Raw genomic sequence first — 61,444 nt, forward strand, 5'->3', positions numbered from 1 at the left:
TTTGAAATAGAACAATTATTTGAAATTATAGTATTACTGATAATTTCTGATCAAATTTAACAGTCTCTCTATAAATTAATAATCACTGATTAATACTGTGGCATTTCAAAAGAATCATCCATATGTCGGCTTGACTAAAACCCAAACCAGTTCCTTCTTTAGCAAGCAATGTTTTGTTTCGTTTTAGCTCAGCTTAATGTCTGTTTACTGATGCCATCCAGTTCAGCAGCCAGTACACAAGCAGGACTAATTAGTGTGTCAAAGTATGTGAACACATCCAGGTCCTGCCTTGAACAATGGCTATTTACGGACTCTTAGCTGAATAATAAATAACGAAAGAAATAGAGCAGGGTTGCTCTCAGGAAGCTGCCTGCCACACATCTAGTTGTCTGAGCTTTTTAATATAGCGCAGATAATAACCTCACTTTAGAAATCACACTCACATCCTGAAATATATGTCTTATAGTTCCACTATTTATTAAACTGCACTTCATTGCCTAGTATATTCTGTAACTTGATGCCTTTTTAATGCATTGTCAGTGCAATTGACGCAAAAGCCATTTTTGTGTGGCCTTTATGTTAATGGCAACTAATTAATGTTATTAGTATTATAATTATTAGCAAGAAAGAGACACTTGTCTTATGATTAGTGTCACACTTCACATTTACATTGTTATTAGCCATGACTGTTTCAGACTGAATTATCATCTAGTAACAAGTGGATCCACATTGACAATAATATAAGCCACTTTGCTGGTTGGCTGGTAGCGTAAGTGTAATATATATATATATATATATAGTTTAAGTAGCACAATAGATGGCAAACATTTTTCAGTCTGGCAGCAGTGACTCGAAGGAGTTTGGAAATTCTGGATCACCGCTCATTATAACATACATAAACAAAATGAAATCGGCTGCTTGACAATTGGAGGCCCTTTCACATTGTATTAGACACATACCTGTCACAAGCGGCGGGGACAAAAACAGCTCTGGCAACAAGTGGAAACATGTCCTTAACCCACCACAAATTACTATGGTCAGAGACTTGAGTCGTAATGTTACAGGAACGAACTGCAAATGTTAAGAGGGGAAAAAAAGTAATAAAATTAGGAAATGGGAAAGTCTTGTTGTCACACACAGAAGGAGGCAGAGACAGAGGTGAGTGTAATACCAGAAATGTAGGTTTATTAACAATGTTGATATGGCAGATATAGAATATGAGGATGTAGAGTAGTCTTATCTGAACTGTCCTTGTAAATATCAGGTGGCCGAATCCAGGAGAGCTGACAGGCAAAACAGATTTCATGGGAGAGCGAGGTGGGTCTGGAAGGAATGCGGGGCATGTGAACCGTAGACCAGACGAAGTGCAAATGAAAAGTCAAGGTATATATAGGGTGTGGCTGATTGGAGTCAGGTGAGTAATTAGAAATCTAGTGAGTTGGAACGGATGGGTGGAGTTTCAGGAGGTGTGGTTTGAAGGGGTGACTGAGGTAAATGCCTGACACTTGTGTAAATAATGTAGCAATATTTTGAGGTGAAAACAAAATATTACCAAAAAAAAAAAAAAAATCTCAATAAAATTGGCTACCAAGGCTGCAGCTTCATCAATGCAAGGAATGAATAAACGTGAAGGATTTATTTAAATCAAAATTTTGAATAGGAAGTACCAAGAAATAACTTGTGGTTTTGAGGTAAATCTGACAGTACCATTCAAATGTTTGAGGTTGGTATGTTTTTTATGCTAAAAAAAACTCTTATGCTTGCCAAGGCTGCTTTCTGAATGAAAAATAAAGTAAAATTGTGACATTATTACAATTATGTTAACATATTTAAAAAAAGTAATTTATTTAGCTACTTTTCAGCAGCCATTACTCCAGTTTTCAGTATTATATGATCCTTCAAAAATCATTTTTATATACTGATTTGGCACTTAAAAAACATGTCTTATATCATCAATGTTGAAAACAGTTGTGCTACTTAATAGTTCATGCTTTGATGAATAGAAATATCAAAAGAACAGCATTTATTTGAAATAGAAATGTCTTTACTCTCACTTAAATTTAATGTATTGATAAATAAAACTAATAATTAATAAAAAACAGTTAGTTAATGTGTTGGTGAACATAAACTAACAATAAACAATGTGTTTATTATACATTTACAGCATTTATTATTCTTTGCTAATGTTAGTTAATAAACATGTTCATGCTCACGTTAGTTCACAGTACATTAATGTAAACCGATACAACTTTAATAATGTATTAGTAAATTTTGAATTTAATAATAACTCAAATTAATAAATGCTATATAAATATTGGGAAACACTTTATTTTATGGTGTCCTTGTTACGGATGTTACATATACTTATTCAAAAAACAAAATGTAATCAGACACCTTCAACATTTAAGGATAATTAAGGATAAAACAATTAAGCTAAACATGGTCAGGTCAAAGTGTCTGAATAATTTTTGGTCCCAAATTATTATCAGTTTCACTGGTAGTCCACTGTATGAAAAAGTTTTAGGTATATCACAAAGTTTACTTTATATTGCTATCCTCACTTACATAAATGAACTACAGTGTCCTGCAACCACTATAAAAAAATATAAAAAATTATAGCTGGTGGCTGAATAATTTTTGGTTTGACTGTATTATAGTAATAGCAATAAATGATGCACAATGCAACTAACCCTATTTAATATTACTCAGTAATTAAAAGTATAATTATGCTGCAAAAAGGGCACCATAAAATAAAGTGTAACCAAATATTCTTTATGTTAACTAACATCATTAATTAATGTTAAAAAATTAAAACGTATTGTAAAGTGTTATTAAAAAAGGTAACACTTTACAATAAGGTAAAAAAGTTATTTAGCTACATTTTCAGCAACCATTACTCCAGTCTTTAGTGTCACATGATCCTTTTTGAAAAAAAATATTTTAATATGCTGATTTGACAGTCAAGAAACATTTCTTATTATAATCAGTTAAAAACAGTTGTGCTACCTAATAGTTCATGCTTTGATTAGCAGAAATATCAAAAAAACAACATTTGTTTTAATGTTTGTAATAACATAAATGTCTTTATTCTCACTTCAATTCAATGTATTGATGAATAAGACTAATAATTAAAAAAAAATGTATTAATGTATTAACTAACATAAACGAACAATGAACATAACATGTATTACACTATTTATCAATCTTTGTTAATGTTAGTTAATAAAAATGTTAACAAATGAAACCACTATTGTATAAAATAATTAAATAATACTGACACTTGAGTAATATGCTCATTGCCTACACTCCAGATTACTGTTCTGGTGGATATCACAGTCATGCTACTTACCTTGTGACTTTATTCACATAATATTATGACTCATGATGTGTCATTTTAAAAGTTTTTGAAGTGATTCTCAAAATAGCTGAATGTCGTAATGATACTTTATTCTTTAAATCGTACATTTGCTTTTAATATAGCACTAAAACGCTGTTATACTGTAGAGCAGTTAACATCAGTGTCACTAGAGCATTTCAACCCTGATGTCACTGTCAATGACATTCTGGCATTCTTCGATAGATTCAGAACACTTTTCTTCTCAATACCACATTTTGACTCATTCGTTAAGCAATCGCCGAGCGTAATAACGTTGTGTTTTCAACTCGTCTCTTCTACCGAAAGATAAAGTCGTCATAAAGGGCATAAATGGAAAGAGCAAATGGGCTTGTAGGCTTTTTTCTATTTGTTTTCCATTTGTAAGTTCCCTCCACCAGCAGAGGTAAGGCACTCTGCATCTTTGAGATGAAAACAGGGGAGGCACAGAAAAAAAGGGCCAGGCTTGTGAATAAATACTCACAATGTTGTTGTTCCTGTCAGCACTTCAACAGTAACTCTCTAATGATCACCAGGAGACCAGTGCACAGAGTCAAGTGGCAACGGTGTGCAGCATAATGATGCTAATTCTATGAATATTAATGATTTTCACAGAATTTAGTTTATTTATTTATTTGTGATCGATACTCATTAAATGAGCCGAGGTAACATTGGCATGTTTCTTTTTCTCTCCTTGTACAGTGTTCTGACAGAGCACATCGAACCCCATCATCCCCTGGAGAGGGCAGATCAATTGCCCGGTCTTTATTGACAAAATGACATGGTTCTCCCTCCCCACATACAGCCCTGCGGTGGCTGCGCACGAAAGGTAATGGAACTAGATGGGGGAACATATAAATGCCCCGTACTGCTCACCTGGGGGTGAATTTATACTCTCAAAAGGATTATTTCCTTCCGATCCCTCTGCGAATAGTTTGGAGATATTAATGGGGTAATTTGAGCTGTGCATCTCCCGGGGAGCTTCATGGGAGAACTCCAGGAGGATTCATTCCTCACTTTTGGAGGAACTTATGCAGCTGGACTCAAACCGGACTCATTAAATGTTGAAATGAAATTAGAGCCACTAGGCTCAAAAAAAAAAGGGGGATCGCCACATGTCTGGTCCTGGTCGCCGGTGGTTCGGGGTCGCATCCAGCCCACAATCGCAGCGTGAGAAACCACATCAGTCAGCGGCATGTCGCGTCCTCTCGTTTAGAGGTTGATGAATGCCACCTAGGACCTGAAAGATGAAAACTTCGAGCTGTCGGGGAACATTTTGGATGGCACGCTTGACAGGGTAAACGTGGCAGAGTCATATCACATGCTGCTCTCAGCAGAGGGTCCAGAGACATGCTCGCCACCACCAATTAAATGCAGCCTGCGATCACCTTGAATGGGCACAGGGCAGTGGTCTGTACAAGCGTGCTGTGTTCTGACAAATAATAATTAGCTTCGGTCTATGAGAGCATGAGACCAAGGAGAACAGATGTAAGCAATATACAAGCACACTGATGGTAATGGTCAAGTGCATTTACATGCACTTAAAGAGTTCGATTTTGATGATTTGGCCCTGCCAATGGCTTTTTGTTTTTAACTGAATGCACTACACTGAAAAAAATAATCAGTGACTCACCAAATTAAACAGGAAATTCTGAACTAGAAAAACTGAAATAGTATTTTAGGAACTAATTCTCACTATAGTGTTAAATCTGTCTGTCACGGTACATACATCTGTTGTGTTTTTCTCTGTCTCGTTATCATGTGGTATGTGTGTGTATGCGTGTGACGTCATGCTCCCCAGCACGCTGCCAATCAGTCCTCCACAGGTGCATCTCATCATCCCCGGCTATATATACTCACCTCGCTTTCATCTCCTCTGTCGATAGTTCATTCTGGATTTGGGTTCGTGTCAGGATTGTTGGTCGTGTCTTCGTCTCGCTGGATGTGTATTTCGTCAGTGTTCTGGATTTACTCACCTTCACGGGATCATCACGCCACATCACCGCAGCCATCAAGCCCCTGTGTCACACCAGCCGAGGGATCTCACCACTTTGCAGTTTGTTCTTTGTTTGTCTCAATAAACGTTCATTGCACTGCATTTGCTTCCTCGTCTCTGTTTGCACCGTCACACTGTCAGCCATTTTTTTTTAAATTTAGTATTTAGCTATCAAATGTGACCCTGGACCACAAAACCAGTCTTAAGTAGGACGGGTATATTTGTAGCAACAGCCAAAAATACATTGTATAGGTCAAAATGATCAAATTTGTCAAAAATCATGATATTTGGTCAGAGACTTAGGTAAAGATCATGTTCCATGAAGATACTTTTTGATTAGTAATATGCATTGCTAAGAACTTAATTTGGACAACATTAAAATTGATATTCTTAATATTTAGATTTTTTTTTTTTTGCACTCTCAGATTCCTGGTTTTCAAATAGTTTTATCTCAGCCAAATCCTAACAAACCCTACATCAATGGAAAGCTTATTTATTCAGCTTTCAGATGATGTATAAATCTCGATTTTAAAAAAATTGACACTTATAACTGGTTTTGTGGTCCAGGGTCACATATTTAGTCAACCTTGTCCTGTTGTTTAGTCTCAAGCAGCCCTGGCATATTTGTAGCAATAGCCAAAGATACATTGTATGGATCAAAATTATCGATTTTTCTTTTATGCCAAAAATCATTAGGATATTAAGTAAAGATCATGTTCCATGAAGATATTTTGTGAATATACTACCACAAATATATCAACAATTCATTTCTGATAAAGTAAAATGCATTGCTTAGAACTTCATTCTACTTTACAGGTGATGTTTTTCAATATTTCGATTTTTTGCACTCTCAGATTCTAGATTTTCAAGTACTTTAATATTGACCAAATATTGTCCTATCCTAACAGCTTTCAGATGATGTATAAATCTCAATTTCAAAAAATGACTGGTTATGACTGGTTTTGTGGTCCAGGATCACAAATCATTTTTGCACTTTCACCAATAAGCACAAATCAAAAGATTGTTGACTCATACACATGGTTTCACCTCATCTAGTGTACTGATTTATTATAGGAATTATACTATAAAAATTAATATAAAGACTTAATACACTCTCTCTGTCTTATTAAAACTGGCGAAACAAACAAAAAAATGTATAACACTGAAATTCCCAATAGTAATTCCAATAATTCTAAATTGCAATTATGTTTCTCTATTAAAACAACAGCGGTTGAGTAAGTCCATTCATTCAGCAAGCACAACTGCAAACAATAAAGTTGAGATCTCATGACAGAACAGACTGGATGAATGACGCTGTCATTTAAGCATCTCACATGGAGATTGCTAAAAGTGAGTGTGTTAGCATTGCCAGAAAAATTGATCAAAACACTGAACAGAAAATGTCTCCTTTTATCAGAGAACCTCTGATTTGGGCATTTGAGCTCTTGACTCTTTTGAACTCTGGAACATCTGGCAACCGCAATAACATTTTGCCTCCTTTCTTTCGACAAAAATAGAAAAAAAAATTTCTGGTAAAGTGTATTTATGAGTATATTTTAGTCTTTTATCGTTAACAATATTGCTTGTTGATATAGTCAGTTATTGACCTTATTGTATGTGTCGTCAAAGTCTCATTTTAGTCATGGGGAAAATGCTCCTCAACAAACAATTTTTGTCATGGTTTTCGTAAACGAAATGAACACTAATTCTCACTATTAACTAGATGCTTATTATCATGCATATTACTAGCATATTGGGTGCCTTATTTTGCTTGACCATATTTTGATCATATCTTAATCCCATCCCATACATAAACTTAACTACTTATTAATAAGCAGCAAATTATGAATTTCAGACAAAAGTTGTAGTTAATGGTCCCCGAACTAGTGTGACCATATTTTCTTGTAAAAACTCAAATATCTTTTTATTTAATACTTTAAAAACCCATTTTTAGCGTATCTGCATTATTTTATTCACCCGTTATAACCACCTGTTCAGACAAAAAGCAACATTCTGTTGTCATTTACTCACCCTCATGTCGTTTCAAACCTGTCTGGCTTTCTTTCTTCCACAGAACCAAAAAAAACACTGAATAATATTATAAAACACATCTCTCTAATGATCTTCTTCTAGTTCCACAGAAAATAGTAAGTCATACATGGTTGGAACAACATGAAGGGGAATAAATGATGACAGAATTATTATTTTTGGGTATTCTCTTACAGTTCACCCACAAATAAAATCTTGCTGAAAATGTACTCACCCTCAAGCCATTCAAGATGTAGATGAGTTTGTTTCTTCACTGGAACAGATTTGGATAAATTTAACATTACATCACTTGCTCATTAATGGATCCTCTGCAGTGAATGGGTGCCATCAGAATGAGAGTCCAAACAGCTGATAATAACATAACAATAATACCTCATGTCATTTCAAACCTGTTTGGCTTTCTTTTTTTCTACAGAACTCAACAGAAGATACTTTGAGAAATGTTATAAAAAAAACATCTCTCAAATGATCTTCTTCTAGTTCCACATAATAAAATAAGTCCTACATGATTGGAACAACATGAAGGGGAATAAATGATGACAGAATTTCTATTTTTGGATAATCTATCGCATACAGTACACCCACAAATAAAATAATGCTGCAAATCTACTCACCCTCAATCCATTCAAGATGTAGATGAGTTTGTTTCTTCACTGGAACGGATTTGGAGAAATTTAAGATTACATCACTTGCTCATCAATAGATCCTGTTCAGTAAATGGGTGCCGTCAGAATGAGAGCCAAAACATCTGGTAAAAACATAATAATCCCTCATGTAATTTCAAGCCTGTTTGGCTTTCTTCCTTCTGCAGAACACAAAAAAGAGACTGAGAAATGTTATAAAAAAAACCATCTCTCAAATGATCTTCTAGTTCCACACAATAAAATAAGTCACACATGATTAGAACAACATGAAGGGGAATAAATGATGACAGAATTTTTATTTTTGGATAATCTATCCCTTACAGTTCACCCACAAATAAAATCTCGCTGAAAATCAACTCACCCTCAAGCCATCCAAGATGTAGATGAGTTTGTTTCTTCACTGGACCAGATTTGGAGAAATTTAAGATTACATCACTTGCTCCTCTGCAGTGAATGGGTGCCGTCAGAATGAGAGTCCAAAAAGCTCACAAAAATCCACAAGTAATCAATGTTTGTGAATTAAAAAGCTGCATGCTCGTACAAAAACAAATCCATCATTAAGGCGTTTAAACTTTAAGCCATAAAAGCTTTAAAATATGACTCCTCTATCCATAATTTTACTTCTTCCATAAAAGTCTGAAATAGGAGAAAAATATGCACAGAGCAATCAACATTTACAAGTATCAATGGATTTTGATGCAAGAGAACAACAGGTTTCATTTACAGGTGAACTACTCCTGTAATTCCCAATTCATAGTACAATATTCATCACATCAGGCTTATTACAGACATAGATTGCATCTATAATAAGGCTATTTTACAATACATTAAAACAGTACGTGTCTGCACTGAAAGAATCCAAATTCATTTAAAGATTCATGGTGCAGTGTTATTGCATCACATTAATGCCTGGTTAAAATGGTTTATGAGTGGCTAGTGAAAAATATCATGTACAAAACTATTTAGCAAATTCTTGCCTAAAGTGCTCTAAATATAGATTTTTCTTCCGTTTTCATAACACTACAAAAATATGAAGCCATTTCAGGGCACGATACTCTGAACACAGCCTTGCAGATTTTAATAGCTGTGTGGCATAATACTGGAGAGATTTTGCATTTGCACAAAGCCTCTCATTCATGCTCATATCTGCAGCGTGTCTTCATATTCTCTGTGAAGTCCGAGACTTGGATCAGGGCTGCTGGGAATTACCATGTTGGGCTTTTAATCAAGTAATAGCTATACAACACCAGGGAGTCTTTGTTTGCCGTGCAGGGCTGAGCTAAAACAGGATCAACATAGAAAATAAAGTTAACACCAGAGGGTGCCAAAGCTTTTTGTGTTCCAACATATCAAATCACTTATGTTTTTAACCTATCATCCCCTCCCCCTTTTGTTCTTTATTGCATTTTATATATATAAAAAAGAGGGTTAATTCCCAGCTACAGCCATTTTCATAGAAACATCTTTGTTTTCTGTCTCTGCCACCTCAGGGAAATAAACCCAGGAAGCTGCTAAGAAGCTTGGCCACATTCAACTGTCAAAACAGAACTGTTCAAAGGCTTTTTTGGCCGAATTTAAAAGCAGCAGGTAGTCTGTGTGAGGCCAACTCTCTGGGTGATAGGGTTTTTTTGCTCATGAGGGTCCAGAGATATTGCCGCAGACATTTCCACCACAGTCGTTCGCACTGCAACCCAGGGCATTGTCATTGGAAATATGCCCCAACACTTGAATGACCTGCCAAATCGGCAATAATAAACTCTATTAGTAATCACCTCAAATGTTCTAGCTATGGCGTTCGCGCATTCCTCCAGCTGCCAAAATCATTTGGGGGGTTTGGATGTGCGGCTGAAACGCTGACAGCAGCAAAAAGAATGGAGGTGTGGAGTTGGAGAGTTCCAGATAAGGAAAGTCAACTTGCTGCATGCAGAGTTGAAATGTACTGTATTTTCTAGGCCAACATTGGACGGTCGATTTGAGACATCCATCAAGACACCACAACATATTTACTGTGACAGACTATATAGTAATGCAAATTTTTGGGTCTGATGGTCCACTGGGAATAAATGCAATCAGCTGACCTTTAGAAAAGAGCAGAGGTCACAACCACTTGTCATCCATGTCTACTTTTAAATGCTAATAGACTATTTTTTGGACTATAGACAAATGGGTGTTGATCGACAAGCTAGTTGTCATGATGCAGCACGGTGTCACAACACGACCTCATTAGCAATCGTAGGTTTTCATATGTAAACGTAGATTCTAGCATGCATACAATTTTGTAAGTTATCATTGACACTAAAAAGTACAAAAAATAAAATATGGACGGCATATAGACAGTTGTAGAAAATGACCAGTGTTGCCAAGTAGTGCTGGATTCAATATCAATATATATTGTGATATTTTTTTTAAAGTAACAGTGATAAGATTTTTAAACACATTTCCGATATTTCGATATACATATTACCAGTGTTTCCCATACAGTGATTTATTTGTGGCACCTGACTTCGTTGAATAAGCATGAGAAATGTTTTATATGAATGTATCTTGTTTCCATGGAATTTTCATTTTATCTGATAAAGTTGCATTTATTGGGGAAACTGACATTTCTGCCACTCCAAAAGCGTCTCCTGCTGGGAGAGAATGCATTTGCATTTTCAATAAGCCCATCTCCAGCAACATGTTTTTGTTGTTGCTCACTTTTTCAGCAACTCTGAGCTTTTTTTATAATCTTTATCCTGGCTGAAGAACTTTGTTTCAATCTATAGGAATAATCGGACGAAATTACAGTTTAAAGTTAAATATATTAATATTATTAAGGTGAGTCTGAGAGTCTTATGTTTATTTGACGGCGATTTCACATTTCGATCGCCAAGCTAGTTATCACAGCACGACCTCATTAGCAACCGTATGTTTTCATATGTAGAGTGTGATTCTAGCACGCGTACATTTTTGTAAGTTGTCATTGACACTAAGAAGTACACAAATAAAATGTGAACAGCATATAGACCGTTAATGTAGAAAATGACCAGCCAAGTAGGGCTGGATTCAATATCAATATATATTGTGATGTATATTCTTTAAAGTAACAGTGATATGATTTTTAAACATTTCCGATATTTCAATTTACATTACCATAGTTTCCCATACATTGATTTATTTGTTGCAGTTGACTTCGTTGAATAAACATGAGCACTGCACATTTGAAAAATCAAAACGTGGTGTGGGTGTTTTATATGAATGTATCTTTGAAGTGAACTGACTGTCTTCAGAAAAGTTAATGACATTTTCATTTAATCTGATAAAGTTGCGTTTACCGGGGAAACCACTGTTTCTGCCGCTCCAAAAGCGCCTCCTGCTGGCAGAGAATGCATTTGCATTTTCAATAAGCTCACTTTTTTATTTTTTCTGCAGAAAATGGAGGTTTTTCCGTATTTTTTTATCCTGGCTGAAGTAGTTTTGTTTATTTCAATCTATAAGAATAATCAGCCGACATTATAGTTTAAAGTTAAATATATTAATATTATTAAGGTGAGTCTGAGAGTCTTATGTTTGATGGCGATTTCACATTTCTTGTTTGTATCAAGGCTAAATACAAATAAAAGGTTAACATTAATTTATTTGTACCATTTTTATTTCTAAAAATATTATATAGTTTTACAGAAAGAGGTTTCATAGACTTGGCAAATTAATTTTTCATAAGTTTGTAGGTACAGACATCTGTTGTGGAACTTCTTCGCGTTTTTTTCTAGGCTTTTTAAAATATTGTTTATATCAATATCGGAATTATATCGTATAAACCGAAATTAAGAAATATATTGTAATATAAATGTTGGCCATATTGTCCAGCCCTATTGCTAAGTCTGTGGTTGTCCCATGAAATTTTATACTGTATATACTTTATACAGCTACTTTTATACTATTGCTGTGGGTTGTGTTTTAGTCCATTGTGATTTTGTGATTTTGTAGAGATTTTGATATCCATTTCCCCCAAAACGCTAGTTTGTTGGGGTAGTTTTGGCCATGACTGGGCTAGTTTTGAATACCAATTGGGCTGGTTTTGTTACGCGGACCCTGGCAACCCTGAAAACAACTTTACAGATGTAAAGTTCAATAAATTTACAAATCCATTTATCCATTACATTTTTTGTTTACCAAGGCTAATCTGTGCCTAAAAAGGAAAAAAATAAATCAATATAATAGTAAATTGTAACTATCCAAATACATTTATATATTTATATAATATATAGGATTCATACATTTTAAATTCATAACAACATACTTAAATACTTTTATGTTTTAAATGATGTCAGTGCTGTATGTCCATATTGTACATTTTATGTACGAATGTTTTCACACAAAGAACAATAACTATAAAGATAACTATACCAATAATTATGTTAACATCCACAGAAAATGATGATAATGTTTTGTTTATCATAAACATGCACTGCAGTTTTGTCGTCTACCATGCTCAGGCTCTTTAAATTCGGGTGGATTCTGACTGTTTTCATCAGCTGGAAAAAAAAAAATTGTTATTATCATTATAGTTGTCATGTGGATGTTTATTCTCATAGAATTAAAATGATTATTATAACTTCCAGTGATCATCCTTACTGTGACTGGCATTAAAAGTGGCTGTTAATGCTTAAGAGATCTAGCTGGATTTCACAGATACTGCAGCAGTTCATGGAAGGAGTGTGTGTGGTAGAAAAGATTGTCGCTATTGCTTTCCACAACTGATGACAACCACAACGACTACTCAGCAAAACATAAAATATAACAAATTCTGGCACCCAATTGCCTCTCATTATAGTACCCATTAACGAAATGAAACTTTGTCTCAACTGTAGCTTCAGCTGTATTAGATACTACACTGTACATTTTTGCCACAAGCTGTTTCAAAAATTGGTAGGGATAAAATCATCCAAAATGTCCCCAGTATAAATGACATGTATATTTATTTCCACAATCAATGATTAACAGTGATGCACCAGTCTGTCACCACATATCACAGTGAGTGTTGCAAGCCAATATGTTTGCTAGCTAAACTTAATAAAAGTTGTGGCTGATCTATGGTTTGCCACAGGAGGTCGAGGATAAATTCTGTGGCTAAGTCGTGCATGTCGAAGACATTTTGGGATATCTGCTAGAGATGCTGCCAGGAACGGCTCCCAACACGGCAGGCGGCCGCTAGGAGTGACAGATGTCTGATATGCTGGCATGGATTTGCCAAACCATGATTTGAGCCTCCTCCCTGGCTGAAGAGTCCCATTACCACGGAAGATTGAATGCTCCCACAACCATATGCAGCTTGTGATGCAGCTTGTGATGCACCACGTAAGTAACTCAAGCACATTAGCTTCATCTATCACTTCATCCAATAAGCACAAAATTAATTAATTAATTAATAAAAAATTAAATGTATTTTTTGCAGAAAATAATGATTAATGCTACAAAAAAATAAAGGTGCTTTAAAAGGTTCTTCAAGTGATACCTTAGAAGAACCATTCAGTCAAAGGTTCTTTGAAGAACTATTTCTTCCTTACCTTTTTATAATCTGAGGAACCTTCTTTCGCCACAAAGAACCTTTTGTGAAACAGAAATGTTCTTCAGATGTTTAAGGTTCTTTATGGAACCATTTAGACAAAAAAGGTTCTTCTATGGCATCGTAAAGCACATTTATTTCTAAGAGCGTACTTGACAAAAGCGTAACTTTTTCGCAAGACGTGACATACGTAAGAATAAGTACATATCACAGCAGTTTCCAAAATAAATGAACACTAGAGGTGGTAAAACAGCGAGCACTTCGTTTCCATACACAGTTATGATTACAGCTCCATATATTTCACTTTCCGGACGTAACAAGCTTACTCGGCTCAGCCGGCAGGGATTTGGGCTTATCCTGTGAAGAACATGATTCACGCTGAAAGAGCTGAACGATGAGAGATCTAAAAACAAGCTAAAACGGCATGCTTGTGATTGCGTTTTTACATCAGATTTGCTTTTGTTCTGTTACTTTAAAACATCACGAAGCATTAAAGTTATAGCGCCACTCAACGGACATTTCAAGTCTGAACTGCGGTGACTCGTACAAAATCAATGTCACATAAAACGCACCATATATACATTCTTCTGTTCCAGGGAAAAAACTAACACTCTTTTAGCGCCACTCAGTGGTCATTTCACATTGAATATGTCACAAAACGTACATGGTGGTACATATTTCACGTCTTGCGAAAAAGTTCCCACAGATGTGTTTTTGTCATACAAACTCGCAATTGCGAGAAAAAAGATAATAAAGTCAGAACTGTGACTTTATATCTCGCAATTCTGAGAAATAATGTTGCAATTACATAATATAAACTCGTAATTGCAAGAAAAAAAAGTCAAAATTGCGAGATATAAACTCGCAATTCTGAGAAATAAAGTCAGCATTGCATGGTATAAACTTGCAATCACGAGAAAAAAGTCGCAATTGTAAGTTATAAATTAAGAACTGTGACTTTATATCCCACAATTCTGAGAAATAGAGTCATAATTGCGTGGTATAAACTTGTAATTGCAAGAAAAAAGTCAGAATTGTGTGATACAAATTTGCAATTGCGAGTTATTAAGTCAGAATTGTGAGATATAAATGAGCAATTCTGTGAACACATCAATCTTTTTTCTCCTCAGAACTGGACTCGCAAATGCAAGTTTAAATCGGTAACACTTTACAATAAGGTTCATTAGTTAAACATTAGTTAATGTATTAACTAACATGAACTAACCATGAGCAATACATTTGTTAATGTATTTACTAATCTTTATTAACGTTAGTTAACGGAAATACAGTTGTTCATTGTTTGTTCATGTTAGTTCACACTGCATTAACTAATGTTAACAAAATTTTAATAATGTATTAGAAAATGTTGAAATTAACATTAACAAAGATTAATAAATGCTGTATAAGTCCAGTTCATTATTAGTTCATGTTAACTAATATGGTTAACTAATGTTAACTAATGAACCTTATTGTAAAGTGTTACCTTTAAATCTAACAATTCTGAGAAAAAAACTCAGAATTACGAGATACAAACTCATAATTGTGAGAAATTAAGACTTTTTTCTCGCAATTGTGAGATTATATTCCACAATTCTGACTTTATAACTCACAATTGTGAGATTATATCTCACAATTCTGAGAAAAAAGTTGGAACTGTCAGTTAAAAAGTCGCAATTACCTTTTTTATCTTCTTTTTAGTAAATGGGCTTCCATAATTATTTGAGATATGCTATATAGTATATATTTCCCTACGCAAGTATATTGTATGTATGAGAATAAAGTTGGACATACTCATATATCAAACGTTATATAAAGAGTAATAATATAGATAGAAAAAAAGCTGTTGAAATTTGCTATATAGTATATATTGCTTTATGTAAGTGTATTGTATGCATATGAATAAAGTTGGATATAACATATATCCAACTTTATATAAAGAGCTGTGTGATAATACAGTTACACAGCAGATTTGATATACTGAAATGCTATAGCTGCCTAAAAATGAACTGTTCGGTTTCTCCATTTCCTTTTTTTATTAATAATCGTCTTGTCTGCGTCTGAGGAAACGTTGCTGGATTATTAATTGGATAAGTGGAAAGCCCTGACGGTTGTGGAAATAATGCTGGGAGAGTTTGATTAATTTATTTCCCTGGCAAAGTCAAAAATAAATGATAAAACCTCTCTTCTAATGCAGACTGAAAAGGTTTATCCTTTCACATAATGTTCCATCTAGCATTGCCCACAGTGACAAGCAGTTGAATTGAATTAGGAAGACGTTGCTTGGGGCTCTGCTACAGCTGTGGCTGTTTGATATGGGGTTTAAGGTGAGAGCGAAGCTGGCTGGACCTGAAAGACCAGTGAAGACACATTCAATATTAAATACCAGGCTCCAAGCAACAGCTCAAAAACCGATTTCAGCCTTTCGTCCCGTGGAACAAGTCAAATCAATGTGGCATTACCAAATAGCCGGAGATTTGACTAATTAGCAACGCTTGGACTTACTTTGTTTAGACTGTTTGCATGAATCTGTTCTGTTCTTGTAGTTGCAGAAATTGTTTAGAGGACATTTGAAGGTGGGCAGCTCACAGAATGAGCATGACAATCATTTTATTTGCATCCTCCCTATCCATTTCATGTCTAAACAATGCATCTGTAGCGTCACTATACTACATTTCTGTATTTACACTACACCAGCTGACTTATTGTCATCAATGGCATCAAAAGGGACACTTCTATTCAATTGGGGGCACATCTTGAGGATACTAGCATACAGTGGCAACAAGTCTAACATCAAAGACAGCTAAATTTACTTTTGGCTGTCAGTCTGAGGAGAACATGCTTGCCAGGTCTCCCCAGGGTACGTGGCAGGGCCAATGTTTTCGATATCCCTCGCTCCAGATTGGTTTCAAAGTGCTGAGAGAAAATAGATATGGTCCCATGGAGGCCAGCATGCTACACAAGTGCAATCGTCAGATTAACTGGAGGGGATGAGGTCAATGTTTTTGTGCACTGAACCAGTTTCTTATAGGCCATGTCATCTGTGCTAAACTGTTACTCTCACAATATAACCACAGCAGAAAGTGTCACATCTGTCTTTTTGTGTTAGAGGTGACAGATTGGATTGACGGAGGTGATGGAGGTTCAATCTTCAATTGTGATTTACATATCATATTTATATTTTAATTGTGTATTTTTTATTTTTTTTTTTAAATATCATTGCATTAAATGAAAAAAAAAAAAAAAAAAATTAGTGATGAATCAAAATGCTATTTGTTTTACAACACTGAAATTAGTGTTTGTTTTAACCTTAGGTTAAAAATCTGGATATGACCTATACTTGGATGCAGCTGCATTTAATATTAAATCATTAAAGTCATATGATAAAATATTAGAAATGAAATATTTTTGTACGCACATATCAGAATGTCAGCACTTTGCAGGCATGCTCATAATCCTAAATGAGAAAAATGACATAACATAACAAGAAAAGCAGGTTATTTCAGCAGTTTTTGCCATATAAATGCAAGAGTTTATAGTGTCCACAATTGTCAAAAAGGCAGCTTAAAATTGTCATGCAGTAAAACCCATTTATATTGTGAATTAAACTGTGATATTGTTGACTAAAACTGTTAAAAAATATTTTAATTATTAAATAAGTGGAATGTTTAACTTTAAATAATTAAATTAAAAAAATATTTTTTAAATAATATCTTTATTAAATTATTTAAATTATTAACGTTGCTTTGGCAACTAATTGAATGAAAGTACTAAAATTACAAACACTGAAATAAATAAAAAATAAAAATGTGACCCCGGACCACAAAACCAGTCATAACGGTAATTTTAAAAATAAATAATATTTCCATTGATGTATGGTTTGTTAGGATACAACTATTTGAAAATCTGGAATCTGAGGGTGCAAAAAAATAAAATTACTGACAAAATCGCCTTTAAAGATGTCTAAATTAAGTCCTTAGCAATGCATATTAATAATCAAAAATTAAGTTTTGATATATTTATGGTAGGAAATTTACAAAATATCTTTTCTTAATATCCTAATGATTTTTGGCATAAAAGAAAAATAGATAATTTTGACCTATGTTTTGTTGGCTATTGCTACAAAAATACCTGTGCTACTTATGACTGGTTTTGTGGTGCAGGGTCACAAATATTTTTCATTACAGCTGATAAAAATGACAAAAACACATACAATTACTAAGACTTACTAAAAACTCTAATTCAAATTAAATCTGAAAATATAAAAACAAAAGCAAATTCATACAATAGTATATAAGTAATATATTAATACAAATATATTACGTAAATATAAAATAACATTTTCAAGCTGATATTGATCTACTTTGCAACCGTCAACAGTATAAATAAAAATAATTATAAAAAATATATATTTAGATTTTTTTAAACACCATTTTTTTTTACCTTTCTGTTGAAAACTCCCAAGCTATTTGTGCTATTACCTTTGTTTAAAGAACAGACCCACATTTATGTCCATAGACCTTGTTAGGATTAAAAAACGGGCAGTCGATGTTGATGTAACCAAACCTTCAAAGTCCATAAGTAGCATTTAATGACACTTTTATAGTCCATTTTGGACTGGAAACTATGAACATTTGGCAAGAGTTGTGCAACAAATGACCACTTTTGTGCTTTAAAGAAAAAAAGGAACAGCAGGTTTGGACTGCCATGAACTTGACTTGTTTTTGGGTGAACTGTCCCTTTAAAACATTCTCAAATGATTTATTCCTCCATCATAACCCAGGTAAAAAAAAAAGTGCACTAAAATGCACTTTATTTAAGTATACTTAGTACACTTTTCAGTAATGTACTAAAAGTGCTCTATTTTCGCACACTAATTTTGTACTTAATGTACTAAAAGATAGTATTAAGTATATGTTAAGATAAACTTAATACCATCTAAGTGTACTCAACTGTGCTATTTTGAGACACCATGAAATTGAACTAAAATGTGCTTTTAACATACTATATCTGTATTTTAAAAAATATATTTAGTTACAACTAGAAATACACTTGAACCCTAATTTTAAACATTTATAAATATATTTAAGAATAGCTTAAAGTATAATAGTAATATATTAAAAGAATATACAAAATGTAAAAAAAGTGTGCTAAAATACACTTTCAGTACACTAAGTATACTTTTTAGTACTGTGCTAAAAATGCTCTATTTTCGCACACTAATTTTGTACTTAATGTACTAAAAGATAGTATTAAGTATATGTTAAGATAAACTTAATACCATCTAAGTGTACTCAACTGTGCTATTTTGAGACACCATGAAATTTAACTAAAATGTGCTTTTAACATACTATATCTGTATTTTAAAAAACAGATTTAGTTACAACTAGAAGTACACTTGAACCCTCATTTTAAACATTTATAAATATATTTATGACTAATTTAATGTATAACAATAATACATTAAAAGAATATACAAATTGTGAAAAAAATGTGCTAAAATACAATTTAAGTACACTTAGTGCACTTCTCTAATGTACTTAAAGTGCTCTATTTTCGCGCACTAATTTTGTACTTATTGTACTAAAAAATAGTATTAAGTATATTTTAAGATAAACTTAATACCATCTAAGTGTACTCAACTGTGCTATTTTGAGACACCATGAAATTGAACTAAAATGTGCTTTTAACATACTATCTCAGCATTTCCAAATATGTATTTTGTTACCACTTATAATAGAATTGAAACATATTTCATAAACCTTTAAATATACTAATTAAACATAAAAAATAAACTTATTGATTATTTAAAATACATGAATAATATATAACAAATGTATACAAAGCATATTTATAATGTATTGCCCACATATTTTTATTAATAAAAAATACATTTGTTGATTATTTAAAATACATGAATAATATATAACAAATGTATACAAAGCATATTTATAATGTATTGGCCACATTTTTTTTTTTTAATAAAAAATACACTTGTTGATTATTTAAAATACACAAATAATATTTAATAAATGTATACAAAGCGTATTTATAATGTATGTTTTATTAATAAAAATATGTGGGCAATACATTATAAATACGCTTTGTATACATTTATGATATATTATTCATATATTTTAATTAATTAGTGTATTATAATGAATAAAAATGTGTGGGCAATACATTATAAATACGTTGTCACGACGCGTGTAGGAAAGCGCAAAATAACGTCTTCAATAAATCCTCAGGCAGAGTAACGATAGACAGGAATGGTGGGAGAAAACGCGCACACAACGAAGGAACATAGGTGTAACGCTTGTAGCCAGACAAAGAAACATTGGAAATCAAACAAACTTATAAAGGGGAGATAATTACAACAACAGGTGGAGGGGATCACACTAAGTGCAGGAAGACCAAAAAAAGGCATGGGAGAAACCAAACAGACAATCTAACGGGGGAAACACTGGGAAAAACCAAGGCAAACAGTCCAAGGGCGTGGCATACGCTTTGTACACATTTATCATATATTATTCATGTATTTTAAATAATCAACAAGTGTATTTTTTTATTAATAAAAATATGTGGGCAATACATTATAAATACGCTTTGTATACATTTGTTATATATTATTAATGTATTTTAAATAATCAATAAGTTTATTTTTTTATGTATAGTTAGTATATTTAAAGGTTTATGAAATATGTTTCAATTCTATTTTAAGTGGTAACAAAATAAATTTTTGGAAATGCTGAGATAGTATGTTAAAAACACATTTTAGTTCAATTTCACGGTGTCTCAAAATAGCACAGTTGAATACACTTAGATGGTATTAAGCTTATCTTAAAATATACTTAATACTATTTTTTAGTACATTAAGTACAAAATTAGTGTGCGAAAATAGAGCACTTTTAGTACAGTACTAAAAAGTATACTTGCTGTACTTAAAATGTATTTTAGCACTTTTTTTACATTTTGTATTTTTTTAACATATTACTATTATACTTTAAACTATTCTTAAATATATTTGTAAATGTTTAAAATGAGGGTTCAAGTGTACTTCTAGTTGTAACTAAATATATTTTTTAAAATACAGATATAGTATGTTAAAAGCACATTTTAGTTCAATTTCATGGTGTCTCAAAATAGCACAGTTGAGTACACTTAGATGGTATTAAGTTTATCTTAACATAAACTTAATACTATTTTTTAGTACAATAACTACAAAATTAGTGTGCGAAAATAGAGCACTTTTAGTACATTACTGAAAAGCGTATTAAGTATACTTACATTAAAGTGTATTTTAGTGCACTTTTTTTTACCTGGGTAAATAAAGTGTGTTTTAGTGCACTTTTTTTTTTTTTTTACCTGGGGGGACCTCAAGGCAATAACGTTTTGTTAGAATTACCACACTCAAAATCAGTTTAAGTGTTAGTGCTAATAATGCATTCATATTAAGTGTACTTAAGTACAACTTTTGAGAATTTGGACTTCTACTATAATACATTACGAATAGATTTTTAATAAAATCCATTTAATGTAAACTTAAAATTACCACACTCAAAATCAATTTAAGTGTTAATGCTTATAATGCATTCATCTTAAGTGTACTTAAGTACAACTTTTGAGAAAATCTACTTCTACTACAATACATTACTAATAGATTTTTTATATATTGACTTATTTTAAACTTAGGATTAGTAAGTAAACAGTCCACTAAAAATCAACTAATGTTTAAAGCATTTAAAGCACACTTTTGAAAAACACACTAATAAAACTCTTTTGTATGTTTTTTCTGTAGTATACTTTATTTTAGTACACTAAAAATTTATTTAAGTATTACTGGTATTTAGTATACTTTTTTCAAGTGTACTAAAGTCCTACTGAAGTATAAACATACTTTTAATTAGTATATTTATAGTGTATAAACATCACACTTTTATTTAACACAAAAAAATAACAAAGTACTAAAAATGTATTTGCGGGTATTTAAGTGTATTTTCATTGCATTTAAGTATATTATTTTTTCACCTGGGAAGCTCTGTGTCCGACACTGATGAAATGTGCACCCTTAAGAGTAACCATTAGCAATGAATCTCACAGCTGCACGCTTGCAGTTTGCACAGTATTGATTATACAATATACATCATGTCAAATAGAGTCAATTTAATCGAAACATAAATGAGAACACAGGAATAGATAACGCATGGAAAACACACGGGAATGAGTTGACCTTTGCCGTGAGAATGGAAAATAACAAGCGCACTGTACACAGAAAAATGAAATGTAATAACTAGACCTCCCTACGCCGTTCCTTAGTTGGAAATAAGATGAAGTTTCCCCTCATAGAAGCTCATACAGTGGAGGGTAGTAAATTTAAAGGCATCTCCTCAAACGTAATTGATCAGACTTCTAGGGTTCCTAAGAGCACTTCCTGAATCTGTATGATGCTGAAATATAGATGACAATGAATACATTTGCCCATCCACAAGCATCTGATCAGTTTAGAGGAGGGCAGAACATTCAAATCCTTAGGGTTTCTGCGTCTCTTTCCTGTCCATCAATTCTACCTCGCCGTTTGATTGCAGTTGATGGGATGTCTGAACGTCTCAGACACAAGACGGAATAGGAAATCAGTTTGGCTAATCAGTCATAAAAGTGAGAGCTGCCCAGGGAGAAGAAATGGAGCCAGAATGCATGCAAACAGGCATAAGTTAAGAGAAAATGAAAGCTGACATTGCCATGGGAACCACGGCGTGCGTCTGAATGAGAATGTATCACCACAATAGCGGAATAGATCAGCAGACGTTTTCAGCCAAACCCCAAATTAACTCGGATGAAAGAGGGACAGCATCATATTTTATATAGTTGCAAAAAAAGGGGGTTCATTACATATATGACACTCTCTTACAAGATGTTTCTATGCATATGCTGTAAAGATGTCTTATGCAATGCAAAATCTAGTTGTTAGTCAATAAAATTTTTTTAACTGTTTGAAGTATGATTTAAAAAAAAATGCATTAAATTGATCAAATGTGACTCTAAAGACATTTATAATATATTTCAAATAAATACTCTTCATTGAACTTTCTATTAATCAAAGAATACTAAAACAAATAACTGATTACCAATAATAAATTCTAATAATTAAGCACTTTTAGAATGATTTCTGAAGGATCATGTGACTCTAAAGACTGGCGTAATGGCTGCTGAAAATTAAGCTTTGCATCACAGGAATAAATTACATTTTAAAATGTATTACAATAAAAAATGGTTTATTTTAAACTGTAGTAATATTTCACAACATTACTGTTTTTACTGAATTTTGACCAAATAAATACATCTTTATTGAGCATAAGGGATATAAAAATCATATTTATTAAACAAAAAGTAATTATTAATTAAGCAAAAAAATAAAATAAAATAACTCTTTAAACTTTTGGTTGCCAGTGTATATTATTGAACAGTTCTGTATATAACATTGAATATATATCCAACTGTACCTATATACATGCAGTATACGCATGTGAGATATAGGTGTTTTCACAACGTGTCATCAATTGGCCATATTGGTGGCACTAAACAAAAACAATGCCACTTAACCGAATGAAACTTGCATATTTTGCTGATTATTGCTGCAGAAAATGGTCCATTATTGTCATGTTTTGGACTGTGAAAAACATTTGGAGTACTATAGACAGCCAAAAGTTATAACAAATCAAGAAGAAGAGAGCAAAAAACTGTCAGAGGAACAAAAGGCGTTTGTGGTTTGCAAGAATCTTGACAACATTTGTGTTTGTGCTTATTATTTCAGGTCAGATAGATGAAACATTAATTAATATTGCTTGTACGTATCTTTACCACCTATTAACTTTAGTTTGTCCAAATATTGTGTGCCTTCCTGCTTACTATTACTTTAAAACTGCTTTGAAACAATGTGTAATGTGAAAAGCACTAATCAAATAAAACATGATTTGTATTCAAAACAGCTTAAAACTTAATAAGGTAAGTAACCTTGGTTAAGCCAGTCAAAACATCTCTGATATGCTGATTATAGACCGCAAGGTATACTTCAAAACATCTCATTCATCTATGCTAAACAGCAGTGCCAAAACACAACTAGCATACACATGAATCCTCCAATTGCACTTTTACACTTCAACCACAGAGAGAGCTCAGAACTGCATAGTGTACTTTGAATCACCAGCAACAAAAGTTTCCTTTTTCACCAAGCAGCAAGACAAAATAAGTATCCATACCTAAAGTTGATGGGGAGTAAATCCATATAAAATGAGTTTAATATTTTCTTCCTATCAAAACAAGCAAAGTAAAATCCCACCTTCAACCTAGCTTAAGCTCCAGCCTTCACCACAGTGGTAACCCCTAAAAATTCAACATAACAAGAACTTTTCCAAATCCAAAACATAACAGAACATTAAGCACTAACACATCCCCTTGTCTCACTCAAAAACACCACAAACACCTAAAATAGCACTTAATTTAAACATTCATTCTTCCCATCTGGTCTGATGCAAAGCATGCTGGGAACATGCAGACTTTTTATCGTGAAACTGTGAATTGTTGCATTCATTTTACTTGAGTAAAGCACTAAGCAGGCAGGCAGTTTTAGTGTAATGTTTTCTTCAGAGTCACATCTTGGGAAGGTTCAGAAGATCATTGTTTAGGTTACAAAGGGTATTAAACAACAGCTGTATGTACAACAAAAGCAAGCACATGCTAGTCTGTTGATTCATCCATCATCATTTTCCTAATGGATTTAGGCAGTCACCCATATTTCCACTGACAACACTGTGAATTCATTACTCATGCTGGCACTTCCATCCTCCATCAACATGTAAACACCCACCATAAGCAACGGCTGCTTTCCTTATATTGACCAGCCGATTGCATATTAATGTGTTGAAGAATTTAATATTAAAATGTATTGAACATTGCTGTTGAATGTACTTTGTTACCCATTAACAATCTGTCAAAACCAAACCCATTAGTCTTTCCTGTTTCAGAAAACAGTGATTTTCTTCCTCTTTATTTTATTCTGCATGTTGACGGTAAACATTCCCAGATAATTTCTGTATTCATTTTTCAGGACACTCTTAGCTTTGAGCTGTTTGGCTGGTGATAAATTTTAAAAACCTGCCAATTAGCTAGACAGCCCTGAACAGCTTTCTTTGTTGCTCCTCGGCATTCATCAAAAGCTGCAGTTAACAGTACAGCGTCTTACCCAAATTGTTCTTCAACTGCAAATCATCACAGAAATGGTCATATAAACACCAAAAATCATGCTAGATTCTCTAGTTTTTCTTTCTTACTACAGGTAGCATTTATAATAATGCCAAAATGTACTGAAAATGTAAATTATGTTTGCCAAAACATGGTTAATTCTGTGAGATAGATAGATAGATAGATAGATAGATAGATAGATAGATAGATAGATAGATAGATAGATATTTTTTTTAGCCTGAATTAGATTTAATTCGGATGACAGAAGAATATCTATTACCTGTTTATTTTAGCATGATCATTACATATATAAAATATTTTAAAAAATAGATAATAATATCAATAATAATTATTAAAGCATTTCTCTAGGGAAATGTAATATCGCAAGAAATATCGTTATCTCAATATTCAACACCAATATCGCATATTTTCCCAATATCGTGCTGCCCTACTATTTAGGTAGGCTACTATGTACACTTTAGGTACTAAATATGTACCTTTAAGATTCTGATATACACCATTTATGGACAAATAAGTTACAAAGGTGTATCTTTTGAAATGATATTGCCTCAGTGACACCGTTTGTAACGTTTTTTTTTTTTTTTTTTGAGTGTATTCAAGTATGAATGAAGTGTAGTCAATCACGTAAATGCCTATATTAGTTTCCAAACGGTAAAATTTGACAAAAAAAACATTCCTGGATATTTCTGATATCTTTTAACAGTTCTAAACAAGTTGTAAAACAATTGTTAACGATGCTTAGGAGCTTACATCTTACCTCACACTCGCTGGAGTTCAGTTGTTTACGCTAGGTGTCGTTGAAGTACGGTGGCCGAGAGAGGCCAACGCGCTGCAAACAAGAAAACACATGCAAACAGAAAAAAACGACAACAAATTAAGAAAACATCTTCATCAGTTTGACAACACAGGCGCTGCAAATCCTCGCAACGCAAACACAAATACGGAAACGCGCTGCAAATTCTCACAACACAACCAAACTCAGAAACGCGCTGCGAACACACGAGGGCGCTGCAAACTAACAAACGCGCTGCATATAGCACGGACCACAACGGAAATGTTTCAGGGGGACCTCAAAAAGTGACGAACTCATCTGGGACCTGATTATTTATATCACTATATTACCTGATTATTTATATCACTATCACCTTTAAGTGATACTATACTATCATTAAAAGGCGATAGTTCACCGATAACACCTCTGCTCTGACCAACAGCCACTGAAAAAATAATCAGGTCCCAGATGGGTTCGTCACTTTTTGAGGTCCCCCTGAAACATTTCCGTTGTGGACCGTGTGCAGCGCGTTTGTTAGTTTGCAGCGCCCTCGTGTGTTCGCAGCGCGTTTCTGAGTTTGGTTGTGTTGTGAGAATTTGCAGCGCGTTTCCGTATTTGTGTTTGCGTTGCGAGGATTTGCAGCGACTGTGTTGTCAAACTGATGAAGATGTTTTCTTAATTTGTTGTCGTTTTTTCTGTTTGCATGTGTTTTCTTGTTTGCAGCGCGTTGGCCTCTCTCGGCCACCGTATTGAAGAGTAAAGCCCGCCTTCTTTGATTTGATTGGTCATCTCAATCATTTTGACATTAACGAGCACTTTTAAAATACGTTTAACTTCAAATATGTATATGGTGGTTACAGCCCTGTGTGATACAGATGTCAACCTAGAAAAAATAAATTGAAATAAAGGAAATATTACTGTACACATATTGTGTGAAGTAATAAATACCCTTCTGTTTCATCACTTTCTGGCTCCAGTGAACAACATAGTAACTCTGCTTGAAGAAACCAACAAATTACACAAACTAATGGACCAAGAACAGTTTAGTCATTTGCAGTATGTAACGCCACAGGCAATAAACTGCACAACAAACATGTACAGCCTATAATGCAATGTTCCAGTCTCTGATACTGAAAATATTGTTTTTCTAAGACATAATAACTGATCATTTCCTTTGGTTAGGGCCATGATCATTCATCTGTTATCTAGAGTAAATTATATAAACAATTAGAACATTATGTTAAACATGTTTTGCTACATATTCTTTCCTTCTTTTTGGGAGGTCAGATAATTGTTAGCAAACAATTTTTTTTTATTCAGTTGTTTTTGTCAGACATCATCTTTCTGAAACTCACTACAAGAATTATACTGGAAGTGAGAAAGGATGTCACTACAACAGTCATCCTGTGATTGTTTAAGTTGAAACTGTCACTTATGTTGAAAGCGAGAAGTTTCCACTTTATGGCAAGATGAGCTTTTCATGACCCTTTGTGATTTCCTGTGTAAAATGTTGCTACTGCTGCTTAAGAGTACATTTTGCACATGTGCCAAAATCTTAGAGGAAAGCATTTCTACAATCCAGGACAATAGTTTTGGGAATAAAGTATGGTTTTATGCTTCATCCTGTCTAGGCTACTTGGTGTGTGTACACCCACTTGTGCTGTATAGATGCTTTACTGCCTTTTACCACTCCTGTAGGAAAATACTGTAGAACAGGACCATTGGTTAATGAGAAACTCTATGAATTTAATCTCTGCTGGTGTTTTGAATATCTAGTACAGTACTGCACATTATTGTGTTTCATTGATGAACAAATAGTAATCAGCTGCCTTACACTTAGAAGAGCCAATCGCCTTCATGATAGAAGAAAAGAAGTCCTGCCTTAAAGTTAAATTAGCCGATCACCTCTTTCACCGAGGAATCATGTTTATTCACACTTAACCCAGTTAAGTATGAACAATTTGCTCGACCAGCCTGAGAGTTTTGAACTAAAAAAGGACAATTTATGATGCTGTGGTTATCGGATTTATTTTCTGATTTGAAACATGTTATTAAAACATGACATTGACAGACAGATTTAAAGCTTTCAGGGTTTTTTTCCATTCAAATACACTGGAGAAGCAGAAGAAGCTGTATTTGTAAGATAGCCACAGACTGAACTGAACTGTAAAAAGGGACATAGTTTCTAATTAATATTTTAGCTTTAGTGTGAAAGACTGGCCTAGCATTTTATCTATTATAAAATAAAAAATGTAAATTAACAGACCAGTCAACTCTTTTCAAAATACTGTTTTATTCATGATAATTTCTAATTTGTTATGCAAGGCAACAAGATTAATGTTACAAAGAAAAAGAAAAAAAAAACAGGAGGGATGTTTGGGCTGCGTTCAAAGGTGACTTGTTGGCTTGGTTATCCGCCAGCAGCTGCACACTCTCTGAAATATTCAGGTCTCTCAAGTCTTTTTAAAGTTTTGCGTTAAATTTTTCCATTAAAGGCGTGCATGGGCCTGCAAGTCACTGATAAGAAGCCCACCTGACGTGATACATATCTTAGGAGCATTTCAGGTGTAGGGATCAATAAGCTCTGATGCAGGAGCAGCACAGACCCATCATGCCCACCCATGTCATTACTGAGGGGTTTTTACAATGAGCTCATTGACAAATTGGGTCTGCGTGACCCAGTGACTGACAAGGCAGGTTAAAGCGACAGACAAGTGCTAATCTAAAATCAAAATGCTGCCATTCCTTCGTGAGACAATCTACTACATACCTACCAGAATCAATACTATAGTGCTTGATACACTAACTATAAAGCACAACCACACACACTGGAAAAACGTGCTTGTGGCAAAATTTCTGCAAAATGATATTACATTGCATCTTGCACGTTTCGCGGAACATTCAAATGTCCAGTTATTGGTGCTAAAAGAGCATTTTTCTTTTTCTTTTCTTTTTTCTTTTATCAGATGAACGCAAATCTGGCAATGTTTATTACATTGATAGTTGTGCATTTTGCAGCAAATTTAAAGTGAAATATCCAGTGAGTGGTACTAAAAGCGTGTTCAATATTAAACAAAACCAAGAGTTAACTTGTAGAATCTGATGCTCTATAAAGAAAAACAATGCATTAACAGCCAGTTGTGTAAACTTTTGAACCGAATAAAGATGTGTTCTTTTTTTCTTTCTTAATTTAGTACTGCCCTTCAGCTACAGAAGATGCTTACATGTTTCCCAGAAGACAAAATAAGTTATATTTACCCTCATTGTCAAATTCAAAAAGCTCTTAATGAATTGTGTTTTCTTCTGAAGCATCGGTGACCGTTTGAACCTTCTGTAATAGTTGCATATGAGTCCCTCAGTTGTCCTCAGTGAGAAAAGATGAATCTCAATATCATACAGTCATTGTTGAAAAAGGTTCAAATACACAAAAATGCTGAAAAACCAAAGAATTTGTGGGACCAACACAGTATTAAGAATCAAGAGTGTGTAAACTTTTGAACAGGGTTATTTTTTTATAAATGTAACTTTTATTTTCGCTTCTGGATTATATGTAAACAGCTTTTATGTGAAATATCTTATTCAGGTCAGTACTAAATAAAAAAATTACATGCATTTTGTATGATCCCTCTTAATTTGGTAAAATAATTAACATTTTGCAGAAGGAAATATGATGGAAAATGTCAAAACATATGAAATGCTGAAAGCTCTATTTGAACAGGACTATTTTTCTAAACTACGTTCGAGTTTTAACTCTTATCACCCAACGTCTGTGTTTTTAATGTACCAGTTCAGAAGGGACTATCTCCGTGTTTATTACAGAGGTGGGTGTGTTCTCTAGACGTCATGTGGTTCTGTGCATCACATACAGTGCATATGTCCAATGAAATATGTATTAATATCATTTAAATTTTTTATAAAAACATTATTTAAATAAACTTCACATCAGTTTATAGAAGTGGCTGCTTATAAGCCTCTATAAGCCTGCTTATAAGTATCTTACCTGTAGCTGGTGATGAAATGAGTTGAGCTGATGATGAGTGAGTTTCCACGATTTGGCTAAATTTTAAATTAAAATGTTATTTTTTTGTCCAATAACATCCATAGTTAAAGGTGCAGCATGCGTAAGTTTGGTGCACAAATGGTAGCTCTGATAGGCCAGAAAACACGTGAGCAATGGGATAATACAATAGTAGCAATTACAGACATTTTTAATTCGGATGGAATTATAATTCTCAGAAGACTATTGAGTTTGCCGAAAAACAGTACGTAATTTGCTCTTAAAGTTTTTACAGAGCTTGTGTGAGAAAAACACAGTCTTGGCAGATTTTTCACAAGATTAAAATAGCAAAGTACGCCTGTGAAACACAAATTTTTCTACATCCCCCTGGAAAACTAGTCCTGTCAGAACAGGGCTTAAGTCTACAAATCATGTATTTTGGTAAAAGTGTTTTAAGGTCATAACATAGTAGTCTGTTGTACAAGGAACTGAATTTAAAGGTGCCATAGAATGCATTGAGAGAATATTTTAAATTGTTCTCTGATATCTACATAGAAGGTATATGGCATAGGAACAGGCAAAAAATCACCAGAAACGGTTTTACAGGTCCATTTACAACCCTAGGATTTGTCCCTACACTGTAAAAAATTACTCTGGGGGGTATTAAATACAACCCATAAAAAACAGTTAGATTTTACTTAAGTATATTAGTCAGCAAGTAAAATACATAATAATGGGTAAATTCTACCCTCACTACCTATTAGTTTACAGTAATAAATGCAACACGTGACGAAAGAATTAAGTAATATGTACCTTAAAATATTCGGTATATATTACTGGTGCTTCAGCACCACAAAGTGCGCATGCGTCAACGTTCAGGAGGGAATCACGGGATACTCGTCTTCTGTGCCAATGGCGGGACAGTGATGTGTCGAAATACAGGTACGTTTTATTTAAAACATTCTGATATCATCATAAATACAAATGTTAACATGTTTGTTTGAAGGTAAGAGCAACAGAAATATTTTGTACTGGCACGATTCTGTGTTATGTTTTCAGCGCCACAGCCCAGCCGTCATGAAAGAGTGACTGTTAGAATTTGTGGTTGGTCAAACTAGCTTTGAAAACTGAGAACATTGTCCAAATGGCACCGGTAAATGTGAGTAAAAACATATATTCGTGATTCAAATATATTACCTGTCATTAGTTTTATGTATATGGCTAAAATGAGCAAACAGCTTTAACGAATCTGCATCGTGCGTGTGGTTGAGCGAGCGAGCGAGCGAGTGAGAGTGAGAGAGAGAGAGCCAGCCCTCAGCGCAGAGAGACCCGACCCAGCCCGCTCACAGCCGTCACAGCACCCCCTGTCAGGCTCCTCAGCACAGCAGCATCAGCCCTCGTCTCACAGCAGCCCAGCACCAGCCAGCACAGAGGAACCCGAAATAGCTCTACTCATCGATTCAAACGGCAAATTCATCGATGTAAAGAAACTTTTCCCCCAGCACAGAGCTGTTAAGCTCTGGTGTCCCAACACTGACAAAGCCCTGGAGCTCCTGACAGAGTCCCAGCTAGGCCGGCCCAGCCACATCATTATCCACACGGGCACCAACGACCTGCGGAGCCAGCAGGACCGAGTGTCGGACTCCCTCAGAGCCGTCGTGGATAAAGCTAGAGAAACCTTCCCCAACTCCAAAATCATCCTGTCCACTTTACTTCAGAGGACAGATTTCCACCCCAAAACAATTAATAAAATAAACTCCAACATCTCTAGACATTGTGCCCTCCTGCCCAACGTCCACTTGGCCCACCATCCAGACCTGGACACTGAATGTCTATACGACCATGTCCACCTTTATAAGAACCTGGTACATATCCTTGCAAAGAGACTTAAAGATGTCACTCTAAACAGGACCAACCAGACCAGCCCCAGGTGGAGCAGAACCAGCCCTAACCCAGCCAATCCACCGAGACACACTCCAGCATACTACATCCCAGGCCACAGCTCATCTAGAGCCCCGACCGGAGCACCACCCAGAGCTCCAGCACCCAGAGCTCCAGCACCCAGAGCTCCAGCACCCAGAGCTCCAGCACTCAGAGCACCGCCCGGAGCTCCAGCACCAGGACAGGATCGCTACAGACAGAGACCGTTCTACAACAGCCCCACAGCTCCAGCAGCTGAAGCCCATCCACAGCAGAGCCCGGACCATCCAGGCAGACCGAGCTACGCCCGAGCTGTCAGCGGAGGAGCAGACCACCCTAACGCTGGACTCCACGACATCCAACACATGCTGAGTATCATCTGCTCCCACCTACTAACAAACAGTAGACAGTGGTAAAAAAAAAAACTACCTTATTCTGGGATAATAATGTACATTTAATATGGAATTGTTGATGTTCTGAGTTCCTACCATAACTTTAATTCCATAATGCATTGTTTTAATTTAATCTATAGTAATTTTGCATCATTTCTCTTTTCTCAGAATAGCAAACAAACCACACACATCATTTTAAAAGTTTACGATGAAATCACTTAGTTTTTCTACATGGAATATTCAAGGTCTAAACTCCTCAGTCTTTGGCCTAAAAAGTAGAAATTCTGATTTTATGAAAGAATTACAAGACATAGATGTCATCATCTTACAGGAAACCTGGTGTAGAGGAGATTCGTTCACTGGCTGTCCCTCAGGATACAGAGAGATTATATTACCATCAGTCAAACTCGCATCAGTCACACAAGGGAGAGACTCGGGAGGGATGATAATATGGATTAAATCTGAACTGTCCATAGAATTAATTAAAAAAGAACAACATCACTTGTGGCTAAAAATACAAAAAGGAATGATATCAGCATCTAAGCCTGTTTTCCTCTGTGCAATCTACATTCCACCCCTCGAGTCTCCGTATTTCCAAGAGGAAACTTTCCAAAACATGGAAAGAGAAATCAGCCATTTCCAGGCCCAGGGAAATGTGCTGCTTATGGGTGACTTAAACGCTAGAACAGGAGCAGAATTAGATTTCATTGAATCGCACGGTAGCAGATTCATCACAGGCAATAACGACCTGTACCCTTCTCACCCCAGCAGACTAAACTGTGATGAAACCGTGAACGCTCACGGACGGCAGCTGCTGCAGCTCTGCCGAGGACTGGCTCTGTACATCGTCAACGGGAGACTGCGAGGAGACTCGCTCGGCCGATACACCTACAGCTCAGCTCTGGGGAACAGCACTGTAGACTATACCATCACAGATCTCGACCTTTCCTCTCTGAGAGCATTCACAGTCAAACCACTGAAACCTTTCTCAGACCACAGCCAAATCATCCTCTATATAAAGCAATCTGAAACATCACCCAAACCAATTAGGACCCCATATCAAATGAGCAAAATAATGTCTTTCAAATGGACAGAAACCAGTGCCAGTAATTACAGCACTGCTGTCGAATCCCCAGAAATACAATCCCTCATACATTCATTCCAAATACAGGAATACCCTAAAAACCAATTCGGCATCAATCAGGAAGTACAAGACCTAAACAACATATTCTACAAAACAGCACAAAAAAGTAATTTGGCAATTGTTAAACCAAAGAAGAAAAAATATTTAGATACTAACAAATGGTTTGATTTGGACTGTAAGGCTCTGAGAAAAAACCTCAGAAATTTATCAAATCAAAAACACAGACAACCAGATAATCCGGACCTCCGCCTTCTCTATTGTGAGGCACTAAAACAATACAAAGCCACACTCCGGCGGAAAAAAGCACAGTTTTTGCAAAACCAGTTTGAAGAAATTGAAAAATCTAAAAAATCACAGAAATTTTAGGATAAATGGAAATTGTTATATAAACCAAATCAAGAAGTTCTGGCAATCCAAGACGGGAAGAAGTGGAAGAACCACTTCCAAGAATTATACAGCCCAACAGAAATTCTAAATTATAATCAAAATGAAATAATTAATAAACTAGACAATTTGGAAAGATCAATTAAAGCAAATCAAAACCCTTTAGATTTCCCCATAACAATGACCGAATTGGAAGAAAAATTAGGAGTCCTTGAGTCCAAGAAAGCCTGTGGTGTAGACAGCATCCTGAACGAGATGCTGAAACACACAGACCAAAGCTTCAGACTGGCCATGCTCAAACTGTTCAATGATGTTCTGTGTGTAGGGTTCTTCCCTGAGATCTGGAACAAGGGCCTCATCAGCCCCATCCACAAGAGCGGAGACAAACTAGACCCCAACAATTACCGAGGCATCTGTGTGAACAGTAACCTGGGGAAGGTTCTCTGCAGCATCTTAAATGCCAGACTTTTACACTTCCTTATGAAGCACAATGCCTTGAGTAAATCCCAAATTGGCTTTCTTCCAAAATGTCGCACATCCGATCACATCTTTACATTACAAACACTAATTGACAAATATGTACATCAAAACAAAGAACAAATTTTTGCTTGTTTCATTGATTTCAAAAAAGCATTTGATTCAATCTGGCATGAAGGATTATACCTAAAGCTTATCGACAGTGGAGTAGGGGGGAAATTCTATGATTTGATCAAATCGATGTACACAGCCAGCCAATGCGCTGTTAAAATTGGAAACCAAAGAACCGAATTTTTCCCCCAGGGGCGCGGAGTGAGACAGGGATGCAGTTTAAGCCCCACCCTCTTCAACATCTACATCAACCAATTAGCCGACACGTTAGAACATGCTCCCTTTCAAGGTCTCACTCTCCACGACACAGAGATCAAGTGTCTTCTCTACGCAGACGACCTGGTCCTCCTGTCGCCCACTAAAGAGGGGCTTCAGGACAGCCTGGATCTGCTGGAGGATTACTGTCAGTCCTGGGCCCTGACCGTCAACCTCCAGAAAACTAGAGTTATGATGTTCCAGAAACGCTCCAGATCTCAGGGACCAACACACACATTCACACTCTCACACAGAACCATTGAGAGCACAAAAGCATACACTTACCTCGGCCTGAAAATAACTCCAACTGGTAACTTTACTTTGGCTGTGAATGAACTCAAAGAGAAAGCTCAAAGGGCTTTCTATGCCATAAAACGATCAATCAAAATTGACATCCCAATCCAAATTTGGCTAAAACTTTTCAAATCAATAATTGAACCAATTGTTCTATATGGCAGTGAAGTGTGGGGTCCTTCTATAAAATTTGATTTTTTAAATTGGGAAAAACATCCGATTGAAACTCTACAATTAGATTTCTGTAAAAGAATACTCAAAGTCCAAAGAAAAACACCAAACAACGGATGCAGGGCAGAATTAGGCCAATACCCTCTCCTCCTAAACATCCAAAAAAGAGCCATCAAATTCTGGAAACACCTGAAAACAAGCGACCCCAACACACACCATTACAGAGCCCTCAAACACCAAGAGCTGAGCGTAGCGAGGAGTCCCCTGTGCCAGCTGGTGCTGAGACTGACTGAGCTCTCTCCAGCAGAGATCAGCTCGCCTCAGCACACACACACACTCACACACATTCGGCCTGCTCAAATTATCAACACAGAACAAGACAAGTACATCACCCATTGGACCAACACCATTCAAAACCAACACAAACTGGAATGTTATTCGGCACTAAATCGAGAGTACACTGTTGCGAACTACCTGAGCACAGTGAGTGATGTGAAGCTCAGGAAAACCCTGACGATGTACAGACTCAGTGAACACAGCCTGGCCATCGAGATGGGCCGGCGCAGACAGACCTGGCTCTCCCGGGAGGACAGACTCTGCACGCACTGCATTCTGGGAGTGCCGGAGACCGAACTGCACTTCCTCACAGAATGCCCAAAATATGAACACATCAGAGACCAATACTACCCCAAAATTAATAAAATATTTCCCCAATTTAACACCTGTAACCCAACCCAAATACTCAGATTCATCCTTGGCGAAGAAGCCAAATGCTCCAATTTAGCAGCAAGATTTGTAACATCTCTCCACATCCTGAGGGACGAGCAGAGCAGCAAACACCCAATAAACACACATTCACTCACAGCCTAACACACCCCATCACACCTACACACATATATAACGTTCAAGTTCAGTGTTGTTTTATTTTTATTTATTTTTCTTTGCCATTTTATATATACATGATTTCTGCAATATAATCCTTCTTATTTTAGTTATTAATCTTTGTTTACACTATTATTATTGCTTTATGTTATCTGTATTATTATTTTTGCAATAACTACTAGCCAAGATAATATAATACTATCTTTTTATTTAATTGAACTATTATTATAATTTTGTGTACTAAATGTTCTAAATCATTTTCTATGTTGTTGTGATGCTTTGGCAATACAAAATGTACTTTTTTGTCATGCCAATAAAGCTTTCTGAATTGAATTGAATTGAATTGAGAGAGAGAGAGAGAGAGAGAGGCTTGAATATGCGTTTGTGACACTGATCTATATAATGACTATTATAGATCAGTGGTTTGTGAGTATATTTGCGTTCGTCTTCGTATGTCTGCGTGTGAAATGCTTCATTCGTGATGCTCAGTTGTAAACAACCCGTACTGTACACTAACTATACTGTCTCTCAGTGAATAATGTGTTATGTACACTTGGTATTATAGCTCACGTTACAGGTAATGTTAAGTCCCCAAGATAATGGTTAGCATGAATGTGCGTGTTAGTGTGTGCTGTTGTGAAACCGACAAAAACAAAAGATAGAATTATGTAGGCTTAATGCATTTTATATTCCTTATGTGATCTAATGTTCATCTTATGTTATCTTGAGTTTTATATATTTTGTCAATTCACTTTGAGTTATGTGTTAGAGTGATCTTGAGGTTGCAGATACATTGCAATATGAACTTTTTGAAAACTAAATTCTAACAACTAAATTCCATCTCTTTATAGTTCCGGAGTATTATGGAAAAAGTACAGTGTATGTTGCCTCATTGAGTATCCTGGGGAAGACCAAGAAGAGCTCTTTCAAGATTGTCAGGTATGTTATTTATCAACTCCAGGCATCCCAACAGATACACAAAATGTTGATGCCATTGTTGTATTTCTAATATAAATTACTGTGATTCGGCTGATCAACCAGTCCACTTTAAAACACTCACTATATGTTTATTTTGTTAGGCAGTACATTTTAGGGATAATTTACCCAAAAGTGAAAATTTACTTGATGTCATGTTTTTCCAAACCCATAATATTTTAGTTAGTCTTTAATACACAAATGAATATATATTTTTGAATGAATACTGACTGATTTCTGTCCATCAAATGAAAGTCTACTCATCCAAATCTCTTCATGCTTCAAGAAGTTAATGAAAAGATCATTAAAAAGAAATAATTTGAGCAGATTAAGATTAATCCAAGTCTTCTGAAGAGGCACAATCATTTTAAGTGATGCACAGATTTAATTTAGGCTTTTATTTATACGTTTACATTCATCAGCCAACATAAACATAAGCTCAGCCCTACTTGCTTGATGCATGAGAACAAACCTCATTGGTTCTCACTCGTCAGGCAAACAAGTTTGAGCTTCCATTTACGAAAACAAAGCCTATAATTAGATCATATCAGTATATGAAGTTCATCATATAAAAGTCTCAGTTATGGGTGAATAGAATTTCAGTGGAGGGACAGAAATCTCTCAGATTTTATTTATTATATGTAAATATAATAATAGAAATATTATATATAGAAATATGTAACTATTGCCATTTGTGTTTTGAAGATTAACAAAAGTCTTATAATTTGCAAAACAACATGAGGGAGAGTTAAATTTTCTTTACGAATTACATGTGAGAATTAATTATCCTTGACATTAAATTTTTAGGAGATTAATCCATTTTTTGTATTGGAGCATATCATGGCCCACTTTTATAAAAAAGACACCTGAACAAAACAATAGAATGGCATCATGCGAGCAATGTCGAATTACAAATAAAACAATTTTACTGGAACATGTTAATATGCTTAAAGAAATGTTAAAATTAAATAAATTATATGCTTCTTGTTTTTCTTTCTAACAGGAGGATGAACTTGAGGGACACACAAATCAAATGATGAAGATGCTGATGATGCATGATCCAGGAGGACCCAGCCTCTCATTTTTAAGTGTTGTAGCCATTGTTTTAACAAATGACGTCAAGTCAGTTTTTATATAGTTTGAAATGACAAAATGTGAGACAGCATTTAAGATTATTGTTTTTAGCACATATTCTGACATGCATGAAGACATTGATTGATTTTTTTTTTAATTGGAAGCATTTAAGAGGTTTTATGTAACATCAGTGATAAGTTGTATTTCACTTAAATTGATCGTAAGAGGATTCTTTTGAACATGCATTAATTCTTTTGTTTAAAGAAGAAATGTTTGTTATTTGGTTAATAAAAAGTAAAATGCAAGATCCTATGTCTGACCATTTTTTTTAAGGTAAATTCAACCTTTCCAGAATAAATAATGTGTAATTATTTATATTGGCTAATTATTATAAATAATAATTTAGTAGATGAACTGTTGCCTACTAAAATAGAGTTAAAATTACTCAATCTTTATAGCTAATTAGTATTCAAAAATATTACTTAGACTTTACCTACTTTTTTTTAGTTAGTCGTAGCTGTTAAATGTAGGTATTTTTTACTCAAATATATAGGATAGAATCTACCCAATCAAACTGAGTGCAAATTGTTACCTCAATTTTATTGAGTAGATTCTATAGGTTATTTTTTACAGTGTAGAATGAAATGCTCTGTTATTGCCTTATTTGGAAGCTCATGAATATTAATGAGCTCTGCTCTGATTGGCTGTTTTACAGAGCTACTCATCTCTATAGCTGGCACATTGATAAAAATATATATTTAATTAGGAGCTCTAGCCGCTTTTAATATGCGGTTTGTTGAATCTGCCGTTTTGAATCGCCAACATTTCAGTCTCATTACCAGGGGCGGCTGGCCCATGGTGGGCGATAGTGCATCGCCCTCCTTGAGCCACACGAAAAAAGAGAGATGAAAAAGAGTCTTATTTTGCTGGTCCTAGTCTGTATATTACCGTACAATCAACAGCCTGAATGTCACTTTCCAACCTAAAACCCCGCCCCCTTGGGGCGATCTCAGTCAGATTGAAAATCGCCCCAGCCGGTCTCATAGAGTTATATTTTGAGATTTTTTTTTTCACATTTTGAACCTTACAATGCATTTCAATGGGCACCGGGAGGGCTCGCCCCAACGTGATTTCGTAATACGCACTGATGCGTGCTCGAAGATGTACAGCACGCACGCGTAGCGAGACGTCTGAATGCATTGGCCATGCTTTCAATGGAGAGGGAACTTGTCAGATATGCCTGATTTTAACGAGAGGGTAATTGATCACTTTGCCTGCTTAAAAGAGAGGCGAGCAAAATTTCAATACAAGTGATGTGTGTTATTAAATGGTGCATTGTTTATGTTATCACGGTCGTAGCCAGCTATGAGGTAACCGAGGTCCGGACCTCGGTCATTTTTTATATTCAAAAATAAAATGTCAAGCTCTTTGAATGATTATTTAGCCGTTTAAACCTCCTAATATCACATAATTGTATGCAATTCATGTTGCTGCGAGAAGCTAGCGCAGTGAACGGGGCTTGATAACGCGTTGAGTGAGAGCGCGGGTGCAGCAGCCTCCGTTTGTTGCCAGATCCACCTAATATACATGTTTTTTGACTCGTTTGTCCAATTTAGTGTGACACTTTGGGACGTTTATAAAGTGGAAAGTTGAACGTTAGTTTTATGCCAGTGTCATTATTCTAAATAAAAATTCCCTCAGCTAAAAAAAAAAAACCTAACTTTCCATGTAAAACATTATACTGAATAAAAAATCTTTCACAATCATCTACATGTCTGTCTATTTTGAAGTTTAGGCTATACGTAGTGCATTTGTGGGTGTTATTATAGCACAATTCTTAACACCTTACTTCGGACCTCACTAATTTTCAAACCCTGTTTACTGTTGTATTCTTCAAATGTTGAATTGTAAATAGTTGTATTAATTGCATATTGGCAGCCAAATTTATACTGAATATGTTCTGAAAAGATTTGATTAATTACAGTTTTAATATGAGAAATAAAAAGTCTTTAATTGTAAAGCAGTATTGCTTTTTTTTTTTTACTCTTAGAGCCGGGGCAAACTAGTTGATGACAATGTGTCTCTTGATGGCCATGGTGGAAGTGTTTCAGTGTATTTGAGACCATTGCGAAAAATGTAATATAGCTATTCAAAATACTGTACAGTTTGTACAATTCATGCCTGATGTTGCCATCTAGGAACAGGGAAACCAAATCAAACAATGTAATGTAATGCTGTAAAGTTGGCTATCTGAATTTTATCATAATTTTACCCATTAAAGCGGTTATCTTTACCATCATCGGAACAGTTGCCCCCCCAGAGATATTTGTCAGGAGCCGCCACTGCTCATTACTGTGATCGTATGTGCTCTGTGTAAAGTTATAATGCAGAGGGAGTGCTTCTTACCACACAAGTTCAGCTGCTTGTCCGTGATACTCGGGATCTGTAAATCATTCGCCATCATCAGCGCAGTTACTTCTGCATCATTCACCATCATCAGTGCAGTCATCTCTCTGTTCATGTGGTAAGTGATATCTTTTGTACTGCAATGTAACAGGCTAGTGCTAGCATTAAGCTAACCATGTCCCTTCAGTTGCTTGCCTTGTTTTACTGATGTGCTGATTTTACCGATGATTGGGCGATGCAAATGTTGGAGGCGTAACTATTAACGATCCCGGGGATGTTGCGTAACAGTCGGTGTTATGTTGGAATTGACATATTTTTCGGTGGTCTTTTGCAAACACTAGATTTATATAAGAAGGAGGAAACGATGGTGTTTGAGACTCATGGTATGTCATGTCCATGTACTGAACTGTTATTATTTAACTATGCCAAGGTAAACACAGTTTTCCATTCTATGGCACCTTTAAGTCTTTATTAATCTTCCCTAGTAATACTTTGAGTGAAAAATAAATAAAATTGGTTGGTGTTTTATAGTGTTTTCACAACGCGTCATCAATAGGCCATAGCACTGAATGTAAACAATGCCACTGAACCGAACGAAACTCGCATATTTTGCTGTTTATAGCTGCTGAAAATGGTCAGTTATTGTCATGTTTTTGGTTGTACTAATCGGTCAGACCGGGGAAAAACATTTGAAGTACTATAGACTGCCAAAAGTTATAACAAATTAAGGTGAAGAGTGCAAAAACTGCCTGAGGAACAAAAAGCGTAAATGGTTAGCCAAACTGAACCAGGGCAAGAATCTTCACAACATTCGTGCTTCGTCAAAATATTGTCAAAATATTATGCCCTTTCCTACTTACTAAGTCCTTCTCTATACGATTTATCAGCTTCCACGTTTTTATATGTGGTTTAGACAGGATAAACTAACAGAATTAGTACATTAACCGTGCAATCCATGCTGTTGTTGTTGTAACTGACCAAATCTTTATACAACATTAGCAATCATGGACATTTGCATTCGGACAGGATTATATTTCTCAGAGGACCACTGAGTTTGCAGAAAAACTGTAGGCAATTTGCTCAAGAATTTTTGCAGAGGTTGTGTGAGAAAAACACAGACTTGGCAGATTTGCACAGCATTAAAATAGCAAAGTATGTCTGTGAAACACAAATTTCTCTAACATCCACCTGGAAAACTGTCAGAATAGGGCTTAAGTCTACAAATCATGTATTTTGGTAAAAGTGTTTTAAGGTCATAACATAGTAGTCTGAATTTAAGTATTTATTCATCTTTCCCAGTAACACTTTGTGTGAAAAAGAAATAAAATTGGTTGGGGTTTTATAGTGTTTTCACAACGTGGCATCATTCGGCCATATTGGCGGCACTGAAAACAATGCCACTGAACTGAATGAAAAGCTTGCATATTTTGCTGATTATTGCTGCTGAAAATGGTCAGTTATTATCATGTTTTGGGCTAATCGGTATAAAAAACATTTGGAGTACTATAGACTGCCAAAAGTTATAACAAATAAAGGAGAAGAGTGCAAAAAACTGTTTGAGTAGCAAAAGGCATTAGTGGTTGGCCAAACTGAACCAGGATTTCCAAGGCAAGAATCTTGACAATAATCATGCTTGTTCCTTCCATATCCAGTCAGGCAGGTGAAATATTAGGCTAATATCTTAATTGATACTGCTTGTACGTATCTTTACCACCTATTAACTTTACTTTGTCAAAATATTGCACCCATTCCTGATTACTAAGTCCTTCTCTATATGATTTATCAGCTTCCACGTTTTTATATGTGGTTTAGACAGCATAAATTAACAGAACAACATATTTAGTAGTATATTAACTGTGCAATCCGTGCTGTAGTTTACATCCGTGTATCGCCAATATGGCCTCGCATCCGGGTAACTGACCATATCATGACGTAAGTGCAAACCCTCTATACAACATTAACAATCATGGACTTGGACAGGATTATATTTCTCAACGGACCTTACTTGAGAAAAACACAGATTGGCAGATTTGCACAGGATTAAAATACAAAGTACGTCTGTGAAACACAAATTTCTCTAACATCCCTCTAGAAAACTAGTCCTGTCAGAAAAGAGCTAAAGTCTACAAATCATGTATTTTGGTAAAAGTGTTTTAAGGTCATAACATAATAATCTGAATTCAAGTATTTATTCATCTTTCCCAGTAATACGTTGTGTGAAAAAGAAATAAAATTGGTTGGTGTTTGATGGTATAGTGTTTTCACAACGCATGATCAACCGGCCATATTGGCAGCATTGAATGTAAACTATGCCACTGAACTGAACGAAAAGCTTGCATATTTTGCTGTTTATTGCTGCTGAAAATTGTCAATTATTGTCATGTTTTGGGCTGTACTAATCAGTCAGACCGGGAAAAACATTTGGAGTACTATAGACTGCCAAAAGTTATAACAAATAAAGGAGAAGAGTGCAAAAAAACTGTTTGAGGCACAAAAGGCGTTTGTGGTTGGCCGAACTGAACCAGGATTTATAGGTCAAGAATCTTCACAATAATCATGCTAGTTCTTATTATTTCCAGTCAGGCAGGTGAAATATTAGGCTAAAATCTTAATTAATACTATTGTATGTATCTTTACCACCTATTAACTTTAGTTTGTCAAAATATTGCACCTTCCCTGCTTACCAAGTCCTTCTCTATATGATTTAACAGCTTCCACACGTTATTTTTTTTTTTTCTTCTGTGGTTTAGACAGCATAAATTAACAGAACAATGTATTCAGTAGTGCATTAACCATGCAATCCATGCTGTTGCTTAAATCCGAGTATTGGCAATATGGCCGTGCATCCAGGTAACTGACCAAATCGTGACGTAAGTGCTAATCCTCTATATATTAGCAAACAGACATTTTCATTCGGACGAAATTATATTTCTCAGAGGACCTTTGAGTTTGCCAAAAGCTAGATAATTTGCTCTGGAATTTTTACAGAGGTTGTTTGAGAAAAACACAGACTTGGCAGATTTGCACAGGATTAAAATAGCAAAGTTCTTCTGTGAAACACAAATTTCTTTAACATCCCCCTGGAAAACTAGTCCTGTCTGTTGTACAAGAAACTGAATATAAGTGTCACAAGGAGTCAGACTGAGAAGTGCGGATCCATTTGCAGCATTTATTTAACAGACGTGGTCAAACAGACAGGGTCAAAATATCGGCAAACAGTAACCTCAAAGACAATCCAGAGAGTAATCCGTAACACAGGCGGGGGGCCGAAATCCAGAAGGGCAGTCCAAAGTGACAAAGAAAACAAATAAAGACAAACAAAACAAACCAGGAATAAACTAAGGAAACAACAAGGCCAGGGAGCATGGAAACATGGAAAACGCTTAGAATAACAACCATAGGGAATGATAAGACTTCGCAAGGTGGCTGTGTGTGTCTTTGGCTTAAATGCATGTGGGAAAATGTGAAACAGGTGTGTGCAGCAATCAGTTCAGTGGAAAACGAGGAACAGCTGTGTGCAGTGATTGGTGCAGTGGCTTATGGGGATTGCAGTCCAGAATGTGTAGTGCAAGAGTTCATGATGAGAAGAAAGACCAGATACATGACAGAGCCCATCCCCAAGGAGCGGCTTCCAGACGCTCTAACCACATAATACAACCTGGAGGGTGGTGGAGCGGAGGCGGAACAGGGGGAGGGATGGAGGACCAGGTCCATGTAGGGGTACTGGAACCACGAACTGAGGCGGAGCTGACGGAGGGAGAAGCCATGATGGAGGAAGGATTGGCTCCTGCATGGGGCCGACCGACGGAGGTGGAGCCGGTGGAGCCCGAGGCGGAACCGGAGAGTCGATGGTCCTGGGCGACACAGAGGATCCGGAGGGCCAAGGCGGAACCCAAGGCTCTGGCGACCCTGGCGGAGATGGAGGTCCGGAGGTACGCAGCGGAGCCGGAGTGACAGAGGATCGAGGCTGTGCCCACGGGAGGGAGGAGGTCCACAGAGCCGGCAGGACGGAGTGACGAGGTGCAGCCGGAGGAGTAGAGTCCAGAGGCGAAGGTGGGGCGACGACTGACCGGGGCGGAGCCGGAGAGACGATGGAGCCCGGAGGAGCTGGTGGGCCGACGGCCGACGAGGGAGCACAGAGCCGGGGTGGAGCCGCAGGGTCGGAGGGCCGAGGTGGAGTCCAGGACTCTGAGGCTGGAGGTGATTGTGAGGGGTCCTTCAGTCTGGACACCGATGGAGACTGGCAGTCCCATGGCAAGTCCTCTGCACCGAAGGTGGGATGTGGGTGAGCAGAGGGACTGTCAGGAGACAGAGGTGGCGGGACAGGAGCAGCAGGGAGGGTGGGTGGGAACAGTCCATGCATGAGCTCCGTGACCAGAACCGGGCAGACAGGAATCTCAGGACGACTGGATGGAACCAGCGGAGTCTCTGGAAGGCTGGGCGGAACCAGCGGAGTCTCTGGAAGGCTGGGCGGAACCAGCGGAGTCTCTGGAAGGCTGGGCGGAACCAGCGGAGGCTCTGGAAGGCTGGGCGGAACCAGCGGAGTCTCTGGAAGGCAGGGCTGAACCAGCGGAGTCTCTGGAAGGCTGGGCGGAACCAGCGGAGTCTCTGGAAGGCTGGGCGGAACCAGCGGAGTCTCTGGAAGGCTGGGCGGAACCAGCGGAGTCTCTGGAAGGCTGGGCGGAACCAGCGGAGTCTCTGGAAGGCCGGGCGGGACCAGCGGAGGCTCTGGAAAGCTGGGCTGAACCAGCGGAGGCTCTGGAAGGCTGTCTTGAGGAGCGGGCTCTGGACGACGCTCTTGTGAAGCGGGCTCTGGACGACGCTCTTGTGAAGCGGGCTCTGGACGACGCTCTTGTGAAGCGGGCTCTGGACAACGCTCTTGAGGAGCGGGCTCTGGACAGCGCTCTTGAGGAGCGGGCTCTGGAGAACTGGACGACCCCAGCGGAGATTCAGGAGGGCTGGGCGTCTCCAGCGGAGACTCTGGAAGAGCAGGCTCTGAGCGAGCGGTCACTGGAGGGCGCTCTGGCGGCGCAGTCACTGGAGGGCGCTCTGGCGGCGCAGTCTCTGATTTGATGGTAGCCATCTTGTGCCATGGCTGTGGAAGGGGGCCCATCTTGAGAGCAGACTCTGGAAGGGCAGCCATTTTGCGAACAGAGTCTAGAAGGGAGGTCATCTTGTCAAGAGACTCTAGAAGGGAGGCCATCTTGCTTACAGACTCATGCGGGTCCATATTGTGATGCTGGAGAATAAAGCTGCTGGATCCTTGTAATGGCGAAGTCTTCTGTCACAAGGAGTCAGACTGAGACGTGCGGATCCATTTGCAGCATTTATTTAACAGACGTGGTCAAACAGACAGGGTCAAAATATCGGCAAACAGTAACCTCAAAGACAATCCAGAGAGTAATCCGTAACACAGGTGGGGGGTCGAAATCCAGAAGGGCAGTCCAAAGTGACAAAGAAAACAAATAAGACAAACAAAACAAACCAGGAATAAACTAAGGAAACAACAAGGCCAGGGAGCATGGAAACATGGAAAACGCTTAGAATAACAACCATAGGGAATGATAAGACTTCGCAAGGTGGCTGTGTGTGTCTTTGGCTTAAATGCATGTGGGAAAATGTGAAACAGGTGTGTGCAGCAATCAGTTCAGTGGAAAACGAGGAACAGCTGTGTGCAGTGATTGGTGCAGTGGCTTATGGGGATTGCAGTCCAGAATGTGTAGTGCAAGAGTTCATGATGAGAAGACAGACCAGATACATGACAATAAGTCTCTGTTAATCTACCCCAGTAATAATTTTTTGTGAAAAAAAATAAATAAAAAAATAGAAGTTTATGTATATTGCTATTGTAGTGTTGAGTCCAATTCCGCCGAATCGAGTCATAGTTTTTAATAAACTGAGTTTAAATGGGAAAACGTTTATTTAAGTCCTTTTTATCTTCATTTTTATGTTGTTACTTATTTTTTATGTTTTATATTGCACATGATGTGGATTCATCTGCATTCTGAACAATTTCTGCATCCAAAATGCCCGATTCCAAGTCCAAGTCCTGAGTCCAAGTACCCTAACTCTAACCATTAGTATTCATTTCAGCTGGAAACCGCACATGTTTGAAGCCTAGTGTGACTGCATTTTTTGTCTATCCCTCACATCCTTGTTTTTTATTTGAATAAAATTCAACATGGCATTTACCCTGACTAAGGTCTATGGTTAAATTTATTCATTTAGTTTTTCCTAAATGTAGGAATGTTTTTTGAGTGTGCCAGGTTCTTAATGTGTCTGATTGTGTGTTTATGAAGGTTGAAAGGTTTAATTAGGTTCTTATTAATTTTTTGAAGTATTAAGGTTGATAAACGCCACAATGTCACAATATTTAAGCAAAGATGTGTCTTATATTTTCAGGATGATGAAGATAAGTGCATGCTAAAGATATCCTCTATTATTCTCTCTGAAGCCTTAAAAGTCCAATGGGTATGGCATGATACGGGGACAGCAGAATGAATATATAAAACTTGTTCAAAGAGTTTAAATACTGCTCTTTGTATTTGTACTAATAAATCTCTAGTGTGTATGTATATAGCATTTATTTCTTCTACATTGTATAGCAGTGAAGTCTCAGTCAGTCTTTATTGGGTCAAAGTACAGAAGAAAGCATAAAGAGTCAGAAAAAAAGTATGAATTAATAGTAAAAACCATCATGGTTTCAGAACAGCTCAAATAATACATGAATGCATTTATTCTTTTAATTCTCTGATCATATAAAGCACAAAGAAAGCTATTAGATTTATGCACAGAACACTGCATTCTCCGTATTCTTTTCCCCAGAGAGAATAGCATGTGGGTAGTTGTATGTTATAGTTGGTCTGCCTACACTCTTCCATAAAATATGATCAAATGCAGACTTCAATAGAAAGAAAACTTTGACAACTTTTGAAGATGTAGTCAAAGCAGCAGCACATTAACAACACGGCTGGTGTGAACGCGTATTGTTTGCTTTGAATTGTAATGCTTTTCAAAGGTGTTCAGATTTTTGAGGAGACCTTGAGGGAAGCAACCAACGATATAAGACTTTGAGAATATTTCAACAGTTCCTGTATTGCTGAGGAACTTGGTTAAAAACATTTATGACAGGAATAACAATGTAATGAATCAGATGGTCATAATGCTTCTGTAAAGCAAAGTGTAGTTCCTGTTGGAAGTGCAAAAATATCTCTGGAAACATAAATATCACATAGGAGTAATGTGCAAAGAGCTAAAAGCTAAAAGCTTGATAAAATTAAACAGTTAAACATTCCAACAGTACAAACATGGAAATGATTCAGACAGAATATAAAATCTAAAAGAGACATAAACAAATTTTGCAACTCTTATAATGTCACACAGCAATATTACAAATAAAACAAAGTTTCCAAAGTTCACTTTATAAAGTGCTGAACTGTGACATTTCAAAAGGGAAAAATGGCTTCCTCTGGAGTTATTGCATTTGTGGGAATTTATGACCAAAAACAGTCATAGTAGACTTCATCCTCAGTTCATTGCACTAAAAGAAAATAAAGATTTTTTATGCCCTAACAATGCACATCTGAATTAAACTGAGAGGTGAGTATGTTAGATAGAGTTGGCAAGTGAGGAAAATCAATATAAAATGTTATAATTGCAGAGTGTTTCTAATGGTCTCGATGCAAGCTGCGACCCTTGGCAAGACACGTCTCTGTCTTGCTTTTGCAGTTGATGGCAGTGGGTGTAATTATTAATACTGGCACAAAAATCTCAGAGTGAGACATACTGCAGTTGGAGATCTAAATTCTGCCAACTTGATTTTTCCCAAAAAGACATTGCTTGAAAGTGACATGTTGGCATTTCACAAGGGAATAGAGCTTTCTGATACTGATCATAAAATCATTTGGGAACTTATTTTACTGGTCAAACCTCAGCTTCCTGTGAACATGAGTCACTTGCTCATGTGGGCATGGTCATGTTTTTTGTTTTTTGTTTTTTAATCTGAATCTACATCAAGAACGTTTTTATTACTTAGAGAATGTATTCGATTTGAAATCTTACATTTCTGTTACATTACAATTTTTTTTTCGAACCAATCGCCTGAGCCATAAATGTGATTACACGAGCTAAAAGAAAAGGATGTCATGACAGTGCGCTGCAAGAATGCACACAGTCACAACTCTTTAGCAACTCTATTAAGCTGTAAATATTAAAAATTAAATAATATTATTGGTTCAAGCCACTGGCTATTTGTGTTAAAGGGGTCATCGGATGGCCATTTTCACAAGTTGATATGTGTCACAAGGAGGGTCAGAGACGTTCGGATCCATTCGCAGCATTTATTCAAACAAACAAACACAAAAGGGCAGGCAGAAATCGTGGTCAAACACAGGCAGAAGGTCGGGGCTGGCAGCTATCATCAAAACACGGGGAGTAGTCCAGGAATCAAACACAGGAAATCAAACACGGGAATAAACGCTCGGAAATAATGACCAGAAGGAACAATAAGACTTCGCAGAGTGGCTGTGTGTGTGAGAAGCTTAAATGCAGTCAGTGTGATGAGGTGCAGCTGTGAGCGGTAATCAGTAAAGTGAGAGCAGGTGAATGCAGTGATTAGTGCAGTGGCTTGTGGGGAATGAAGTCCATGAAGTGTGGTGCAAGAGTTCATGATGACAAGATAGACCAGATACGTGACAGAGCCCCTCCCCAAGGAGTGGCTTCCAGACGCTCTAACCACCTAATACAACCTGGAGGGTGGTGGAGCGGAGGCGGAATAGGGGGAGGGATGGAGGGCCAGGTCCATGTAGGGGTACTGGAACCACGAACTGAGGCGGAGCCGACGGAGGGAGAAGCCATGGCGGAGGAAGGGTTGGCTCCTGCATGGGGCCGACCGACGGAGGTGGAGCCGGTGGAGCCCGAGGCGGAACCGGAGAGTCGATGGTCCTGGGCGACACAGAGGATCCGGAGGACCAAGGCGGAACCCAAGGCTCTGGCGACCCTGGCGGAGATGGAGGTCCGGAGGTACGCAACAGAGCCGGAGTGACAGAGGATCGAGGCTGTGCCCACGGGAGGGAGGAGGTCCACAGAGCCGGCAGGACGGAGTGACGAGGCGCAGCCGGAGGAGTAGAGTCCAGAGGCGAAGGTGGGGCGACGACTGACCGGGGCGGAGCTGGAGAGACGATGGAGCCCGGAGGAGCTGGTGGGCCGACGGCCGACAACGGAGACGAGGGAGCACAGAGCCAGGGTGGAGCTGCAGGGTCGGAGGGCCGAGGTGGAGTCCAGGACTCTGAGACTGGAGGTGATGGTGAGGGATCCTTCAGTCTGGACACCGATGGAGACTGGCAGTCCCACTGCAAGTCCTCTGCATCGAAGGTGGGATGTGGGTGAGCAGAGGGACTGTCAGGAGACAGAGGTGGCGGGACTGGAGCAGCAGGGAGGGTGGGTGGGAACAGTCTATGCATGAGCTCCGTGACCAGAACCGGGCAGACAGGAATCTCAGGACGACTGGATGGAACCAGCGGAGGTTCTGGAAGGCTGGGCGGAACCAGCGGAGACTCTGGAAGGCCGGGCGGGACCAGCGGAGGCTCTGGAAGGCCGGGCGGGACCAGCGGAGGCTCTGGAAGGCCGGGCGGGACCAGCGGAGGCTCTGGAAGGCCGGGCGGGACCAGCGGAGGCTCTGGAAGGCCGGGCGGGACCAGCGGAGGCTCTGGAAGGCCGGGCGGGACCAGCGGAGGCTCTGGAAGGCCGGGCTGAACCAGCGGAGGCTCTGGAAGGCCGGGCTGAACCAGCGGAGGCTCTGGAAGGCCGGGCTGAACCAGCGGAGGCTCTGGAAGGCCGGGCTGAACCAGCGGAGGCTCTGGAAGGCCGGGCGGAACCACCGGAGGCTCTGGAAGGCTGGGCGGAACCAGCGGAGACTCTGGAAGGCTGGTTGGGAGACCAGCTGCTCGAGCCGACAGCAGCGGTGGGTCCTCCACGCTAGACATTAATCTTTGCCAAACCGTGGTAAAGTGTGGGTGCTGTGGTTCAGGACTAGCAGACATCTTGTGCTGTGGCTCAGGGTTAACAGAAATCTTGTGCTGTGGCTCAGGACTAGCAGACATCTTGTGCTGTGGCTCAGGGTTAACAGAAATCTTGTGCTGTGGCTTTGGGCTGGCAGACATCTTGTGTTGTGACCCTTCAAGTACTCCCACAGTGAACGGAGATCCACAATATAATAAAACAAAGTCAATAAATTGTGCGAGTGTCCAACTAGGGTCCTCATCGGGTAAGCATAAACTGATGTCAGTGTCCAACCCGCTCCAAAAACATTCCTTTAACATAAATTCGTCACAAGGTGCCAGGTGACTGTACGTAATAAATTCCTCAACATAACATTCGATAGGACGGCCATCTTGAAAAATGGAGCAGAGGGAACTTACGGGGTTGGACAAACTTTCTGCTGGATCCTTGTAATGGCGAAGTCTTCTGTCACAAGGAGGGTCAGAGACGTTCGGATCCATTCGCAGCATTTATTCAAACAAACAAACAAACACAAAGGGGCAGGCAGAAATCGTGGTCAAACACAGGCAGAAGGTCGGGGCTGGCAGCTATCATTAAAACACGGGGAGTAGTCCAGGAATCAAACACAGGAAATCAAACACGGGAATAAACGCTCGGAAATAATAACCAGAAGGAACAATAAGACTTCGCAGAGTGGCTGTGTGTGTGAGAAGCTTAAATGCAGTCAGTGTGATGAGGTGCAGCTGTGAGCGGTAATCAGTAAAGTGAGAGCAGGTGAATGCAGTGATTAGTGCAGTGGCTTGTGGGGAATGAAGTCCATGAAGTGTGGTGCAAGAGTTCATGATGACAGGATAGACCAGATACGTGACAATATGATTCTTTAGGTTCTTAATGAAAAGTCTATAACATGCTTTGGTTAAAATTTCTCAATGGTCGTGTAAAAAACACCCTTTTTACCTTGAATAAAATTGTTCAGTTGCAGCAGTGTACAAATGGAAATGATCAACAGACAAATAAACTAAACTAAACTAAGATAAAATAACTTTATTTAGGAAGACAGGTCATTTTTATACATACAATATCAAGCCTGGATGTCTCGGACATTCAAACAAATTATTCAAAAGTTATGTGCTACCTTATATACAGTAGATAGGAAAGAAAACTATTTTTTGTTTGTGAGGTTACTTATGAGAAAGATGCATATGTGCTTATATATTTAGCTGTGGTTTCAGTTTCACACATGAAATAATATCAGCAAAGTGTAAATGTGCAAAAGAGGAAGGAAGTGAAGTACAACTATTTGAGAGAAAAGAGGACAGAGAGTGAGGCCTTGAAATGATAAAATATAACTTTAATGTTAATGTTTAAGATTTGTAATGTTTTCTAAAGAAATCTCTTTTGCTCACCAAGCCTGCATTTATTTGATCCAAAGTACAGCAAAAACAGTACAATTCTGAAATGTATTTGAATATTTGAATTTATTTTAACATGTAATTTTTAGCCTCATTACTTCAGTCACATGATCCTTCAGAAATCATTCTAATATTCTGATGTGCTGCTCAAAAAAACTATTATGCTGAGTAGAAGTTTTTCAGGTTTCACTGATGAATAAAAAGTTCAGAAGAACAGCATTTATCTGAAATGGAAATCTTTTGTAACATTATAAATGTCTTTATCATCACTTTTGAACAATTGAAAGCATTTCTGCTAAATGAAAGTATTAATTTCTAGAATTTCTTTCCCAATATATATATATATATATATATTGACTCCAGGCTTTTGAATGGGATAGTGTTTAATGTTACAAAAGCTTTTTATTTCAGATAAATGCTGATCTTTGGATCTTTATATTCATCAAAGAATTCGAAAAAAATCTACTCAACAGTTTTATATATTGATAATAATAATAACAGCAAATCAGCATATTAGAATCATTTCTAAAGGATCATGTGACACTGAAGACTGGAGTAATGATGCTGAAAATTTAGCTTTGATCACAAAAATAAATTACATTTTAAAATATATTCAAATAGTATATTAAACAGTAAAAATATTTCACAGTATCACTGCTTTTGCTTTATTTTGGATCAAATAAATGCAGCCTTGTTGAACAGAAGAGAGCAGACGGTAGATTCAAATAAAAATCAGTCCAGCAGACATGAAAATGATCAACAGACAAACAAAAGTCAGGAGCCATAAGACTAGACTAAAAGTATATGCCAAATGTCTTCTGATTATAAATGAACAATGAGACAATGGTGCCACCATAGATCTAATTATATGGCCTTTTGTAAGAGTTTGGCATAGTTTCTTAGTTCCTTGTCCAAAGTGTATTTCAAATACACAACCAGGGGGAAATCTTCAATCACAGTCTAGAGTGGAGCTTGTTGCTTTCTCTGTCCGATACGATCTGCTCCTCACTCTCCTCAGGCAGGGCAAGTACTTCCCAGCGGCGGCACGGAAGTCTCTGCGGAGAAAGATGTAAAACACAGGATCCAGCAAGCTGTTAAGGCTCAGAAAGCCTCGTCCTACCTGATAGGGCACAAACACAGCCTTTTCCCAAATGCACGGACTGCTGTGTATCAGCAGTCCGACGTACTTCACACAGCCGATGAAATGATAGGGCCCCAGCACCGTGACAAATACGGCCACCAGTAGGGTGAGCAGACCCCTGATACTCCTCTTCTCCTCGGATAAAAGCGAGTTGATTGCCATCAGCGAGCGGACGGTCTCTCTGTGGAGACCAACAATGAAGCTCAGGGGTATGATGAAGGACACAAGCAGTGTAATCAGCCTGTAGGTGATAAAACTGCCCTCGGAGGGATACTTCTCGATACAAAGAGTGTAATTTTCCTGCTTGGGAAAGAGCTTGTCGAACGCGATGGCAGGTGGCACCGCAATTAGAATCCAAATGCTGAGTGCTATCCAGCGAGCAAACCTCAAGTTACGGAGATGCTTGAAACTGAGAGGCCTGGCAATGGCCAGGTGACGCTCTAGAGCGATGATACACATGAAGAAGATGCCCGCGTAAATGCTAATGTAAAAAAACATACCCATGAACTGACAGCTCCGGGGCCCGAAGCGCCAGTAGTGTCCGCTAGCATAGTAATCCATCCATAAAGGCAAAGTCAGGAGTTGAATTAGATCTGCGATCAATAGGTTGATGACGTACACGGGTAGAACATTCTCTGATTGGATGAGTCTGTAGAGCCCAAAGAGCGCCAACAGGTTTAAAGGTGTGCCGATGACAAAGAACATCCCGTACAGGACGGGAAGGAAGATGGCGTCTTGACTGAAGTCGATCCCGCAAGCATTTCCCACAACGGCTGAGGCGCTCAGGTTGGTGAGGGCACTAACATTGAACTGGTTCTTCATCTTTTGTCTAGAACAGAGTGGTATTGTGGTGTTTATATGGTTTCGCATCCTATTCACAAAACTGCCAGCAGCAACATTTTATGTAACAGTTTCATTTTTAAACGAAGCACCGGCTAAATATATGCACCATTATATATGGGAAATAAACATTTACAGAACAAGCTATTCAAAACACTTTAGGGGGAATTCACTTAGAATGAATTGCAGCATTTTAGTTCCCAATGCGGAATCATTCAAATCAGGTAACGGCTCAAATATGCCCACAAGCAGTGAATTTACATTTATGCATTTGACAGATGCTTTTACCTAAAGCGACTACATACCTTGGAATCAAACCCATTAGAATAAATTTTATCAGCGGTTTAATTTAATGCAATGCACATTTAGTGCCTGGTTTAACTGCATTGCACTTGGTTAATGAAAAAACCCACATATTTACATAAGTGGCAAAACTCTTCAGTGAATTCCCCCTTAAAAATTTTCATTAGTCTAATAAGTCTAATAACCTAAATCCAAAGGATAAATGTGACCCTGGACCACAAAACCAGTCATAAGCGTCAATTTATCAAAATTGAGATTTATACATAAATAATAAATAAGTTTTCCATTGATGTACGGTCTGTTAGGATAGGACAATATTTTGCCGAGATACAACTATTTGAAAATCTGGATTCTGAGGGTGCAAAATAATCTAAATGTTGAGAAAAAATAACCTTTCAATTTGTCCAAATGAAGTTCCCCTTCAGTCGAATCACTTCGACGTTACATGGGAATTCGCTTAGAATCCAATCATCTCTGAGCCTTATACAAAAGGCCAATGAAAATTGGCGAGTGGCATTTGCATGACGCGCCACGCCCCGTACATACGGGTATAAATAGCGACGTCATGCGCCAGTCAGACAGCTTCTTCGCTTCAGATCTGTCTGATGTTGAGCCTGCTGTTTTCTCTCTACGAGACTTCTAGACAAAACTACAAAGAGTTCTTCAAAAAGAGTTCCTGCTCTCTCTCCTGACGTGCTGCCAAGACTAAAAGAGCTTTCTGTTTGGCGGCCGTCAGCGATCTCCTGCGGGCTGCCGTTTTCACGGCCATTACAGCCGCACTGCATTCCAGCGAGAAAGTCCCGTTGAGTGCACAGCCGCCCCGCGGCTTTTTCCCTGGGCAGACCGGGAGCTAAAAGAGCAATTTCTCGCGGCCGCAAGACGTTCTTTTCAGAATGGCTTTTCGGCCGTGCGCTTCAGGATGCGGTAGTTTCCTCCCTCCTGCGGACGGACATGATCACTGCCTCACGTGTTTGGGGAGTGAGCACGCTGAGGCAGCGTTCATGGATGGTGAATGCATTCATTGCGAATGCATGACCATGAGCACGCTGAAGTCCCGCCGCTCGTTCGCGAGGCGGCTCCCCCCGCCTTCCTCTCGCGGTCTGTCGTTAAGCCGTCAATGCTTTTCGGCCACCGCGGCGAGACGCGGGGGGGACTTAACTGTCACCGTGCAGAACGCACCGCCGGCCCAGAAAGCCCTGCGGTCTTCTGTCACACAGCGTGGTCCCGTCGAGTTCCCGGAGCAGTACGCTTCCCCGCCCAGCGGGCTGAGCGTCTCCTTCGGTGCTCCTGCGGAGGATGAGATGTCGACCGCAGCATCAGAGGGAGAGTCGGTTGGCGAGGCGGACGCTTCGGCGGCGCGGCCCCCTCCAGAGGTGGCCGCTCCGTCTGAGGTGGACGTCGAGCTATCGACTATGCTCCTCCGGGCCGCCAGGGGGATCGGTTTGGAGGTGCCCCAGGCGCCCCCGGCCGATCCTTCTAGGCTGGATGATTGGTTCCTGGGGAGGGCCCCCGCGGCTCCACCTCGCCCCCCCTCGGTCCCATTCTTCCCGGAGCTGCACGAGGAGCTGACTAGATCCTGGCGGGCCCCCTTCTCATCACGGCCCCGCCCCAGCTCCTCTCCCCTCGCCACCCTCGATGGCGGGGCAGCCAGGGGGTATGCAGCGATTCCCCGGGTCGAGCGCGCTGTGGCGGTGCACTTGTGCCCACGCGGCGCTGCCACCTGGAGGGATCGTCCGCATCTCCCGTCCAGGGCGTGCGAGCGCTCGTCCGCCCTTGCGGGCCGCGTTTACCACGCCGCTGGACAGGCCGCCACCGCCCTGCATGCTATGGCGATCCTCCAAGTGTATCAGGCCCAGGCCCTGAAACAGCTGCATGAGGGTGGTCCCGACCAGGGGGTTATGGAAGAACTCCGCGCCGCCACCGACTTCGCCCTACGGGCGACGAAGGTCACGGCGCGTTCCCTTGGTCAGGTGATGTCCACAGCCGTGGTCCAGGAGCGACACCTATGGCTCACTCTGGCCCAGATGGCAGACGTCGACAAGGCTCGCTTTCTTGACGCTCCTATCTCCCAGAGTGGCCTATTCGGCGACACTGTCGAGGACTTTGCCCAGCAGTTCTCGGCAGTCCAGAAGCAGCGGGAGGCCATTCAACACATCTTGCCCCGCCGCGAGTCTAAACCCATCCCGCCGCCGGTGGCTCAGCCTCCCCCCGCTCGTCGCCGAGGGCGCCCCCCCGCGGCCCCCACCAAACCTGCTCCGTCGCCTGCTGAACCCAAGAAGGAGACGGCCCGACGTCGAGCCGGCCGCGGGGGTGCGGCGCCGCCCGCCTCTCAGGGACCTGCAAAGAACACCCGCAAAAGAGCCGCGAAACGTCCCTGACGCGGGCAACCCGGAGGTGGAGAAGTTTGTTCTTCAGGGGACGAGAACATCTACGTCCCCGCTCCCGCTGGAGGGCCGGGGGTTGTTGTGCACTTTAACGCTGCCGCCGGCCCACGGGTCGGCGGTACCCACAACTTCAATAAAAGAGCAATTTCCTTCACCTCCGGGGCCTCGGCCCCGTGTTCCCGTTCCGGGCGGCACCAGGATGCCCTCTCGGAGCCGGACTCGGAGCTGTCTTTCGCCAGCGCGGGAACCTGGGAAGAAGGTAGGCCCTGCTCAGAGCAGCTTGTCTCCCCTTCCTGTTCCCCCCCTAGGCTGCCCCACCACGGTCACGTCGGTCAACGTTCCCTTGACACCCCTGTCGAGGCGCTTGGGGGCCTGGCTTCAGCTCCCCAGCCCCTCGCGGTGGTTGATACGGACGGTACGTCTCGGCTATGCGATTCAGTTCGCCAAAGCTCCGCCCAGGTACAGAGGTGTCCTTCACACTCGTGTCCACTCAGACACCCACGCCGCTGTCCTGCGTGCAGAGGTCGCAGTCCTACTGGCGAAGGATGCGATCGAGCTTGTCCCTCCAGCCGAGATGAGGTCAGGGTTTTACAGTCCCTACTTCATCGTGCCCAAAAAGAGTGGTGGGTTAAGACCCATCCTGGATCTCAGAGTCCTGAATCGGTCCCTTCTCAGGCTGCCGTTCAAGATGCTCACGACGAAGCGCATGCTCACATGCATTCGTCCCCAGGATTGGTTTGCAGCCATCGACCTGAAGGACGCGTACTTCCATGTCTCGATTCTTCCTCGCCACAGGCCCTTTCTTCGGTTTGCGTTCGAGGGTCGAGCATACCAGTACAAAGTTCTCCCATTCGGCCTGTCCCTCTCTCCTCGCGTTTTCACCAAGGTTGCGGAAGCGGCCCTGGCCCCTCTTTGGCTGTCAGGTTTCCGCATCCTCAACTATCTCGACGACTGGCTTCTGTTAGCCCACTCTCGAGAGGTGCTATGCGACCAGAGGGACCTGGTGCTTCAGCACCTCAGCCGCCTGGGCCTTCAGGTCAACCGAGAAAAGAGCAAACTCTCCCCAGTGCAGAGGATCTCTTTTCTCGGTGTGGAGCTGGACTCGGTCTCCATGACAGCCCGTCTCACCAACGAGCGCGCTCAGTCGGTGCTGAGATGTCTAGATTTATTCAGGCACAAGACAGCGGTTCCTCTAAAAACTTTTCAGAGGCTCCTGGGGCATATGGCAGCTGCGGCCGCGGTAACGCCGCTGGGGTTGCTTCATATGAGACCGCTTCAGCACTGGCTACACGACCGAGTCCCGAGACGGGCATGGCACCGTGGCACACTCCGGATTGGCGTTTCCCCGCAGTGTCGCCGCCTGTTCAGCCCGTGGTCAGACCCTGCCTTTCTCCAGGCCGGAGTACCCCTGGGGCAGGTGTCCAGGCACATCGTGGTTTACACGGATGCCTCCACCACGGGTTGGGGTGCTGTGTGCAACGGGCAAGCAGCTTCGGGCTCCTGGACAGGACCTCGACTGCAGTGGCACATCAATTGCCTCGAGTTGCTGGCTGTGCTTCTGGCCCTTCGTCGCTTCCGACCGACGTTGCGTCAGAAGCACGTACTTGTGCGTACCGACAGCACTGCGACTGTGGCTTATATCAACCGCCAGGGCGGCCTCCGCTCTCGTCGCATGTCACAACTCGCCCGCCGTCTGCTCCTCTGGAGTCAAACGTGGCTGAAATCGCTACGTGCCATTCACATTCCGGGGGAACTCAACCGTGCAGCCGATCAGCTCTCACGGCAGTCCACCCTCCCTGGAGAATGGCGACTCCACCCCGAGGCAGTCCAGCTGATTTGGAGGCATTTCGGGGAGGCCCAGATAGATCTGTTTGCCTCCCCCGAATCCTCCCACTGCCAGCAGTTCTTCTCCCTCAACGAGGTATCCCTCGGCAGGGACGCTCTGGCCCACAGCTGGCCTCCGGGGCCCAAGTACGCCTTTCCCCCAGTGAGCCTCCTTGCACAGACCCTGTGCAAGATCAGGGAGGACGAGGAGCAGGTTCTCCTGGTCGCCCCATACTGGCCTGCCAGGACCTGGTTCCCAGAACTCAATTCCCTCGCGGCAGCCCCTCCCTGGAAAATCCCCTTGAGGAAGGACCTTCTTTCTCAGGGGATGGGCACTATCTGGCACCCACGTCCCGATCTATGGAACTTGCACGTCTGGCTCCTGGACGGGACGCTTCAGACCTCGCCGGCCTTCCACAGGCCGTGGTAGAAACCATCACTCAGTCCCGAGCCCCCTCTACAAGGCAGGCGTACGCACTGAGGTGGGGTCTATTCGTCGACTGGTGTTCCTCACGAGAACAGGACCCACAGAGATGCACGATTGCAGTAGTGCTTTCCTTCCTGCAAGAGAAGTTGGAGCGCAGGCTGTCCCCTTCGACTCTCAAAGTGTATGTTGCCGCCATTGCCGCACATCACGATGCAGTGGATGGATCATCCCTAGGGAAGCACCCTCTGGTCGTGAGATTCCTCAGAGGCGCTAGGAGGATCAATCCTCCCAGACCGCGCCTCGTACCCTCTTGGGACCTCTCCGTCGCCCTCCAGGGCCTGCGGGGACCTCCCTTCGAGCCCCTCGCCTCAGTTGAGCTTAAGTTTCTGTCATTAAAGACAGCGCTCCTGACTGCGTTGGCCTCCATCAAGAGGGTGGGGGATCTGCAAGCTTTCTCTGTCGACGAAGCGTGCCTGGAGTTCGGGCCCGGCGATTCTCACGTCATCCTGAGACCCCGGCCCGGCTATGTGCCCAAGGTTCCCACCACGCCTTTCCGCGATCAGGTGGTGAACCTGCAAGCTCTGCCCTTGGAGGAGGCAGACCCAGCTTTAGCATCGTTGTGTCCAGTCCGTGCTCTGCGCACCTACGTAGACCGCACTCGGCACTTCAGACGCACCGAGCAGCTCTTTGTCTGCTTCGGAGGTCAGCAGAAAGGGAATGCTGTCTCCAAACAGAGGTTGGCGCATTGGGTGGTAGAAGCCATCTCCCTGTCTTACTTATATCAGGGAGAGCCTTGCCCCTTAGGCTTGCATGCCCACTCCACACGGAGTGTTGCATCTTCCTACGCGTTGGCACATGGCGCCTCATTAGCGGACATCTGCAGAGCTGCCGGCTGGGCGACACCTAATACCTTTGCCAGGTTTTACAACCTTCGCTTAGAGGCCGTCTCTTCCCGAGTTCTGACAGGTGACCGGGAGGACGGCTAGTGTCGGCTTGCTGCGCCATTCCCACGTGGATCCGTGCGCTATCTCCCAGTTTGTTCCCTCCGGCGAACCTGGGTCCTCCATGCCCCTCAGTCCGGGCTAGACGCGGAGTAGCTCTTGACTGTGCTCCTGCCGGGTCTCCTTCGCCCCGCAGGTTGTGGCTATTTTTCTCTATATTTTTCCAGGGGTCAACCAGTAGGCCCCTGTTTCCCTCGTATATCCCTAAAACCCCCTTATGGATATATTGAATTTCTTACTTTCACATGGACAGAATTCATGTCTCCGCCCCCCCAACCCCTGCTTCAGTTTCTGGCTTCCCTGGGGTCCCCCCCTTCTCGGGCCCCAGGGCGTTGGGAAGGTTACGTTAACGTCCGCCTGTTGACACGTCCGCCTGCCGGCACGTGGTCGTTGCGTAACGCGGCGCAGGGACGTGGCTTGTTCCATAGGGTCAGTTCCCATGTAACGTCGAAGTGATTCGACTGAAGGGGAACGTCTAGGTTACGTAGGTAACCCTCGTTCCCTGAAGGAGGGAACGGAGACGTTACATCCCCTGCCACGTCCCTGTCGTCGCGCTGACGCCGGCTCAATCCGGCTCCTCAGCGAAGAACCTGTCTGACTGGCGCATGACGTCGCTATTTATACCCGTATGTACGGGGCGTGGCGCGTCATGCAAATGCCACTCGCCAATTTTCATTGGCCTTTTGTATAAGGCTCAGAGATGATTGGATTCTAAGCGAATTCCCATGTAACGTCTCCGTTCCCTCCTTCAGGGAACGAGGGTTACCTACGTAACCTAGACGTTCTTAGCAATGCATATTACTAATCAAAAATTAAGTTTTGATATATTTACAGTAGGAAAAGTACTAAATATCTTCATGGAACATGATCTTTACTTAATATATGAATGATTTTCGGAATAAAAACACATACAATGTATTTTTGGCTATTGCTACAAATATACCCATGCTACTTAAGACTGGTTTTGTGATCCAGGGTCACAAATATAAATAAATCATAAATGTACTTACCTAATGTGTTCTGATGTGAAACGTGAGCTTTACTAAATAACTGCTGACCGCAGTGACAACTCAAGTCACTTCATTTCCTACAGGAACATGACTTTCTGATTCAGGGAAAATATTATAAAAAGCATAAAGATGAATATATTTCAGAGTGAATGAGCTCAGCACTTGACTAACTTCAACGAACGTACAAGAGGAAATGTGTCAGGAGGATGTTACTTATTGCAAGACTTCACCAATATTTAACCGACAACCAAACCACTTTTTTTTTCTTTTTCTTTTTTCTTGTGCCATGTTTGACCTGTAAATATAAACTGCTAAATCAGACAATCATCTGTACAAACAATGAAAACTACAAACCCATATATGAATATATTTATTTAAGAAAATGTATTTAAATCTGTTTAAAGACTATTTAAATTAATTTTACATTTTACTGTATATTTTACTTTTTCATCAAAATAATGAGTTTTACATATAAAAAGAATAATAATTTCATTAATTGTATTTGCACTTTAGTCCTTTAGACCTGTAATTTAAATAACACTTATTGAATTAAATGAGTTTGAAAACATTGATTTAATTCATCCACTAACTCTCAATAAAGGTAGTGATTTTGAAGCACTAAGAAGAATAATTATTAGTGTGCACGGGCATTTGAAAAGGCTGTGAGAAATTTAAAGGCATGCGTTGCACTTTGGGAAGAAAACTGCCTGTTCATGTGTCAAAAAATTGGTTAAAGTGATGTCAAAGACATACAGTGCTGGTGTCAGACAGTGAATTGCATCATCTTCATGGAAAGGATCTTGGCATGAACATGGAGAGTGAAGGCTAGATTAAAGCTTGTAGCGCGTAAAACCAGTTGAAAGAGTTGTGAGGAAGCTAAAAGCTGGCTCTACCTTAGATGTTCATAGTGTTTTGTTTTTTTCTTGCTGTCCATTACTGGTCACACTTGAGAGGAGAGATGATATACTAGAAAAACTAGGCATGAG

General features: G+C 39.4%; 1 protein-coding gene across 1 annotated transcript; it reads right to left on the reverse strand.

Annotated features, from left to right (window-relative positions):
- Positions 1-51,438: 51,438 nt before the first annotated feature.
- Positions 51,439-60,603, reverse strand: LOC141326547 (G-protein coupled receptor 4). The gene is made up of 2 exons (XM_073835281.1): positions 60,459-60,603; positions 51,439-53,498 (listed from the first exon to the last, which is right to left on the reverse strand). The coding sequence occupies exon 2, from the start codon at positions 53,489-53,491 to the stop codon at positions 52,478-52,480; it is 1,014 nt and encodes a 337-aa protein (XP_073691382.1). The 5' UTR covers positions 53,492-53,498; positions 60,459-60,603; the 3' UTR covers positions 51,439-52,477.
- Positions 60,604-61,444: the final 841 nt, after the last annotated feature.

The sequence above is a fragment of the Garra rufa genome, chromosome 2 (assembly GCF_049309525.1).
Source record: "Garra rufa chromosome 2, GarRuf1.0, whole genome shotgun sequence".
NCBI classification, from domain to species: domain Eukaryota; kingdom Metazoa; phylum Chordata; class Actinopteri; order Cypriniformes; family Cyprinidae; genus Garra; species Garra rufa.

Coding starts and splice junctions, on each gene's coding strand:
- LOC141326547 (XM_073835281.1), bottom strand. CDS start 53,491: ATGAAGAACCAGTTCAATGTTAGTGCCCTCACCAACCTGAGCGCCTCA.